The 65,495-nt window shown below is 35.7% G+C and overlaps 5 protein-coding genes, 1 long non-coding RNA gene and 1 pseudogene across 8 annotated transcripts; 4 read left to right on the forward strand and 3 right to left on the reverse strand.

The window, feature by feature from the left end:
- LOC18613500 (homeobox protein LUMINIDEPENDENS) lies at positions 2,932-11,031 on the forward strand. The gene is made up of 13 exons (XM_007050769.2): positions 2,932-3,353; positions 3,453-3,480; positions 3,722-3,852; positions 4,083-4,435; positions 4,519-4,612; positions 4,693-4,786; positions 5,344-5,473; positions 5,579-5,630; positions 5,714-5,742; positions 5,851-5,939; positions 6,552-6,983; positions 8,768-9,294; positions 9,903-11,031. Exons 1-13 carry the CDS (start codon positions 3,180-3,182, stop codon positions 10,851-10,853), a joined length of 3,084 nt encoding a protein of 1,027 aa, XP_007050831.2. The 5' UTR covers positions 2,932-3,179; the 3' UTR covers positions 10,854-11,031.
- Positions 11,217-16,420, forward strand: LOC18613501 (metal tolerance protein C1). 2 transcript variants are annotated; one of them, XM_018125126.1, is made up of 12 exons: positions 11,217-11,956; positions 12,042-12,111; positions 12,268-12,365; positions 12,557-12,708; positions 12,829-12,944; positions 13,528-13,624; positions 14,156-14,240; positions 14,465-14,527; positions 14,802-14,907; positions 15,462-15,607; positions 15,899-15,990; positions 16,069-16,420. In XM_018125126.1, exons 1-12 carry the CDS (start codon positions 11,600-11,602, stop codon positions 16,187-16,189), a joined length of 1,503 nt encoding a protein of 500 aa, XP_017980615.1. In that variant the 5' UTR covers positions 11,217-11,599; the 3' UTR covers positions 16,190-16,420. The 2 variants fall into 2 exon arrangements, with proteins under 2 accessions (XP_017980615.1, XP_017980619.1); XM_018125130.1 differs by lacking the exons at positions 12,557-12,708; positions 13,528-13,624.
- On the reverse strand, positions 18,369-21,676 carry LOC18613503 (protein indeterminate-domain 2). Its single transcript, XM_007050772.2, has 3 exons — positions 21,230-21,676; positions 20,257-20,653; positions 18,369-19,788 (listed from the first exon to the last, which is right to left on the reverse strand). The coding sequence occupies exons 1-3, from the start codon at positions 21,441-21,443 to the stop codon at positions 18,699-18,701; spliced, it is 1,701 nt and encodes a 566-aa protein (XP_007050834.2). The 5' UTR covers positions 21,444-21,676; the 3' UTR covers positions 18,369-18,698.
- On the reverse strand, positions 25,139-31,952 carry LOC18613504. 2 transcript variants are annotated; one of them, XM_018117198.1, is made up of 5 exons: positions 31,807-31,952; positions 31,572-31,617; positions 31,081-31,165; positions 29,660-30,487; positions 25,139-27,414 (listed from the first exon to the last, which is right to left on the reverse strand). In XM_018117198.1, the coding sequence occupies exons 4-5, from the start codon at positions 30,485-30,487 to the stop codon at positions 25,726-25,728; spliced, it is 2,517 nt and encodes an 838-aa protein (XP_017972687.1). In that variant the 5' UTR covers positions 31,081-31,165; positions 31,572-31,617; positions 31,807-31,952; the 3' UTR covers positions 25,139-25,725. The 2 variants fall into 2 exon arrangements, with proteins under 2 accessions (XP_017972687.1, XP_017972662.1); XM_018117173.1 differs by lacking the exon at positions 31,081-31,165.
- Positions 35,483-37,101, forward strand: LOC108662262. Its single transcript, XR_001928082.1, has 3 exons — positions 35,483-35,520; positions 35,763-35,837; positions 36,880-37,101. It is a non-coding gene; the product is annotated as an uncharacterized LOC108662262 (long non-coding RNA).
- Positions 54,210-56,223, forward strand: LOC18613506 (nuclear transcription factor Y subunit B-4). The gene is made up of 2 exons (XM_007050775.2): positions 54,210-54,788; positions 55,920-56,223. The coding sequence occupies exon 1, from the start codon at positions 54,246-54,248 to the stop codon at positions 54,771-54,773; it is 528 nt and encodes a 175-aa protein (XP_007050837.2). The 5' UTR covers positions 54,210-54,245; the 3' UTR covers positions 54,774-54,788; positions 55,920-56,223.
- LOC18613507 lies at positions 58,128-63,247 on the reverse strand (annotated as a pseudogene).

Here is a 65,495-nt window from a genome sequence, read left to right on the forward strand (position 1 = left end):
ACTCATATTGTTAATCTTATGGTGTCTGATGGATTGAAGGATATCAATACCTTAATTGCTGATGGTAAAAGGGCAATGAGAGAGGGGTAATGAGATATGTTAGATAATCGGTTGGTAGATTAGCCAAGTTTAAAGAGTGTGTTGCTGGTGCTGGAATTGAGAGTAAGTATTTATTGTGTTTAGATGTGAGCGTTGATGAAATTCTACTTTTTTTATGTTGAATACAATTTTGAAATTTTACAGCTTTTGCATCATTTGAGTTATGTGATAATTGCTACATACTTAAGTTATGCATTATTCATATTGTTAATCTTGTGGTGTTTGATAGATTGAAGGATATAAATAATGCAATTGTTAATGTTAGAGGGGTAGTAAGATATGTTAGACAATCGGTTGGTAGATTAGCCATGTTTAAGGAGTGTGTTGCTAGTGCTAGAGTAAAAAGTAAGTGTTTATTGTGTTTGGATGTAAGCATTAGATGGAATTTTACTTTTTTATGTTGGACACAACTTTGAAATTTCAGAACTTTTGCATCATTTGAATTATGTGATAATAGCTGCATACCTAAGTTAATGAGGTTGGGAGATGGGGTGCCCGATAATAGAGATTGGGCAGATTTTATGAGGATTTCTTATTTTTTGAGAGTTTTATGATTTGACCTTAAGTGTTTCAGGCACATCTTATATAACTGCTAATTCTTTTCTTGATTCCATTTATAATGTGTATACCATTTTGATTGAATGGCAAAATGGTGTTGATGTTGATTTATGGTCTATTATGTCTTGTTCTGTTTTGTCTAGTTGCAGTGTCTTTTTTTGTTGATCATAAACATGGGCACCAATATGTGCAGATGTGATGAAAGGTTATTAAGTTACAATATGGTTATGTGAAATATTAGTGTGATACTTGGATATAATGAATGGAATATAAAACATGTATTTAAGACATGAATGTTGGATTTGTACAAATTGGTAAATATGAATTTCATGTGAAATATGTATATGTTTATAGACTTGCATGGGCTTTGTGGGCTACGTCCATTGAGCCTTCGTGCGGGTCACAATCCGGTAATAAGGTGTGATAATTTGTAACTTTGCAAATAAATATTACTTTCATGACTTTACTGAGCATGATAAAATGCATCTAAACTATCAATTGAATCTATTCAAGATTGATTTCATAATTAGGCTTTGAAAAATGTATCTACACTTTTTGAGTTATGTCAAGTGTTGAAGAAAATTGAAATATCAAAAGTTTACTTCTTTGTTAACAAATTGATCCAGCTTGTCTTGACTCTTCTAGTTTCCACTACATCGTCAGAACGTTAATTTTTTTCTATGAAACTCGTTAAGAATGAGATTTGTAATAAAATAGTTGATCATTCTTATTGAAAAAGAAATCATTTGAAGCTTTGACATTGATTCATTGATAGATGCCTTCAACTCTATGAATGAACGTTGAGCTCAATTAAAGATGCTTAATCTTAACATGCAATAGTTGTTAAAAATTTTCTTTATTTTGTACTTAACACATAGTTGGAGTTATTTGTATAATTTTCACATGAACTTTTTCCATCTAAGATATTTTATATTTTTTGTCAAACATTGAACTTTTGTATGATTATTTTATAGACATTGTCTTTGCCTCCCAAACGTGAAATCTTGGCTTTGTCATTGTTTCACTAATTGATTTATCACCCTTTGAATCCACAGATTGTGAATCCATATCATCATTAGAAAAAAAAATCTTCCCCCTTTGATTGCAGCAATGCCTTTTTCAAAGAGGGATTCTCATGAATAACTAGCACATCATTCATAGAAGCAGTATTGATACCGTCATTTCGTAATCTCACTTTTTTTTCTTGAACGGTTGTCTAAGATCACTGGTGATTGAGATTTCTGGAGAGAAACCTTGTTCATCGTGGCTGTCGCTATATTCTCTATCTTTTTATTTCAAATGTAGAGCTTAAATAGTTAATATTAAGCGAATTGGTATTAGTTATTCCATGTTTTTTAAGAAATGATTGTTCCCTTAGATAAAAAAATGAGACAAAGGAAAGCATATGCGATTCCTTCCATCAAAACATGCTGTTATTACCAATGCATTATATTTTCTATAATTATGTAATATGCATTTTTTCTAATATAAATTCTTATATAATATAGTTTTTGATGTATTTGTTTTTTGACTATAAAATGAAAAATAAGCCTCACCTTTTGACAAACTTCATCTCTTCTTATCTTGAAATTTCAATTTAAAACTTTCAAGAGAATTTAAAAAAATTTAATTAATGAAGACTTTTACTAGAAACTATGTTAATTTAAATTTATATACAGCAACATGTTAGCAAACACAAAATCAACAATAAACATCCATTATTTATAAAATAATAAACTCCACTTACATATGATTTCAATTTTTTCATATAACACATTGAGTTTTTATTTTTTTCCAATTAATTATTTGGTGATAAGTTGTGTTTCTAAAAAAATTACATCATTAATTTCACTCGATAAAATTGTCAAAAAGCTTTAAGTTCAAAAGTTAACTTATTTATCTATAATTAAGGATATTTTCATAATTTATTAAGAATAATTAATGGTGTAACTCCTTACTCATTCACACAAAAGATCATTAAAGAAAAAAGAACATATAAAATATTATACAAAAAAATGAAATTAAAAAATTTAAAAGAAATTTACCTTTAACGAAAAGCCACGATGCATATCCAAATCACACATTAGACAGGTGACATGTTGAGCCAATAATGCTTGTTAAAAAATATTATAGTAGCAGGGGTAAGAAAAATAAAAAAAAGAAAAGGCCGAAAGGAGAACAAAAAAAAAAAGGGGTCCCGGTCCAGAATATACGCGCGCCCTTGGTGATTAGAGCGCGTGTTTAATGCCTTGAAAGTGTTTGTTTGGGCTTTACTATCCTACTTCGTCTGCACCCCCATCCGCTGCTCTTTCTCTCTCTCTCTCCCTCCCTCTCTATTCGATTTTCTTTCTCTAATAGCCAAACCCTAACCCTAATCAGTTGTTTTCGATCTAATAAACTTCAAGTTTTGCCCCCTTTTTAATTATTCTTGGTCTTTTAATTACTGATGCACTGAACTCCAATGCGAGGCAGGCATCGATCTGGTGCGTGGAGCTTAGAGTTATCAATCTGGAGCGTCGACGATGGACGTTTTGAAGGAGAATTTGGCGGAGGTAGAGATTGGGAACACCGTGGAGTCGCTTCAAAATTTCATAGACTTGCAGAGGGAGCTCTTCCACAGCCAGATCGATCAGCTTCAAAACATCGTCGTTACACAATGCAAACTTACAGGCGTCAACCCTCTCGCCCAGGAAATGGTTCGTCAAATGAGAATTTCTCTTTGGTCAAAGATGACAAAAGAAAAAAAACTGAAGCCAAAATATTACTAAAATTTTTCTTTATTTACTGTTTTGCAGGCAGCTGGTGCTTTGTCAATAAAAATTGGTGAGTGTCTTCTAAAGTTGCCTTTTGGGGTCAATTAAGATCCTGTTAGGAGCTTCATTAGTATTTCTTAGAGAAAATATGGCTATAATTATGTAAATTATTTTGAGATTGTTAGCTGCAACTGATTTTTGGTGCTTATTCTTGGCCAACTATATTCTAATGTAGAATATGGGATATGTATAAGTTAGGATGGTGGTTTGTTACATCACTATCTAATCGTATGATTGAATATTTATTCTAGGAAAACGACCGAGAGATTTGCTAAACCCTAAGGCTGTAAAGTATATGCAAGCTGTTTTTTCCATTAAAGATGCGATTAGTAAGAAAGAATCTCGTGAGATTAGTGCTCTATTTGGTGTTACACTCACGCAGGTATGTATTTAATGATTTATATCCTTAATTTCTTTAACATTAAGTTATGTCCATTCCCTTGGGCCAATGTAAAATTTGGAGAACTGGCTTTGCTGTTATCTGAGTGGATCATCTTTTAAAAGTGTTGTAAATTCAAAATTCTTATTGCATATCAACATGACATTGTTTCCAAGAATACCATCTGTCAGAGAATGCAGTAAGATTCCTTAGGCTGTCATGTTGATATGCAGGTGCGCGATTTTTTTGCTAGCCAACGCACTAGAGTAAGAAAGCAAGTTCGGCTGTCGAGGGAGAAAGCTGTAAGATCTAATGCATGCAAAGAAACAGAAGAAGGGGTGGTTCTAAGTGAGTCTGATGCCATGATACCTGTTGAGCCAGTTCCCTTAAACTCTGTTGGCCCTGTTAATGCCGAAGAAGCACCATCTTGCTCAACACTGGATGATGCTCTTACTGGCATAGATGAGTTGGATAAACATTTTGTCGAAAATATATTCACTAAGATGCGGAAAGAAGAAACTTTTTCTGGGCAAGTGAAACTATTGGAGTGGATCTTGCAGATACAAAATCCTTCAGTATTATACTGGTACCTATTGAGGAAACTTAATACACTCAACAATAAGCATACTGCTTCTTGTTTTATCTGAGTAATGTCTCTTTATCGTGTAGGTTTTTAACTAAAGGTGGTGTTATGATTTTAGCAACATGGTTGAGTCAAGCAGCTGTTGAAGAACAAACTACTGTTCTCTTTATCATCCTCAAGGTATAATTAGATTCTATACAGATGATTTACAGTCCTGTACTTGTAATTTACGAAGGTTACATTTATCGTCTGGAATGTAGGTTCTTTGTCATTTACCTCTACAAAAAGCTCTCCCTGAACAAATGTCAGCCATACTGCAAAGTGTGAACAAGCTGTGTTTGTACAGGTTTTCAGGTATGCATTTGTTGGTTAGTATTTAATTCTTCTTCAGCCTTTTCTTATCTCCATTTCTCATTCTTGTGCTTGTCTCATTCTTGTGCTTGTCTCAAATTTATTCAATGTGTCAGATGCTATAACGATTTATGGCCCTATTAAAAGTGTTTGCACTTCTGTATGATTGTGTTAATTTTGCTGGTATAATTAATGCTTTGGTTTTCTTTTCCCCCTTTCTTTGAACTAAGTTGTTCACGGTAAAATGCTGGGAATCACTTTACATGATACCTGCAGTCTCTATGCTTATGGAATCTATCTTGATGGTTGCATTTGGTTTTCTGACTATACCCTCTATAATGTCAGAAGAAAGGGAAATCAATTATGGGAAATTAGAGTGGTTATATTCTTTCATATTGGTCATTAAATGATATGTAGTGGGTATGGACGTGCTTCAGTTTGTGATAAAAATCTGCTTGTAAAAAATCATCATTTATGATGAAAATAATTTTTGTGCTTAGCTGTATTTATTTATATGCTTTGTGGTACTTTGAATCTCATTTATCTGATTTGAAGATCAGACATATCACACAGGGCAAGGCTTTTGATATCACGGTGGAGCAAGATGTTTGCAAGAAGCCAAGCCGCGAAGAAACCTAATGGTTTGAAGTCATCTGCTGATGCGCAGAATGAGTTGTTACTGAAGCAGAGGCAAGTTTACTTCGTTGCCTCCTATATTTGCTTGGTTTTCCTACCACTGAAGCATATGGTTTGAAGTTTCTATTCATTTCTTATTATTGCAATCTGGCTCTGCAGTATCAGTGAAATTATGGGTGATGAACCGTGGCAGTCAAATGTTGACAATTCTGTAAGTATACTACACAAAATTAAACAAAAATATGTTAAATATGCTTGTTTAGTGTTTTCTAATTAATGTTAATGGTTTTCCAGGAAGAGATTCTTGCTACTTCTAATGTCAGGTGTGGATATTTATATTTTTAATCTGATAATCTGATATTTTTATGCTCTGGTTGTCATTCTTAGCATTTTGTAATTGTGGAGATACTGAGGGTAGACTTATTGTTCAGGAAATTGGAGTCTCCACAAGTTCTGAAACTGCTGCCGGCATCCATGGATGACTCCACAAAGAAGAACATCCTTGGTGTATCTGGTTCCCGTATCCTTGTCATTGTTGGGTTGTGTTTCTTGATCGTCTCTGTCGCCTCTCTTCGTGTTTTTTTTTTATTTGTTATTTCTTTATTTTTTGGGTAGGGGGGGAGGATGTGATGCATTTTGACTCATAGACCATCTAAAGAATTAAAAAAAAAAAAGAGAAAATCATTTCTTAAGGAACAAGTTCTCTTATCAGTTTGAACTCTTAAGTATACTTAGTATGATTTGGGTCATTTTTGGTCACTCCTATCAAATATTTTTCATATGAAGTCATTGACATCTGATGACATGTCTAAACTAAAGATATGTTAATTGCTTCTCACATAAGTGGTAGGCTCAGCATCTGTTTTGAAGAGTTTACAGTTCCTAAAGTTCATCTAGGAGGTTGATTGTATCTCATCTGTTTTAAGGGTTTGACCTTTTTGTTTTCGCTGGGGAGGGGGGGGTGGGGTTTACTGATTTCTTTGCTGCTAATTATGATCCATTTGCTTGAACTTCTCAGCAAACTATTCTTCTCTTTTGCCACTCTATCTTAATTGCTTGAAAATGTGCAAGATTATGTACATGCAATTATTTGGTTCCTTTCAAGAGTAGCATATTGCCTTAGCTAGTCCAGATAGCAGGGAACGCAGGAAGGTTCAGTTAGTGGAACAGCCAGGGCAAAAGATGGCTGGCAAAAGCTCACAGACAACAAGAACAGTACCTATCAGCCAAAGTCGCCCCATGTCCGCTGATGATATCCAAAAAGCAAAAATGCGTGCTCTATATATGCAGAGTAAATATGGAAAACCGGGTTCCTCCTCTAATGGAATGAATGAAGCAAAGAGTGAAGGTCTAAACAAACCTTCAACTTCTCAGGCCAGCTTTTCTCCACCAGTTTCTAAAGTTCATGTCCGGCCTGCTGAAGAACAAAAGAAACCTGTAATACTTCCCCCTAAAACTTCTAACAGGCTGGGAACTTCTCTTGATCCAAAACAGAATATGGATTCAAAGGAGCCTCCATGGGAGAAATGCCAGAAGGTCAAAATCCCATGGCACACACCACCAGGTACATTTGCTTCTAGTGTTTTTTCATTAGTTGCTTGTATTAACTCCCTGAATTTTAGATGGTAGAGTGTGCCCTTTAAGTAATTTCCTAAATTATCATGGAGGAAGATTCAATTGTCTTTGCAACCACAGCTGCCTACTTTCTTTCATCCTCCATCCCATTACCCGCAATCTTTTATCTTTTCTACTTTTTTCCCATTAGGAATAGAATCACAACCTGAAAATATTATTTGTGTGAAACTTGGGAATTGTTTTCGTTGTATATACACTTAACCCTCTTTTCCTAAATATTGAAAGTAAAAAAAAAATTGTTTCAAATATATCTCCTGATATGTGATCATATTTATGATGATTGTATCGCCAAGGTGGAAATGTCCTGTTGTTGAAAACATTAGAATTCCCGTTAATGAATATATTGACTTTTGGTCTATTGCAAAATTCAGTTCTACACTTGATTGTTTTTATTCTGATGTGTGCACCAACATTTGGAATGCGCTTGCAATAGCTTTAGTGAAGTGCCATCTGGCTCATAACCGTCAAAAATTAAGGTGCTGGTGAGTTGTACTTCCAAAACGTTTTGCAGAGAAAATGAAAATCATTAGTTTGAAAATTTGATGACAGCTAGTCATGGTAGATAAAATTCTTATTCATTTAATGAAGCTTTTGCTAACATAATGGTTAGTCCTTATATTATAATCTCTACCAGGTTTTCATTATCAAACTATGGAGGATGGAATTGCTTCAATAGGATCAATGCTGGCCGTTTGAAATGTGTGTGCCTTGATCCAAGGCAGATGTTGCCCAAAGGCTGTTGCTAAACCAATAACATGCAATCATTTAATATTATCCTTAAAAAGAATTTGCTCAATTGAGTTTGATTGAAGCCTTATGGAGCTTCAACCTTGAATGACCAGTGATTCCAAGGTGTAATGATCAGACTGATGGCAATAAGGGATTTTCCTTTATCCTATTAACTTTGGATAGCTGGATGCTAAGAAATTGAAATTGAAATTTCTCTGGATAAAAGTGGTCACACTTGTTCTCTGAGCACATTTGGTTTAAAATGTGGTCAAAGCAAATTTTTTCATGATTTTGGAACCAAAGTTAGGAGTATTTTGAAGAGGTATTATTTTCATCAGCAAAATTGACCAAGGAGGCTTGATGATATCACAGATATATGGGGCCATAAGGCAACGGTAGAGGATTTTTCTTATGATGAGCTTGAAGCCACTCCAAGTTGCATTGACATGCATTGCTTGTTGCCAGTAAATTGTTGTTGAAAAAAAAAAATTCAGGTTTCTTCAACCTGCCTCTAATATTTTCTGCATTTTTAAGCCAGTGTCAGTAACAGTGCCAGCTTAATTACTATTCATCTATGACCAATTTTCAGCTTCAAAGGAATTGTCAGAAAAGTTGAGGGAGGCAGACATTTTAGTTGAACTGTTATCTTTTACTTTGTTTCTGATTTTCACTGGTTGGAGTATCTTTCGAGGACATTTTTCTTCTCCCCATCATCTTTCTTTTTTTGTAATTTTTTCTCCCCTTAACAACCATCCCAATTACGATGATTCAACAACCTTATACAGTGCTAGGCCATTTGTAAGACGAGCAATCAGATTGTACCGCTATGACTTTCTGACTGCTTGATTTTCATTTCATTCTCTTTCTCTCTCTAAGCTTGTTTTTGGTAAATATTCTGTATCTTATTCTTGTTGGTGTCATCTCTCACTCATGTTACTCGATCTGCGGGTTTCAAACTGTTTTAAGTCCTTTTCTTTTCTGCAGAAGTAAAACTCAACGAGCTTTGGAGAGTTGGTGCTGGTGAGAATAGCAAAGAGGTTGATGTGCAGAAAAACAGAAACCGTAGAGAGAGGGAAACATTCTATTACACAATCCAGGAGATACCATCAAACCCCAAGGAACCGTGGGACCGAGAAATGGATTATGATGACACGCTGACCCCAGAAATCCCAACTGAACAGCCACCTGATACTGACTCTACTGAAACACAGGTTACCCATGGTGAACATGTAAATAGTGCAGCCACTTTGGCACCTTCTTCCTCCCACATAGGTGGTGGCGTTGCAGCTGAACCAGATCTTGAGTTGTTAGCTGTACTGCTGAAAAACCCGGCTTTGGTTTTTGCCTTGACTTCTGGCCAAGCTGGTAACTTGACAAGTGAAGAAACAGTGAAGCTGCTAGACATGATTAAGGCTGGTGGGGCTGGTAATTCAAATAATATTGGTAAAAACGTGGAAGAGAAGGTTGAAGTGTCTCTTCCATCCCCAACTCCATCGAGCAATCCTGGAACGGTGCGTGATATAGGCTTCTGCCAAGAATTTATTTTCAGTTTCTTAGGGGCGGGTGGATTAGCTCCTCGTTGCACTCCTTTGATCCACATTTCATACATAAATATAAAATACCAGATATAGAGGATTGGCATGCACTGGAAAAGAATTAAAATAATCCCCGTCGAAATTAAAGGTTAAACATGGGATCTGCAATAGAAAAATGGCTGACTGTTAAGACGTGGGCATCCCACATGGGGGAAAGCGAATGGTTAACGTCAACTAGTGATGGGTCTCTTCATCAGTTATCCAGCAGGGAAAGCGTGGCAAAGGGTAGGGTAGAACAGGTTAATCAGGCCGTGTGGGTTCTTTTTTTGTGGATGCCTGTGCTCTGGGTCTGGGAAATTACAGGAGCCTTCGCATCATGCTATTGACCCTGACCCTCATCGTCGTTACTATATTTCTCAAATGATGAAATATAGTACTTTTGTACTATGTCCGAAGATGATATACTTATCTAAAGAATCTCTGATTTATGACATCATTACATTATATGTTCATGATTTTCATTTGACCTCTAATTATCATTATTATCTCATTATACGAAATTGAAGTATTTGTTTAACGTGCAGGGTGGATGGAAACCGGAGGCAGTCAGGAACCCCTTTTCACAGCAAAGTCAAATTGGAAACACAGTTGCCCAAGCTTCTCTTGGAGTTGGCACCACCACTCCTGTTGCGGAAAGGCTTCCTGCTACTAGCATGGCGGCGCCACAGCAAGACGCAAATGGCCAATTATTAGCCCAACAGCTTGCAGCGGCCATAGCACAGTTGTTGCCTCAATCAAGCGCCATGACTCCTGAAAAGCGACAGTCTCCTAATGTTGCTTTTTCACACCATGGTCATCCATCTAATTCTCCAGCTATGCAACCACCGGCTTCCGAGATAGCCTTAACCTTGAAAAATCTACCCATTGCTAACTCTTCCTTAACAAACTTGTCAGCTGCAGCTGGTCCCTCATTGCGGGTTGAAACCTTGACTAATGTGAAACCTGCACCAATCTCCATGACACCAAACGCACCAGAAAAACTGCATTCTTCATTTTCTATTTCTCCCTTGATGCCAACACTGTCACGGCCGCAAACACCACCACATCTACGGCCACAACTACCCCAAGTAACTGATCCTCCTCTTCATACGCATCTATATTCATCGAGGCCCCCAGTGGGAAACATAGGTCCAATGTCTGATCCTTGGAGGGCGAGGCAGAGTTTGGCTTCTAATCCTCTTTCTCAGGCTAATCAAACCAATTATAATGCATCGTTTGGAGGATCTGTGCAGCCTCAGTCGCGGTCAGGTCCTCCTTGGGAAGGAAATGAGTATGTGGGGCATGACGGGTTTGAGTCATGGAGTCCAGAGAATAGTCCAAATAGGTTTTCAGAGTATGTGCCAGGAAGGAACTACCTGGAACCCAGAATGAATTCCGGTTGGAGTTATAGACCTGACAGGTCATGGCAACGGAGTACTCCTGGTTACAGGGACCAGAACAGAGAGGGAAATAGAAGATGGCGTGATAGAAGATGACGAGACTTGCTCTGCCATTGTTACCTTGGTTGGAAATGCCGGCCTGTCCATACACAGTGAGTGTTCTATAGTAGTAATAAAATTTTTTGGTGGGTAGAGGTGGAAAATGGAAGGCAATGGGACAAGCGGAACGTTATATATACTGGACATTACAAATGCAATTGCAGCTTTTTGGATATTCCAGAGCTTGCGCTTGGTATTCAATTTGACAAGCACATGAAAAGACAAAAACAAAGAAACCTCTGCCTGGAGTTTCTCTTTTGTCTTTCTCTATCTCAGCCCTCACGGACGAACCCCAGTTTGGACCGTGCCATCATTGATCAAAATCCTAAAAATAGCGGTCAACGTTTTTATCCAGAGGAGAACGTTGCTTCCTCGTGATAGTAAATGGACTATTGTTAAGGAATTTACTTGTAATGGATCTGGCAACAAAATTTTGGGCCAATGGCTGAACACCGAACTTAGATGTGAAATTTTGAATGGGATCCCAGACTTAAAATCTTGTTGTGGGCCGTGTGCCCATTTCTAGCCCATAAATAACACAGAATGCGTGCGCCGAACGCCGCCGGCGAATACACTAATCAAGCAATCCTAGGAATAGATTTCCCCAAGTTGCAGTTCATTGACACGGCACCGCTCTTCCTGCTCCAGTAGCTTTCCTAATTCAATAACTAAGCAGATTGCTAGCTTCTCTATATATATATATTTTCCAATTTTGGCTTTTGAGAAAGGACTCCAAAACAATAATGGGATTCAGGTTCCAAAATCTAAATCCCATGTACAGATCCTACCTCTCAAGGCTCTCTTCACCCAAAAATCCCCATCCCAACCCCGTCATAGTCCAGTCCCTCAATCCCCATTTCCATATCTACTCTCCCCCTCTCTTCTCTGATAACCCCAATTACAGCATCCCCAGACGGTGGCATTTTGGTCATTCTCATGATCATCACGATCACCACCATAATATAACCAAGGAAGGAGAGAAAATATTCCGGTTGGGTCTAGGAGCGGATATTGGGTTAGCTACTACTAAAGCTTTGACTGGTTATTTATCTGGAAGCACCGCCATCATCGCCGACGCAGCCCATTCTATTTCCGACGTGGTAAAATTATAGTCTTGCAAGAGTTTATTTGTTAAAACTTGTTACTCAAGCAATTGATTTTGTTGGAAATTTCTTTTGTTTGTAGGTTCTAAGTGGGGTTGCATTATGGTCATTCAAAGCTGCAAAGGCTCCCAAAGACGAAGAACACCCATATGGTCACTTATGATTGTACCTACAAGCTACTCCATTTTTCTTAATTTTGCTCATAGTAATGAATGTTATGTTGTAGGAGCTTTTTTCCTTCTCTTTTTTTTTTTTTATTTCTTTTGTGTATTGCTTCGACGTCTCATTATTTTTTTTATTCTCCTTAGGACATGGTAAATTTGAAACTCTTGGAGCCCTGGGAATTTCTTGTATGCTTTTGGCGACTGCTGGTGGTATTGCTTGGCATGCTTTAGATCTCCTAATTGTATGACCACATTTGTTTTTCTTCCTATATTTTATGATTTAGACAGAATAAGGAGTTAAAACAAAAAAAAAAAAAAATCCCAATATCAATAATGCTGAAACAATTTCAAAGTATACATTACTGAGAAAAAAGGTTATATTTGAAATGAAACTAGATTGGACCTTACAGTAAGTTGAGCATTCTGTGTTCAGGGGTTGCTGTCCACTGTTCCTGAAGTAGTTAATAATCATTTGTTGGCTCATGGACATATCGATCATCATGGTGGAAATCATCATGGAATTGATATGGATCACCCTATACTAGCTTTGAATGTGACCATTGTAGCAATATGCGTTAAAGAAGGGTATCGAGCTACCCTTTTGCTTATTCTACTTTCACTTCTTTTTTGATAACATCTCTGTTTCTTCTTTTTCACATGTGTGGTTGCTGCTCTAAAAGTTATTTTCTGAATGTTTACATGTAGGCTTTACTGGATAACAAAAAGAGCTGGGGAAAGGCAGGGCAGTGGACTGATGAAAGCAAATGCATGGCATCACCGTGCAGATGCAATTTCATCTGTAGTTGCACTTATTGGGGTTGGTAAGAGATCTTTTCGCTGATTATCTTTTTTGTCCTGTATTCTTCTGAGCAATGCTTTGCTGAATTGGTTATAGTATTGGTAAGCAATACAAAATGGAAGTCCTTGCTTTTGGCTTGAGGATTGCTAATTAATATTGGTGGTTTTAGCCTTTGGCTTGTTCTTTACCCTTGCCTTGTCATGGGCTAGGATTTGTCTCTCTTCGGAAGGAATTTTCCACATTCAAGTTATACTAATTATGAAGATATTTTTTTCTTGATTATTCCATTGTATCTGTAAAATTACTGAAACTTCAATAACATCCTTTGCCAAGCTCCTTTTTCTTTGAAAATCTCTCTTGTTGGGGGTGGTTGGTTGTTGTCTGGAAGGTCTTTACTACTGGATGGTTTATTTGTGAAATGAAAATTTCACTGTGCTTGATTGTTTGATGAATCTGAATTACAAATTAGTTACTCAACTAGTTTCCACCTCCCTTCCTTTTCCCTACCCCTTTAAATGTTTAAGTCTATTCCTGTGGATTTCCTTCGATTGAATTGTATGTAAGTGAACACTCAATGACTATATGCCTTGTCCATCATGATCTAGGAGGCTCTATTCTTGGAGTAAAGTTTTTAGATCCTCTTGCTGGACTGGTTGTCTCAGGAATGATTCTAAAAGCTGGTCTGGAGACTGGATACCAGAGGTGCATTGCTTCGTGTCCTTCATATAGCTCCATTTCTCTTACTGTTTGCTTTGTCATGGTGTCCTTTTAGGCATGTGAGCTTCAAAATGATTGTGGCTATTCTGCAATTCAAGAGGTCAAATGGTATCAGTCAGCGTGGAAATAGTCAAACATACTGTTATGTTTAGGATCTAAAATTTCTGCATTTATTCTTTTACCTCCAGTTTATTGGATAGGGATGAAGTTATCATGCTCATGTCTTCTTGATTGAGTGGATTTATACATCACCTGTTTTTGCCGTGTTTCTTGATTTTAGGTATGTTCTAATATGTTTCCATTACAGAAACTGATAAATTGATAAAGTTTGGCTCATAATTTCATGTTTGTAGTCGTATTATAATTGGTAAGCCTTGTTTCGCTGGAAGTCTGTCTGCAATGTCTACCGAATATTTAGGCTTGGTTTTTAGTGTTTGAGATAACATAGATATAGATGACATGTTGTTTGTATAGAAATCTCCATAATTTACATCTTCTTTTTGGCCAACTTTGTAGTGTCCTTGAACTTGTCGATGCTGCAATCCCTGCAGAACAGTTGGAGCCCATAAATCAAACAATTCTACAAGTTGAAGGAGTCAAGGTAAGTACCATAATATGTTTGTGTATCTGCATATGAAGACCAGATACAGCTCTGTACCTAAAATTAATTTCTCAGTAAATATACTTCATCATTCTAGATGCATGCTCCCGGTATTTTATATCATGATCTGTTGGCTTGTTGCTACTGGTGAAATTTACAATTAAGTTTTGCCTTTTCCTTTTTTGGCTGTCTTCCTTAACTACTCTTTTCACAATTGTCTGTAGGGATGCCATCGTTTGAGAGGAAGGAGAGCTGGTTCAAATCTGTACCTTGATGTACATATTGTGGTGAGTTTTTACTACATTTTCTAATGCTGGTGAAATTGCAAAAGGACATGAATGGAAAGTATAAAAATTGACCTCATTATTGCTAGGCTTACTGTGGATATGGTCTTGAATAGAGTACAATGCCACAATGTGAACCATATAGCCAATCCTAAATAGTGGGATAGGGCTTAGTTTGTCGTTTCTAGTACTTTATGTTGTTCAGTTTTAAGTTTGACTATAAAACTGCTTATTTCCTGATGCCCTTCATGATATTTCCTTTATTTTTGACCTGCAGGTCGATCCCTTTTCTAGTATTAGTGCTGCACATGGCATTGGTGAAAATGTTCGTCATCAAATTCATAAATCACACCCTGAAGTGACTGAAGTTTTCATACACATAGGTATGTTGCATGGTTACTTTGTCTCGAAATTGGCTCAGACAAATTATTTAAGATGAGTGCTGTAATTTTGGCATTGGCATAAGATTTTCTGTTGGAAGATGACTATCTACAAAAGACAACTGATTGTTAAGGGAAAGAAGAAAAAGAAGAACGGAACTAACTTTCCATCTAGGTGATCACATCATTTGTCTTCTGTTGATAATGTCTCCTCACTGGGTAGATACATTATTTCTGATTTCCATGGATGATTTCTCCTACCATTAAGCTTGATGAATTTAACCTGTGGTCATGGGGAAACAAATGTTCTTGGAGCATGTGACTTTTGACCAGTGTGAAACCTGAAAACTGAGCTAAGATGTACTTTTATGGAGTTTAGCATGTAATGAAACTTTTTTGTTTTGCCTGGTAGAATATCATGGTAGATATATGATACCTATGGAAGAGATTACTGGTAAATTGGACTATACAATCAATGCCAAAGTCAGTCTGTGCGTCACCAAGTTGTTGGCATATTTACATTCTGATAAACTTTCTTTTGGCCTTCAAAATTGTAGATCCTGCATATGTAGAGTTCTCTCCTGATGTAATGGACCAGAAAGAAAGTTTGAAGAGAATCATGGAACAGAAAAGTAATATTTCTGCCAGGGAGGAAGATGTTGAAGCAATTGTTTGTGGCACGTTTTCGTCAAAGTTTCCAGAGGTATCTGTTTGCATTTTGTTGAGTGTTTAAGTTTAGGCTCACTATAAATAAAGTATGCCGTAGATAGAGCATCTGAGCACTGAAGTAGCAAGGCAAATGTGGTTTGGACTTTGGTCAAGCTTAAGTGGGCTAAACTTTTAACTATTGTTGAAAGGGAAAGTGAATTTTGTTATTTGCCACACCACACTTTCGCCTTGAGGAATACATGGGTTTGTTCCACCTTTTTCCTACTGTATTCTGCCATACTTGTTGTCAAACAATGTTTTTTTTTTCTCGAATGTGAATATGCAGAAGTTTGTGGTTGAGCGCATAACCCGTCACATGTTGCGAGGAAAGCTATTACTCGAAGTTGAGGTTGGCATGCCTCCCGATATCATGATTTGGTACAATCTCTCTTCTTCTCACCTCACTACATATAGAACCATAAAGACTCTGACATATTCAATACCAATTGGTTCCAGCGATGCTATGGAAGCGGCGAAGGAAGCAGAAAAGGAGATACTGAATGCAGCTTCAAACATTGTTCACGTCAATGTTCAGCTAAGATTAGGGCGTCCCATTCCAGAGTTCAGGTACATATAGCAAAGCTTCAACCATAAACAAGCCCCCAGAACGCTCTGCCTTATAGTGATGGGATCTTTTTTACACGTGTAATTCATTTTTCCACAATTTTGTAATAATTTAATACTAACAAAAATATGTTGATGGATTCTACTTAGGCATGTAACCCTGGATGAATCTCTTATTGTATCAATTAACGAAAATGTTTTAAGAAAGTTTAAGCAAGGTTTATGGCTTAAGCCCAACGTTCCAGTCGTATAAATCCAATTAAACTTGTCTCTCCATTTTTTATTTTAAAAAAATAAAAAAAATTCAATTTTCACAATTGAACTGGTGAATTCTTTTTTTTTTTATAACAAAATTATAATTTGGATATAAATAAACTGCTACCCTTTTTTTTTGAAAGTAAATAAACTGCTACCCTGAACTCTAAAGACAAAAATTTTCCGGAAGAGGGATAGAGATTTAGAGATTAGAGAGCCAAGTTGATCAGATAATTGTAGTCTGATTTCTTTAGTCGACATTGTATTTTCAGAAAAGATTATCATCACATCAATGGCTCTGAATCAGACCGAACGAAATTAACCTCTAAAACAAAAAGGATAATCAAGAAGACAAGTAGAGAAATTTTTAGCAAAGTTGGAATCACTCATCATAGGAAAGAAAGAGAGAGAAGGCTCAGAAGGATCCATTGGTGACTTTCTAATCACAAAAAGGCCAAAACCCTTCATAAAATAGGTAGTTCTCAACATCACCGCCTCTCCTCTTTCATCACTGAAAAAATGAAACATAATCGACGCTTTCACATAAGATAACAAGCAAAAAAAGAAAAAAAGTAAAAGAAGCCCCAGCCTTGGCTTCAACAGTGGAGTTGGCCATTCGCTATCGCGTATATATAGAAGGATCCAAATTAGGGTTAGGGTTTTTTACCCGTCGATACAGGAGAGAAAGGCCAAGCCTTATTACGAGACTGCCCCTGTCTTTACCAGACTTGGTGGCAGATTTGGTTTGGGCTTTTTGGCTACAGTTTTTGTTTTGGGATTTTTAACTTTTCAAGGACTCCATTTTGAAGTTCTGGGCTCAGCCTTCATCCTAGTCTAGCCCCATTCTTATTCACTGCTCATTTGGACCAAGAAGTTAACGTTGAATCATTGATAATTTTTGGCATGACACTTCCAAACTTTAAAAAATTATTTTAAAAATTTTAAATAAATTTTTATTTTTATTATATTTAATTAAATTTTTATATTTTTATTTTAAATTAAATAAATTTTTATAATTAACTATCGATTATTTATTATTAATAAAAACACTACTTGAGGTAATATATTGAAATATCATATTGAATGGTGACGTGATATATTAATGTAACATAATGATGTGACGATATGATATTTTTTACTCTTGTGTCTCAGCAACACGTTGACATATAATAATAAGTGATATTTTGATTAATGACAATTAGTTAATAAATAATTTTAAAATTTTATTTGATCAAAAATAAAAAAATTATAAGAACTTAATTAAACACAATAAAAAAATAAAAACTTATTTGAATTTCTTTCAATAGTTCACAACCTCTTTAGAGTATTATGTTGTAATTTTTTTTAATTCATGTTCTAGCTTTTGATACATACAATTTTATTCACGTTTGTTTTAATCTAATTAGTATTATGTAAATTTCATTTTCAACTTGAATTAATTTTTTGTTATTTTATCAGAAATTTTTATGGAGTTCAATTAGTATATTGCAAGATTATCTCTAATTTTATGGGAGAAACCAAACAAAAGAGAATTGTGTTTGTTTTTCTTTTTTAGGAGGAGAAAGAGATTATGAGTTTTTAGTTGAATAAGAACAAGGTACTCAATTGAGAATAGGAGAGGGGAGGATTCCTAGTTTGATGCAATCAGTTTCACCAAAAATTGACTTGAAAAATGGCAAAAGAATACATAGCGATGTAACCCGCGGGGGTGGGACAAAGTTAAGGAAATGATGGTCCTTACTGGAGGGTAAAAGCAGGAATTAGGTAAAGATGAAATATGTGCAATTCCTATGAGTGCGATGGGGCAGGTGGAAAACACTTTCCAATGGCAAGCTCCAAACAGGGTTCCACAGTTTAATTAAGATTACATTTCTTACTCTAGTGAGTTTTGTCTTGCCTTTCTTCTTTGTCGATACAAATTGGCTGTGGCTTCTGGGTTACAAAACAACAGGAGTCTCATATTTGTTTGTTCAACTTCGAAGAAAAATGAGTCTGGAGGAGTGGCCAGACCTGGTTATTTCGTGACCACACACATACACAGGGCTTTCCCACTGGGCACGGAGTCATTCATGAGTGGAAGGAATTCAGGCCCACGGTTTGACGATAGATAAGTGGGTGAGGACCCTGTGAACCCCATTTCGTACCTAATGCCCAAGTGGCCATCTCAGCACTGTCACCACACAAAGAACAAGAAATCTTCCAGGGACAAGCTGACAGCTAAAAGTAACAAAAAGTAGAAAATATAAATATATATATATATATTGCTCTCAGACATCCCAGATTGGCTTTTCAATAACTGAATCCCCATGTGAGAGCTGTTGCTGGAAAGGGTTTATTATTGGCAGTCTTTGTTGGCTTATTGCTTCCAGTTCCAATCTTTGATGCTGATGCTGCTGTTCGTGCAAATTGGCTTGCTGCCTTGACCCCCCAATCCCCATGAAATCAAGGGTCGTCATGTTACTGCCTCCAGTAGTGCTCGCTCCAAATATTGATGGCCCTGTTGGGTTCCTTTCCATCGCCGGAGTTCTTCCTTGTAACAAGCTAGTGCTACCACTGTCTTCATGTTCCATGTTCTTCATCAAGCTTTGGTTTCGGTCAGCTCCGTTAATGAACATGCTAGCGTACATTCCCATATCATTCAAATTTGCTGAGCTTCCTGTGACAGCATTAAAAAGTTGGGTCATTTCGTTGGGGCTTTTCTGCATGAGCGGGTTGGAGAATCCTCCCTCGCTGATCCCAACCATGCTTGACTGATCAGTTTGTGATGGGAAGTGATCGTAAGATGTGTTCTGCTGCTGAATTCCACCAAAAGATAGTGGTCTAATGGACTGGTCAGTACCTGCGATGCTATTAGCAAAGCTTTTTTGCATCACGGGAGAGTTTATACTATTGCTTGCAGTTGCACCCATTTGGGCTGCTTTCTGTAGCAAGGCTGTTGCAGACATGTTGGGCGAACCCGCAATTTGGCAACCATTTTTGCTGTCTTGTAAATAATTGAAGCCAGAGGAGCTATTTGAACTAAGCTGTAGGCTAGAGGAAGCTGCGGAAATGCTTCTTGGGCCACCAAACAGAGTGCCTGAGCTGCTTGAAAACATGCCTCCTCCCATGTTCATGGACTTAAATGGCATTGGCACTAGCTCTTGGGGAAGGGATTTGAGCGGGTTCTTCGGGTCAAAGTTGTTGAAGTCAGATATTCCCATAGATGTGTTGGGATTACTCATTGGCATTGATGACATGAGCTCTGGCATTTGGTTTTGCAAGTTTGATCCCATGTGGTTCATTAGTCCTTGGTTTACCTTGTTGTTTTCTTCAGCTAATGCGTCACAGAAAGCTCTGTGGGTGATGAAGCTGTCTCTCCTGCACAAGGAAATATGCAGTGGGGTCAAATTAGGTTGTTATTGGATAAAAATCTTGATAAGAAACAGTACTTTTGATCTAGAGAGAGGTTTTGTAATATCATAACTACAAAAGTCGTCAAAAAGGAAGAACGAAAAAGCCTATCAGTTGTTGGCCATTGTCTAATATTTCTCTATCTGGAGAGCCTAATTAAAGATGATATCTCTATAATTAATGCATAATATAAAACATATGCAAGACAACCTATATCCATTAAGAAATTTTTTAAAATCCGCATTGCTGTAGAAGCCCATAGATTACCATGCAAAAACTGATAAACTTTGGGGTCACCAAATGATCATTGGACGCCTTACAGTACTGAATCATATTGTACCTTTGTAAAGGATACCGTATCAATTTCCGTTCTCCATGCAAAATGCAGATGCAATATCTTTTAAGTTTCATTAAGTGGAAAGATCTAGTATATACCTTGAAAAGATGGTTCCACAGTCACATTTGTATTCCCTAGTACCACAGGTCTTCTGATGAGCTTTCCAATCAGATTGCACAGCATATTTCTTTGAGCACTTGTCGCATTTCCATTTCTTCTCACCATGCTTACGGCTGAAATGCTTCTTTATTCCCGTAAGATCCCCTAGTGCACGAGCCGGGTTGTGGTGGACACAAGTCGGCTCGGGGCAAATGTAGACTCGTTTCCTGACCTCAGTGGTCGTCCTTTGCCTTAGCTTCCATGGAAGATTGTGACCTCGTCGGTGCAGTTGTAGGTTTTGGTCCCTTTGGAATCCTTTGTTGCATATCTCACACACGAATCGATTTGTCGCCATAAGCGTTGTTGGTGATAGAGCAATAACTTCAGCGTTTGGATCTAATTCAAACAACAATATACAATAAGTTCAAAAGACTACTTAACACTCAATGAAAGCATGACGGAGTAGAAGAAGGTTTGCTTGAAAAAAAATAAATGAATTAAGTATTGTTTGTATAATCTTAGCAAGCAAGTTCTGTCTTGTACAGTAAAGATCCAGTATTGGCCCAAATAGAACAATCAGAAACAAAAAGAGAAGTAAAAAGTGCAATCAAGCAAACAGTTCTTGGCAATTATTGTAATCTCATAGCAATAATTGAACCCTTTATATAAGAAATTAACAAATAATCTTTTCTTGCAAAAAGCTGTCAGCTTTTATTTCCTGGAAGATGCCCCTATTAGAAAGCTTGTTCTTTTGTTCTGCTTAACTGGATCAAATCTACCTTGGCATGCATGCTTCTATTGAAGCATGTAAAACTCAAAGCCATGCATCCAAATCAAATCATATTTTAAATCTGAAAACCAACATCAGCTATCTGAACTTCCCTGAGCAATTCTAAGATCAAATGTCACCTAAATTACATAAACTTAGCATAGAAGAAAGCATAATTGAGATTCATGGGTAAATGAAATTGCCTGGAGTTCCTGGTAAATTTCTTTTCTTCTTAACTGGTTGATGTGGCTGTTGAGAGGTAGAACCATTGCTGTTAGAAGCACCAGAAGGTCCTGAACCAGAGCCCGGAAAGTTATTTTGCAGCTGTTGTTTCTGCTGCTTCTGTTCAAGCTGCTGAACTTCCTCTCCAGTGTTTCCTGAAGAGAAGCTTCTATCATCACCTGAGATATTTGACATTTGAAACTGAGAGGAAAAGATATATTGATACTATACAAGCTTGTCTGTTTCTTTTCCTTGGCTCCAAATTCTATTGTTTCTTTCTTCTTTCTTGTTGTTGGTGCTCTTAACTAAAAGTGGGGGCTTGTTTTTTGGTGAACATAAAATCAGGAAGCTGCTCTGTCTAGAGGAAGACAAAAACCAGGGAATTCCCCTTCATTTCTGGTGAAGAAGAGGGCTCTAGCTGCCACAGGAGTAACATTGGAACCTGGTCTTCTTTGGCTTTATATAAATATATATGAAGAGGGTTAAAATTTGACAAAGGACAACTGCATGGAAATTGCCCCCCTAATTTGCTGATTATTAATTTAATTGCCATTCTCTTTCATAGTATTAATTAATTTTTTCTTTCATAAACTAATTTGGTTGGTTCTCCAAGATGCCTCTTCTTGTGCAGTACTAATAATGTTATCATGACCCATAATGTTAAAATTTTTGTTACCTAGTTTCCAACAGTGATATACGGTTGGCTAAATATATAATCAAATCAAAGTTTCAGAGCAATTTGAGGATGACAAAATTACTAGGAATTCTTGTCAACCTAGCATTGTAGCCAAAAAAGAGGGGATTTACAATCTGCCATAGCAAGAGAGTTATACACATAGCTCAAATGAAGAATTTCAGAATTGAAGGGTGCTTTGGTGGATGGCCAAAGTTGAATTATTATTTGACAAGATTGGACAATTATTGTGTTGATCAAATTCTAATAAAATAGTAGGTGTCCACATCTTAACAATAATCATCATCTTTAACTCTAATTCAACTTTTGCATTTTCTCCTTCTATGCATATATCCAACTCCCTGAAGTTGGTATAAAAAAAGCAGCTTTGCAACCTATGTAGCAGGAGAAAAAAAGAAATGCAAGAAGCCTATCTTGTCAATAGGATGAGTCTGTTAAAACTGTGCCGAATCCTGTTTCCCATTTGATCCAAAGGACCCAGGAAAGCAACAAGCAGGTGTCCGGATTTTCAATTTCTTATTACATATTTTAATCACATTATAGAGATGGTTGCTGCTTTGTTTTCTAGGTACACTATAATAATATTTTAGAGTAAGGACGACTACTAAACGTTTATTATCTTAAAAGAATTGTATTGCTTTGCCCTGCTCCTACCGGTGGATTTGCTTTACTCTAATTTGTTTTCGGTGAGTTTTTATCCCTAATCACCCTAAACGATCTCGAGTTTTCTATGTTCCTTGATCAAGAATAAGCTCTGCTTATAGTAAAAAATTCTTTATAACTTAGTTCTTTTGCCAAGAACCTTAATTATATATAATATATGTGACATTCTATAAGCTTTTAATTTCCATGATTCTAGCTAAATTCTTCTTGTAATTGTCTAAGAATATTATAGTCTTTTTCGATAATTCTCTAGGGATACTCAAACCTATCTTATTTATGGCCAATCGGTTTTGTGTGTTTCTTTGTTCCTCATTGATCGTGCTGGGGGATGCCACTATAGCTCAATCAATATGAGAAACCAGAAAAACAAAAAAAAAAGAAACAAGTGCATTAGCCATTTCCCTAACCGACAAGACAATCCCTCAACTCAGGGAAGAGCTCTACTTGTTCAATCCTACGAGTTGAAAAAGATGGAGAATCAGTTCACAACCATCCCATTGATATATTGGATTAAAACTAAAAGATAATCCCAACAAATCACCCAAACTTCTTTACTGATTAATCGTTTTGGAGGTCACTACTTGAAAGAAGAAATTAAGTACCCCATGTATGTAAATTCGAAGGATTAATTCAGGGTTCCAAAAACTTTTGCACAAAGTTTAATAAGAAACAACAAGAAGCCCGGCTGTATGGAATAAGAAACAACTAAGAGACAGAAATAAGAACACGAACCATGGGCTAAATTCTAAAACTCTGGTCAATCAGGTTCAAAAGACCATTTTGCAAGGCATCTGCTACTTCCCCATCAGCAACTATTAGTCCAGACAAATAAAATTTACTTAGTTATCACCGATGATGGATCGATGTAATCTATGAAAACAAACTTCAACACAACAATGTAAAAACAAACATATTTTAACATTATAAGTGTATATATAGATATATATTTTTAACAAGATCGAATATAGAAGACGACCTAAACACCATTCAGATGCTCGAATGTCACAAATGTTGAATAATTTAGAAAAAACCCTGTTGCTAATTGACATAAGCTAAGTAACCCCATGGATAAAAACAACAGAAAAGACGGCCATGGCCTCATATTCCGTTCCCCCCACCCCCTTTTCTTTATTATTATTTTTTTCTCATGAGAATGATGTTTGATCGAGGTAAAAGAAAACTTATGAATATTCTATTGTTTGTTGATATGGACGTGGTGTTGGCGATAAAGAAAAGGAATAAAAAGTAATTAGGAGAAATAATTATTAAACGATTTAGTCGTGCTCAAGTATGAACCTTGTCTAGTTTGTGTCTGATGGTTAATGTTCAATTCCAACTATTGTAAATTGATGGATTTGAAAGACTTTGTTTCATTTTGACTGGGTTTAAAGGACAAGAACGTTAGCTTTCATAATGGACCCAAATTAAAATTTAAAATTTAAAAAAAGGAAAGAAAAGAAAAAGCGTACTTGAGTAAGCAAAGGATGGAATTCATCATGACATCAATATTACCTCACGTATTATCACTAGCTTTTCCTTCTTCATGATGCTAAATCCAAGCAGATTTTGCTTCTAATTCGTACCAATTATGGATTTTTGAACACTTGAGCTTGTAGGATCAAACCCCTGGGCATTGATGGAGACTGGAGGGAGAGAGAAAAAAAAAGATCTTTTGGAATCCAGCACCTTTTTGACTCGTTAAAGATTATCTAAAAAGTGAGAAGATGAAAAGCATGATTTAGAATACATAACAGCCATGGGTTTAGAATTTAGATGGTTAATGATTAACATCATCATCACCACCGGCCTTGAAGAAGTGGGGTCTCTTGAGTCTATTTATGCAAGAAAAATTTCAGCAAAAATATCCAAAGCTCTAGGCTCGAAACGGAAATGGGCCAAGCGATGTCTCGTGGCTTTGACCATGTGATCAACAATTTTAAGATTTTGCTTTTGCCCTTTGGATGATTTCTACCACATTTCCTCTCAGCTGTTTTCACAGTTCAGGATTCGGCCATAGGATGTGAACAGAGCATGATTTTTGAAGGGACCCTTGAGGCTGAAGTGAGCTTACTGTTGTTTGACTAGTAATTCAAGCAGCGGTTCCCTCCCGGAAAACATGGCTCATTTACACCTGTTGAAATGTGTAAGCATCAATGATCTGCACCCATTCAATAACTCGGAATTGGGTAGACGTCAATTTCAGTAATTTTCGGTGTCATGTTCCGATCTAGCTAAAGAATGCACCTGCTTTTCCTAGGGGAAAAAAATAATAAGTTCCCAAGGAAGATTACTTGGGTATGGTTTTTATTTGCCCTTTTTCTTCCCTTGTCGTCCGGTGAGTAACGTGCAAGCGAAGAAAATTTGGCATTGTAAGTATGATTGATTGAACATTTGCGTTTTCACTGGCTTTAAGCTGCTTAGTTTTTCTTTGCCTCTGAACTTGTAACCAGAAAAAACTCACACATCATGCAATGGCAATGCTATCTTGTTGCAAATATGACATTCTTTTATATGCTTTTCATAAACAAATAAATAAAACAAGAAGACAAGCTCTATTAAATTGCAAAATCTTATAAAAGTAAACCATTCTTTTGCTCTATACACTTTTTGAGGACAACACGTTTATATAGAAAGAGATAAAATTAACTGGAAAAATTACTGTTATGTGCATCAAGATCAAAGATTGGCATTAGAATCATTCAGCAGTCAAACCCAAATAAGGTATAACCTTTGCAAGTCAATTATGTAGAAGACAGTAAGAACCTACTGTGTCAATCGCCCTACACTGAGAAAATGCTACTCCAGTCGAAGGAATTGTATCCCTGCCTCTCCTTTCTGATATTATAACGCCGCATCAGACCATCGGTTTCATCTAACTTATGTAAGATGAACATGTGTGATACTTTTAATTTTTCACCAGACATTGGTCAGGAATCTGCAACTAGTTGGGTGAATGGAGTGTTGTGTTTTCCTAGTATGATAAAGGACATATTTGGTCTCCAATTATTGACTAGAAAATCAATACCACTTTGCAGGACATGGGAGGTGGTTTCAGGAACAGCTTAGCAATTAGCCCACTCATTTCTCCACGTAACAGATCCAAATTTTGAGACTGACTGGCTATTTTTTGGTACTGCAGAACCCATCCTTATTCTCCTCTATGTTGGGATTACTAGCACCATTTCTAAAAATGGCACTAACAGCAGGCCTCGCACGAACTCTTCGGGAGTTATTCTGTGGAGCCTCTGCGGCCCTTCTCTTTCTCTTTGGACTGAAGAACCCACATTCAAGAGCTTCTAATGCTTTTGTGGTCAATGGTCGGTTCCTAGTACTCTGCCTCCGGTTGTGCATTATTGGCTGCTGGTTGACCTCTGCATCTTTATCAGGAAGCTTCAATGGCTCAGGCTGCACTGTCGTTTCAGACTGAATGAATGACATATGTGCACAGGAATTGTCACTATTTTGCATTGTCTCCATAAGAAAGGGTTCATCAGTTTCCATATCTATTGAAACTTGAGGAACATTTAAGTCTATCAATGTATGGGACTGAGTTTTCGTTTGAGATTCTTCTCTATGCGGGCAGTTGCCCGTGACAGTGCCTTCCTTTCTCTCATCTGGACTGCCTTTAGCCAAAGAACTGGCAGGTGACAAGTTTTGGGATCCCATTTGAAAAGCCATATCTTCACAAGCATCAGGTGAGTTTGACCTACAGAGGGAATTGTCTTCGTTTAAAATCCTGTCAGCAGATATGTTTTCAACACTACAGATTGATTCTTCATGGATGCAATCTGTTGAACCCTGCTGTTTAGTAACAGGAGCCAAATATTTCATAACCTTTTGTTCCTCTTCATCAAGCAGACTTGTGTTGTGGCTTTCATAGTTTTCCACTGATAAAATGGTGGTACCAGAGGCGTGAGGAATGCCAACATTTGAGTTACTATTTACACAATCTGATAAGTCCACGCATTCTCCCCTATCAGCCATCACCTCTGCAGCCGTGGAGGTGCTAGTTTCTTCTGCTTCATCTTCTGAGTCACTAGATGTATCCTCACAATCACTAGAAATACTAGAGGGGGAGGATAAGCTAGTAGCTTCAAGAGGTAAGCTTCTCAGCTCTCTAACCTTGGATCGTTCCCCCCCTTCCACCGAACTAGTATCTACAATTGTAAACTTCATTAGATCTCGATTGCAGCCAGAATTTCGTGGCTTGAGGTAACCATTACATTTATTTGACATAAAACCAGGATCTTGTTTTATTACTGGGTCCCACTTATTTTCTTCTTTCTCTCTGCTGCCCTTAGTCACTTCAATTTCAAGCTCAAGAAGCCACGGTTCTGATGCAACTTTATTAAGAACATCAGGAACAGAATCAAAATAGTGGTTCCCTTTCACTAGTCTCCTCCTTGAAAACTTCTTAACCCCAGGTATAAGAAACACTAGAGAGTTCTTTGAACCAGAAAAAACGTGATCCTTTGACTGTTCAGAGTGCCAACCTCTTGCTAAAAGGCGAGGCCAAACAGCTTCCCAGAAAAGATCACTCGATCTAGCCTTGCTCAACCTAAAACCTCCTGTTAGAAACTTGATAATATCTGCTGATGTAAGAGCAGAACATGCTTTGCCAACTGGTATTTCAGGACGAACAGAAACTACATGATTGGCTTTTACTGGCTCCATGGCATTGCCAGTGAGGTCTTGCTTTCCTTTGCCAATACCTATAGCTTCTATGAGCGTATGAATGCCAACTGCATTCTTTATAGTGAAAACGTATTCCTCAAAGGAAATTTTTCCCTCACCAAATGTCTTAGAAACCTGCAACAATCAAAATTCAAACATCAAGATGAAATATTTTTGTCTCCCAAAAATACAGTCCAAATATAGCTGCGACGGTATAGTTCAGCAGTAAAATGAGAATTTCAGCTAAGTAGACTTGACTTGATAACAAAAAACCAGGAGTTCAAATGAAATTGATAGATCTTCAAGAAAGGTAGCTAAGAATAACTGCAATATGCATGGTAATTTTGAGATGCTTCTCTGCTACATGTATGGTTTAAATTATAAGTTCCAAGTAGTCAAGATCAAATAAGTGAAAGAATCATTCCACATTTTTTTGAGGTAAAAGGGAAAATCCATATGCATATGAGACACGATTAGTGGTGCTTTCAGTTAAAAGAAATTTATTCCTAATTAAGAGATCAAAAGGACCCTTCCTAAGAGAACCTGCAAAGAGCTGAATATACTGTCAAAGATAGTGCCAACTGCTATTTTCCATGAACTATAAGATATAACTAGAGGAATAATCCCACTTTATCAAGAGCCAGGTATCACATTCTTCTGGAGAGATCACTTGGCATAAAGATGTTTTAAGTTCCTAATAAACAAAGTCAAATACACATAAAAGGGGCTGAAAATGCAAAAGTGGAAAAAGCATATCAAGCATTCTCCTTTCTCTTGTCCATTCCAAAATTCAAATGAAGCCCGACTCTGGATATGCCTACAAATTTCAGGGGAGATGCAATTCCTAAGAACAACAAACATTTCCATGCATAATTGTAATCCTTTACAAACAGATATTCTCCTATGTTTCCCAAACTGAGCCAAGAGTTCCAAGCAATTTATAGCAAAGAGCGTATAACCCCAGAATAAGAGATTAGCATCAATATATCCAAACAGAAAGCCAGACACTATATCCACCCTGCTTCAAAAATGGAGTAAGCAGTCCAAGCAGGAACCAAAAGGCACAATGCTTGTCAGAAACAAGACATTGAAACACCAACAACCATTTTTATTATCAAGCCAGTTCACATAAGTAAATACCTATGAGCAGGCCTAAATGAACCCGAAAGATGAAGAGGCCAAGATAAGAACAAAAGTAAGGGGCAAACTTAATTACCAGCTCCTCATTCTGAAGAAATTTAGGAGACTGATGAGTCACATAGTAATTGACACTACAGAGCTCTTAGTAAAAGAAAAAATTTCATTTTCCTGAAGGAAAACAGCAGTGTTAAAAGGAAAATATGCCTTAATATTGTCAGAGACAAGCCATTGAAACACCAACAACCATTTTTATTATTAACCCAGTTCACATAAGTAAACGCATATAAGCAGGCTTAAATGAACCCTAAAGATGAAGAGGCCAAGATAAAGTCAGGGACATCCTTAATTTCCAGCTCCTCATTCTGAAGGAAACTTTAGGAGACTAATGACTCACATGGTAATTGGCACTACAGAGCTCTTACTAAAAGCAAGACTTTCGTTTTCCTAAAGGAAAATCAGCAGTGTGAAAGGGAAAATATGCCTTAATAAACAAAAAAATAATAATAAACTATTTATGTTTACTTTGTTATTCCATTAATATATCAACATTTCTGATGGTGTTAGTCAACAACCAATATCTTGCTCATTCCATTTTAGCCTTGACAAGATGGGCCTTTAGTTAGTTGTCCCTTTCTTTCTCGAAAGACAGGTCCTCAAAGAGAAGCACTGCTCTGTTTTATCAATCAACAGAATACTATATGAGCATTCCATAATGCAAGCATGGCCCCAGTTAAACCTTCATTCTCTGCTAATCTGCTTTAACTACCCCATCTCAAATCCTAGACAGCATCTACATTATTTTATTAGGTCACAATATTACACTCCACAAAATCATAGCTAATTGCCATGCTAACTTAGGTTGCTTAAAGTGGTCTGAGTTGGAAACACCCCGAAAAGTTATACAGTCAACACTTTATATATCCATGCAGTTGGCATGGAGCAAACTTACACAGATAACACTTGAAAAAGAAATCAGAAATCATGTTCAAAGTTCAGAAGTTGATAAATCATGCTAATAAATTAACAAAAAATAAGGTCACCATGGACCTAATAATGTAGTGTTCCTAGACCATGTGCTACGGGAGTTGAGAAGAAAATAAAATGATTAGAGAAGTGTCTATGTGTACACTTCACAGCACCAGATGATACATAAGAACCAATTAACAAAACAAATATATGTCCAATTATTTAGAAAGATCAAATGAGCTGGTGCGTGTGCATAAAAAAGTCAGAAAAATACCTCAAGCAGCATATCTTGACAATCTTTTGATAGATGAGAAAATAATCGTGATAGCAATTCCTGTTGCCTCCATCCTGTGAACAGCTTTTGTCCATGAATGCCCCGTCTGCCTCTTAATTTTCGGCATTCTGACCATCTACGATATCCATCAGACCTGTAAAATTTTCCATAATAGAAAGACAATATCTCTCCCATCCGTTTACTCTTAACAAAATTTTTCACAAGAATAAGATTTTTCCCAAAGATGTATAGCCCAAGAAGAAAACTGTCATGCTCGATATCCTTCCATACTTCACCTGGAGAGCCTGGAAGAGCATAGGGACCTCTATCCACCTGATTCAGCTTAGATTTTGGCTCCTGTGGGAAGTGTAAATCAACATCCATCTTTTCAGTTCCAGTTGTAGTTTGATGCTTTGAACATCCTCTCATGTCTTTCCCATCACCCAACACAGAATCTAGAGCTTGAACTTTATATTCTTTACATCCATGGCTTGATGTAATTTGGCTCTCTTCACTGTTTTCAAATTCAAAAGCACCACCTGTGCTTTCAACTTCAGTCCTTGTCCAGATAAAAGGGATAGGCAATCCCAGTGGAAAAGGGTTTGGCACACTGATTATGACTTCTGAGTCGATTGGTTTATTTATAACCTGTAAACTATGACATTCTCCAACTAGAGGTGGAATTTTTGCTTGGTATTCATCTCCAACACGAGGAATCATCTCCGGATCTCCAAAAATTTTATCCAAAAAGGAACATGAAGCAAGTAATTGTTCAGCAGATTCATCTTCGATGCCCTTCATATTATTATCCAAATGAATAGTATCCATCTGCCCAAGAATTCAGTGAAAAGATTTAAACTGAAAATCTTAAAATGGACATTTGATTTATACTTAATATGGCATAAATCAACCCTGTAGCCCTATTTCAAGGAGGCGTCATGAGTGCAAACTTGGGATGTCCTTAGAGGGATGAAGAAACTATCATTACATATTGAACTTTTCAACATTTTGAGATAGAAATACATGCAGACTCAATTTTCTACTGCTAGACCTCAAGTATCTGCTAAAGTCAATTTCATTTTAAGTTAAATGCCAGATGCTATTTGTTTAAAGTATTTATTTTAACTCAAAATAAAGATTGTACAAAAAAGAGTAGAGGAATCCTCCTATGCATGAAATTTGAAATTACCACCATTGAATGTGGGGCTGGAATCCTACCACTGTTCCTTATGCTCAAGATTCAGGTAGGACCCTCAAGAATTCATAACAGCGTTGAAAAAGTTTATGATTGCAATGAACCAAATCAAACATTAATCAAAAAGAAGAAGAAGAAGAAAAAACACTTGTGCAGACTAGTTCATCAGGAAAAGATGATAATCGTCTCTCGCAAATAAAGCCAAAAGATAAACAAGGTATTATACCTAGCTTAGCGAATAAATTTTCCAACATATTTCTCGAAGCAGAACAACTGGAAGCCCTTAATCCAAGCATGAGATAAGCTTATGACTACAATTAAAACAGATAACATTTATATTCCTTGCAATCTGAATTACCAACAGCTAGAACCAAAACCAGGTGGATACCAACATTCAAATGTCAAGGCACATGGTTCACGGTGACATAAAACCAAATTTAAACAACCCCAACAACACAGAGCTCTGAATAGTTAATACATCAACATTAAACAATCTCATTGAAACGTATAGTATTCAGTGAAATAAATTCAACCAAGAAAACATGTCCATTTTTCAGTGAAAATTAACATGTAAGTCCATTTGATTAAACATATATCGAACTAAAAAACTATAGAAACAGTACGAAAAAGTACATTAACTAATAAACAGTTGATAAGAAATGTATATAAACATGCAAAAGAACGATTTTTTTTTTTAAATAAAAACATATGGCTAACCTCCGTAGAAGAAGTTGAACGTTAAAACCCACGTGCCAAAGCCAACCTGGACAAATGGGTTTTCATTGTTATGCATCTATCAACCTCGATTGTCAACTGTTTTTCCTAGTTCTTTTTTTTTCCTCTCTTCGATCTTTGGTTGTTGCCATAGATAAAAGAAAAGAAAAGAAAAACTACAAAAACAAGCAAAAATAGAAAAGAACAAACAAGACATGGTAAAGAAGATTTTAGTTACCTTGTAGGAGGGAGCTTAGCTTTCATGAATACGAAAGTTGAATTCTTGAGGACTTGGCAGATAGAGAGAGAAAGAGAGAGAGAGAGAGAATAAAAATAAGAAAAAGGAAGCAAAGAAATTCTCTTTAGTTTTGCTGTTAAGAGATAGAGAGCAGATTAACGCTTGTCTTCGGTTTGATTTATGAGAGTTGAGACCACAAGCGTTCGTAGGTGGGTTTCGATGCATGGACTAAATGACCAAAATGGACATGTCTATGTCCCTTTCATGTTGTCCTTGGACACTCCTATTTTGGGAATTTTAGGGCAGTCTTTTTGGGTTTCGCCTCCAACCAACACACATTTTATTTTGCTTTCAGGTAACGCTTTTGCAATGAGAAACCCATATTATTTCATGCTGAAATTTACATAATAATTAATAAGGTTAATAAGGCCGTTTTTCAATAGTAAAAGAAAAGGTTTAATAAGGGGTAATACAAGATTTATACACATAAATTTTTTATAAGTATATAAAATTGAAGATAAAAAAATCATTTTTTATCTTTCAAATTAAAATTAGATAAATCGTTTCACACAGTCGGAACTTACCTATTAAATTTTTTTTAATTGATAATAAAATATATAAGTAACAGTTTTTTACTTACAGTGGTTGAAAAATTAAAAAATCCATTTTTTCCCTTTTATATCAACTCTTGAAAAGCCAATCAAGCATACCATCTTATTCATCCAAATAATTTTGGAAACATGCAAGAATTAGATTCTAACATGTCAAATAATATCGAAATAAAAAAAAAAAGAAAGGATTTGTGTGTGTGTGTGTGTATGTGATGTTAGTTGTTGAGATCTATACATTAGAAACTAAGATACAAATTTTGTACTATACCATAGCTTATGATTGACATTATTTTTCGCTCAACCTAATTGAATAATATTCTCGTCGTAAAACACTATAATACTGTAATGTATATATCATTCACCTTTAGAACAATATAACATAATTTTGATTTGTCTATAATACATATAATTTTATAATCTAATATTTTTTCTTTTTTAACATCAATATTCATATTTATAATTTTTTTCAAATATCTTTACTTGTTTGATATGAGATTGACATATTTTATATAATTCTTTTAAAACACTTGAGGTGACATTATAAGTTTAAATTTTAAATTTTTACTTTAACTTGTTTTATAAGTTATACTCTTCTTCCAAAAAGTGGGATCATTGAAACACGCCCGTAGGGAAAAAGGGAAAGAATTGAAGGTTGGATGCAAGGTTATTAGGTTAAGGTATCAATATATAATTCAATATCTTCCCAATCAATTAAGTTAGTTTAGGAAAAGATAAGCCTGATATTATCATTTAAAAAATAAACTAATTTATTATTATTATTATTATTGTTATTGTTATTGTTGTGATTCGTTGATCTCTTCCATTACTTGTCTTCCCTGTTAAAGTTTTGTAATGACAAGCGACAAAAATATAAAATGTAGTAATTAATTTTTATACAAATATTATGGTATTGACTTGTCAAATAGAAAAATATTGGTTTTTTTGGTCATAACCCTTGATATTATATTTAAAACGGTTTGGATTTAATTTGAAAATTTGAACGAACTACTTCTTTGAACCTCGGAGATGAATAAAAAATTATAAAAGTATATAATAGACAATTAGATAAGTTATCAAATGATGAGAATTTCTTGTTTTTTGCTTTTGTGGGGAATTAGCACAATGTTAGAATTTTGTTTTTATTAGAATGAAATGCATTGAAAGGAGCAAGGAGGAGGAGCCCACCCTGTTCTTTGATCCCCATCAGAAGAACTGTCATTTAAGGCCCCGGGGGACCCACCCAGGCACGAAAGTTTCTCCAAGGCGACCGTTTTACCTTTATTTTTCCATCAAAACCACCCTCCAATCATCCAAAAGTAGTATGGATTATCAACGAATTTGATCACCACATGGCTCATGGGGCCCCTTAAGTGGACGGCCCTGATCCTCGTATTGACATGCTATATATTCTCAGTGTTGCGACGCGATAGCCCCTGGTTCCTATCTGCCAATCCCATGTTTCGTAGGCGATGGCCCACAGCCCAGCAGCCACACAAACAAACAGTCGGCTCCACTCTAGAAATTAGAATTAACCCGTGGTATGAAAAGGTTGCATGACATAAAAAAAGGTTTCATGCATGTTCCGGTTCAGTTCTTGTCTAGAGTTTTTAATTATGAAGAAACTTAGTCAGTGTTAATATTTTCAACTGGGATGGGAATATGACTGAATGTATGGGAATGAGAGGCAAAATCTTGCTTTGTTTGGGCTGACAAAACTGTGTGCCATGCCAATATAGCAATATCCAATCCCGATGACTAAGACTGGCCTTTCATCACAAGTCAATGTTTCGGAGTACAAAAGTCAAATAGAAAAAAAAAAAAAAGGTCAGAAAAGAAAAGAGGTAGAGAAACAGCATGAAAAATTTGAACACCACAACTGTTACCAAGCAAGCACTGCGTACAAAATAATTACAGCAAAGCGAAACCTTCTTCTAATTAGTTGTAAGGTGTGTTAGAAAAAATTATGAGAAACAAAAGAATATAAAACAAATAAAAATAGTAAATGACTTGGGATGTGGTATCACGTAAAAAGATTGTAGAGGTTATTCTCTAAAATTTAACAGATCTTTTTTTATACACAACCCATGTGTATATTTGCACGCAGGGAAGGAATCTGAAATTTCTCAAAACTTGGCCCAATCTTATGTGCGCGTGAGTGCATTCCGTTTTCCTTGCTTGCAACAAGTCTATAGTGGGTTTTCATATATAAAGCATTCACCTTTTTTGTATTTTGGCAGTGTGAGATGGTTGAACCTTATGAAATACACTATTTTTCAACAAGGTGTAATCCTAATTAATTATGATGTATAATCTTTATTATTATATTAACGTGATAGTTTTTCTGTGACACCTAGTACCCTCGTATTGTGAAACCTAAACCTTCATAGACCCATAACTAGAAGTAGATGCGATAACACGTATTAGGGGTAATTTCGTCATTTTCTTAGTGAGCTCCTAAAAGTAGATTTCCTAATATTATTAAGGCCTAAGTAGGCCTAAGAAATAAATGAATGATGTATATCATGATAAATAAACAAAGAAAATAGAAATACTAATAATTTTCATAATAGGCGCAAAACGGTCATTTTGCATCTCGAGTAAAAAATTTTACGTTTTTGTGAATCCGAGTATTTCTAGACTATTAAGAACTTTGCCTTAATGTCAAAAAAGTAAAAAGATTGCACAAAGAATAGGAGGAAGACAAAGTCACATTATTGAGGGCATTTTGGTAAATTACATGAAACTTGGATAAACTTTAAGCATAAATATCTCATTCCTCCAGCAGCTTCTTCATTTTTCTAGCAGCTTCTTCTTCCTCCCATCTCATGTTTCTTTCATCCAATTATCCTCCATGAAAGCTTCTCTCAAAGCTTCCATCACCTTCTCAAACTAACCTTAAATTTCATGCTTTTGCCCATTCTTTCATAGGGTTTTTCATGCTTTTCCACTTTTACACCTCAACAACCTTCAAAAGTCTTTCTTTAGTACATTCACTCACTAGCTGGACGTGTAGAGAGAGAGAGAGAGAGAGAGAGAGAGAGAGAGATTTCCTTTATTAGCTTGAAGAATTTTGAAAGAGAATTCAACTACAAAGACCATCAAGGTGAGTATGAGTTAGGGTTAATCTCTTTAGTTATTGATAATGTCTAGTAATTAGATTTGTGAGTGTTTTATTGTTGAGGTTGTTTATTCATTTTTAGTGTGACTAGAGTAGTGCAAATAATAGCCATTTAGTAGTAGTTGGAAGTTAGTTAGGGATGACTAGTAGAACTTGATTTAGGAAATAGCTTTCGAAATGGTATTAATGCCTAGTTGGGTTGATGACGATGTTGTTGTGTGTGATAGGTTCCAACGAAACCCCACACCTCAATTCAGAACATTAATCGAAGTTAGAGCCCACCAAAACATCAACAAAAACTGGTGAGTGAACTTGCATTTCAAAATATTTTGGGAAATGTCTACTTGTTTAAATAAATCATTTGAAAGTTTCAATTGTTTTTGCTTTAAAAATATATTTGGAGAACAAGCCCTTGATGAAATGTTTCTATCTTGTGAAATGTGCAATATGAATAGTTCATGCGTTTTCACATTTTATTGATATGTATATTATGCTTTGGATGCTCCTTTTGTGTGATAATGTGGACCCGATTATGTGCGGTGTGGGAGTGCACATGAGCTAATAATGATGATATTGCATTGTGCGTGTAAGGAGTGCACATTAGCTGAGTGTGGCGGGATGGTATGCATGATGATGTATGTATATATATAAATGTTATAGAAAGTTTATGAAAATATTTGTGATTGTGTTGTATGTTGGCATTGTTAATTGCTCCCAAATTGCTTTTCATTTCAGCAAGAAAATGGTTTTTTTTATGTGACAAGACCCCTTTTAACTAAGTTGCTCTGTTTCTCGCTGCAGCGAGAAACTCTCGGGTTGGGGGGGGTTACACTGGCCTGGTTCTCGCTGCAATGAGAAACTTTGGAGTGGTCCCAAGATTCTAGTGTAGTGCTTTCATTTTGACAAAGAGTTTGACTACTTTTCGATTAGAACTAGGCAAAGTGGTAAACATCAAAGTTATAGCCTAGCCTCTTAGCTTTCTAATGACGAAAAAATCATATCAATTGGACTTTTGTAGTAGGAGTTATACTTGAAAAACCAAAGCATATGCAAACCGAGATTGCCTCTTCGCTGTAGCGAGAAAAACCTCTATTTGCTTGTCTTGCTTGGTCATTGCTGAAATTTTCATTCTATTTAACTTCATGGTTTATCATGGATCCTGTAACATGAAGGAATTAAACATTCAAAGTTTAGGATGGGGGGTTTTAATCAAAACTTAGACTAAATTGCATGGTTTTATCGTAAGTGCATCATGTTTTCTAAAACATTCCTTATTGTTGCTTGTTCCCTTCTTATGTTCACTCACTAAGTTTATACTCACTCTTTTAAATTGCATGTTTTCAGATCTGTAGCTAGTTGGGACCCAGATTAAGGAGACCATTCGTATTCACCCCTTGGTAGGTATATGGCATTCGGTAGCTGTGCCCTCACCCAAGTCACTCCGCTGGTCGTTAAGAATTTTGTATGTGGATTTACAATCGATGTAAATTGCTAAGATTTAGGCTACAAATAATAGATGTATATGTGATATGATGATGCCATTATGAAATGGCAATGAATGACAATATTTTGGATTAATACAAATATAAATATTTGGTTGTCTTGTTTATTATCGAAATATGTATAGTTGAGAATAAAGATTTGTGGTTAGAAATGATGGTAGGAATGATGAATTAGAATTTCATAAATAGGCTTGCTTAGGCTTAGTGGGTTGTGCCTATTGGGCCCTTGTGCCAGTCATGGCCTGAAATTTAGGTCGTGACATTTTCATAACATTAAATGACTTAGTATAATAATTTTCCAATAAGTATGGCACTGTTCAGATGTATTTGAATTTTTTTATAGCAAAAAGTAATATTTGACATACATATTTATATTTGATGCATTGATAATATATAAAAATTATACATTATTAGGTCACTAATATGTGTCATCCCATTAATGAGATAAAACCAAAATTCATTAAGGATTTAAAACTAAACATTAAAAGGTTTTCAACATTTAATGACGTAAAAAATTAAAAAAGTTTTGTCTCTCTAAACTCTCTTCCACGCATCTCTTTAACCCTTTCTTTCAAAAATCTTTAGCTCTTCCACGCATCTCTTTAACCCTTTCTTTCAAAAATCTTTAGAATCTCGCATTTTTCCTTTTAGTTCAAGGTTTTAAAGTGCAAAAAGGGAGAGTAACTTTCTCTCTAAACTCTAATCCACCCTTCCCTTTACCCCTTCTCTTATTCTCGTTAAACAATTAAAAATTTATTCAAGTTCAAGTTTACTTACATGTTATTGATTGAGATTTGACATTGAAAGTGAAATTTTCAATTTAAAGTGTGAGATTTGGGATTGAGAGTCTTCAATCTATATTCTTGTTATTGATTCAATTAGCTATTTTTGTAGGATCATAATAAAGTATTACTTTTTTATATGTTTTATAATGAAAGAGCTCACGGATTGATTTTATAATTTAACTCCTTAAAACACGAGACATGTAAGATTTTCATTTTGTTTAGCTCATATGGTCATTTAAAATTCCACATGCTTACTTGAGTACTGGACAAAAGTTATGTATGTTATACTGCTTCAATAATCGCCCTAGATCCAGATTTCTAAGAATAAGTAGAGAAGATAATACTGTTGTATGTGTGAAGACTAGTTTCAAGATGAGCGTATGTCTCAACTCTCTCAAAGAAGTCTTTATAAAAAATGAGTGAAAAATAATTATACATATATAAAAAATGAGTGAAAAACACATTCTCTCCAACAATATTCAACAATTGAACATAGATAAAGTTTCAGCATACATATGATGAGGTATACAGAGATGTGTGGGAGAGAGTTTAGAGAGAAAATGAAAACTTTTAATAATAATTGTTCTTGAAATTGCATAATTTTTTCAAATATAATCTTAATGGACGAAGAAGAGGAAAAAGAGAATAAGAGATAAAAAAGAGGAGAACAAGAAAGGATGAGAGGAAGTTGGAGAGAGAAAAAAAGAATTTTTTTTAAAAATTATTTATATTTAGTTTTAAGTGTTGAATGAATTTTATTTTTACCTTATTAATAAGGTGGTACATTTTGGTAACCTAATGTTATATATACATTGCTAATATATCAAATATAAATCTATATCATAATTAAATAAAATAGTAAATAATATTTTATTGAAAAATAAAAATTATAAGATCATTCTGGATTGTTATTGTGGCTGAACTTGAGATTTTGGGTCATAGATGGTGCAATTACTTGAACTAAGGAATGCCCAACTTCTGCACCAACAAAGCATAAAGGTATATTAGTCCCCTAAACAATTGCCTACCAACCAAACGAAACATAAGAAGAATTGCCACGGTGGCTAAGCCAAGCCATGGTTGTGATTCAACTCCAAAATCTTCATAAATGTAACTTTGGTCTGCAAGGGTCGAAACCTAGTTGCCCACAACCTTACTATTTTCCTCGAAAGGAATTGGATGGCTGAAAAAATTTAAAAGGATGATCCTGACTTATCCTTTTTAAGCTTAAACCCAATTTCCACACCAGTCTTTGGACCAAAAGAGGGCTCGTTAATCCTATTCAAAGAGGCCCTACTATAATTACACAGGTAGAGGCCCAAGATTCTCAACACTTATTAGGCTTGGCTAATTTACCAGCATGGTTGGCTCATTATTTTGATTGATTCTTTAATTTTAAAAGCTCTTCTCTGCAAACCAAATTCCAGAGTGCTTGACAGATCCTCTAAATCATCAAATTCCTCCAAATGTAAAAAATGTCAAATTCTTAAAATCTTTTCGACTTTGGAACTTGGAAACCTTTCTCTTTTATTCTCAACTTTCACCTTTGAAGGTGTCGTAACGTGTGGGTCCGGGAACCCAACCGCTAAACGCGAGCGAAGATTAAATTGGTTTAGGAGTCGCCACCAATCTTTTTTTTATCTAGGTGTGATTGGTCACCTATTAACCCGATTCTAATCGATGAAGTCCTAAATTAATTTTAGATCCGTCGAAAGAACGAGAACTGATCCACGTTTTTTAAAGATGGGTTCGGGAGTGCGGTTACGCACGGAGAAGGGTTAGCACCTCCGTGGCGCCCGTTCCACTAACGGTACCATTTAATCTTAAGTTATCTTATTATAGCCTACTTTTGACTTATTCCCTACTTATTAACTAAATTTTTATTAAACTGACTGCCTGAATCTATTATTTGGTTTTACGTATGCATGTGATGCAAGCGTAAAATGTTGTCATGACTCGTTTATTTTAAATAATGGGGTCGGTAATCTTTTATTGGAAAAATTATTCGAAGACCATCCCAACGCTTTGGTGAAGTCTCAAAATTCTCCTCACTTAGAGATATCTCCGGTAGAACTCGTCTCTACAAGCTCTTCGGAGAAATCCCATCATCGGAATTCTCGCACCATTTGCAAGATAAATGTGGCGTGCTATGACAGGATAAAATGCTGATGTCTACATGCGCGCGTTTATTGAATTAGGTGGTTCATAATTCACTCAACTATGTATTTAATAATTTATCATTTTGTTTATATGTTTATTATTATCTATTTTTTTTCATGGATTATTTATTTATTTTTATATTTTTTTTGCTTTCTACTTAAATCCATATCCTTTAATTAACGTTTTTTTATTAATATTTTACTTGATTATATAGCTTATCAAATAATTAATTANCAATATTATGTAAGTTTATTATTTTTTAATATATATCATTTTTTAACAACGATTATTTGGCTTAACGGGTTTTGAAGTTTAGAGTTCAGATTTATCCCGACGCTTCAGTGAAAATTCGTCTCGAACTTCGCACCCGAAAAATATTCACCTGAAAAAGGCAACTCTTTGCCCCTTTTTTAAGCAGAATTCTATTATTGGATTAACTCAAATTAACCACTTGATTTTTTTAATACTTGTAATTTAATATTATATTGTACATTCTATATATTTATAAATACCTAGAACATTTTATTTTCTCTTGCCTTTACAACTAATTATACTTTATTCTCATTTTTTATTTCTTTTCATTTTTTAGACCCATTTCTATTATTTATTAATTATTTTATACATATTAAAAAAAACTAAGTACTTTCTAATCTTCCATTTAATTAATTAATAATTTTTTTGCCTTGTTCATTCTCCTATTTTTTGTTATATGTTTATATATATATATATTTATACATGGATATCTATTAATTTACTACATCTACTATCTATTGTATTAAAGATTTTCATTTTTAGCTTTCATATGTTTTATTTTTCATATGCATAAATTTCAAACAACACCAAAAATAATAAAACTATTATAACACTTAAACAAGAAATTAAATAACCACTTTCAATAACTCAAGCCCAAACTATTATTTAATGAATAAGTCCAATACCTATTGGGTTGTAACTAACCCACTACTCCAAATGGGTTCAAGCTCCACTGGGCTTCAAAGGTCTCCTCCAATTCGGTCTGGGCCCAAAGGGCCTGCTACACTTGTTTTTTTGGTTTGGGCTTGAATAGTTCAAGAATGCCTTAGCCCAAGGAGGAAATCAAGCTTGCTGCAACAGCCCACTTAATCCTCTTCAATGTGCACCATTTTTGGCTTCCAAAAATGCTTCAAAACGACGTCGTTTTGGTCTTTTATACCTAGGTATAAAAGTTTCTTTTCTTTTCTCTCTCTTCACTTTCCTCTCTCACTTTCTCTTTCTTGCTGCCACTCTCTCTATCTTCTCCTTAAGCTTTTCTTTTTTTTTCTTCCTCCTTCTTCCTCTCTCTCCCAACCGTAACACTCCCACCGCCGGCGCCTCTCTTTCCTTCCCTACGCCGACCTCTCACCTCTCTCTCTCTCTTCGTCTTCTTCCTTTTTTTTTTCTATTTTTTGTATTTGATTGTGACTTTTTTTGGGGGGTTAATTGTTGTGTTTTTTTTTGTTTCAGTTTTTTTTATGGCTTTTTTTTTTTTTTCAGGAGATGAATCCGGTCCCCTTTGCTTTACTCTCTCATCTTCTTTAAAAATGGGGTTATCCAAAAATTTGGACAACCCGGTAATGGGGTTCTGGCACCAAAGAGTTGGTAGCCAGAGCCCCATTACTCATGGTGGTTGGGGAAGGGATGGCTGGGCATACGCCCAGCCATACCTCTTTTTTTTTTCATCTTTTTTTAATTTTTAATTTTTTATTATTTTATTATTTATTTTATTATTATATATATATTTTAGAGGTGTCTACAGAAGGCAAGAAAGGTGGGTGGAAAAACCATGAAGAGGTATATTCTTGTACAGTAATATGAATATCCATAAAGTTGAGAAGCATTAACAATTAAAACTTGTCATTGTGGGTGAGCTCAAAAAAAAAAAAAACATTACGAGTTTGAGATTGACATTGAGACGTCAAACCATAGGAATGTGACTAGGGGACAATATTATGTTGAGTCTTGAGCATCTTGTCGGAGGAGATAACAACTCCATATCTTTTGTTTTCCTCTTCCTTTTCGTTGTCATTGTCGTTTTTAGGGCTTTGCAATTGTCGTTTTAATGAGCTAGCCGCTGAAGGATTGGTTTCACAAACTTAATTAGACTTGGTACCTACAATTATATCCCACCCAGCATATGTACAAAACACATCGGAACCATTCTTGTTTGATCCTTAATTCTAATTTGTAATTTTCTCTTCAATTTTTATTTTTTTAAGGAGTTAGACCGTTAGAGTGAGAGAAAGATGGGATGGAGAATCAGCTAGGTGAGTGGATAATTCCTAAAGGCACTAGCCTAGCTAGGTGGATGATGCTAGCTTTACCATCCAAACTTAAGTCCATATTAGCTATGTATGTATTGTTTCTGAATTAATATAAGTACTTTGAGTTTTAAATACTAATTTACTATTTTCTCACCAAGTATCAGCTAAAACATGCTATCAAGTAGGATTTTGGTTGGTCTATTTCCTTTGTTGCATTAATGATGACTGTTCTTTCTTTATAAGAAAAATTCAATGTACCTGCAAATAACTAAAATTATATGTAGTTGGCTCATTTATCTTATTTTCCTGATTGGCTTTCCTTCCTGTTTGCAAAACATGCGGATCAAACAGTTAATGACTGTACATATTATTGGGGAAATTTTTTTTGTGACCCTTGAAAATAAAGTGTTTTTAAAAATAACCTTCCAGATAAATTTAACTATTTTTAGCCATCAGAAGAGATTTTGGGACAAAAATGCCCTTAATGAGACATTTTCGATGATGCGCACTCTCAAACAGGCGAAAAATTAAAAAATAAATATGCAAAGAATTTTCGAACATCTATTTTTGTGCAAAACATCCAATTTTTTTTCCAAAAGCTTGTGTAAAACAAAATAATGGTTTTTCAGATATTTCAGACATGGCATTCAAATAATACGAAAGGTGATATTAAATTGAACAAGGAACCGATCGTGATGAATCGAAAGCTTCAAGAATGATGTGAAACCAGAAATCCCTGATACGGTGGTGAATCGAAAAGAGAAAAATGTGAATCTGAAGCAGGAAATGGTCGTGCTAAAGTAGGCCATATGGTCTGTGTGACGGCAGGGTTTAGAGTTTGTGAAACGGAATAGTGCGAATGTGTGATACGTCATGGTGGGAATGTGTGACACGTCATGGTGAGAATATGTGAGATGGGTGTGACACGGCAGGGTATAGAGTTTGTGACACGGCTTGGTGGCAATGTGTGACACGGCATGGTGGCAATGTGTGAAACGACATAGTGATAATGTGTGACACTGGTGTGACGCGGTAGGGTTTAGAGTGTGTGACACGCCATAGAGAGAATCTGTGACACGACAGGGTGATAATGTGTGAGACGGCACGTTGAGAATATGTGACACGGGTGTGAGACGACAGCTTTTAGAGTTTGTGACATGCCATGGTCAGAACGTGTGACACGGAATGGTCATAATGTGTGAAACGACACAGTGATAATATGTGACACGGGTGTGACACGATAGGGTTTAGAGTGTGTGACACGCCTGGAGGGAATTGGTGACACGTCGGGGTGATAATGTGTGAGACAGCACGGTGAGAATATGTGAAACGGGTGTGACACGATAGCATTTAGAGTGTGGGACACGCCATGGTCAGATGTGTGACACGACATGGCTTGAATGTGTGACACGCCATGGTGTGAAAGAAGGCGGGCAAATGACGAGGAAGGCGTTTGAACTTCCACTGAATGAATGAAATGAATATAAAAGGCCATTTCATTTTAATTAAATATTTTTTTGAAATCGCAAACGTCTGTGTGAAGGAAGTCAGAAAGTTTCATTCATTCCTCATTCTGAAAGGTAGCAGAGAGTTCAACTTCATTCTTTGCAAGCTTAACTACATCACAACAACAATGTCAGTTATCAGTGAAGAGGTCAGTCAGTCTAAAATTAATTTTTCTTCTGTTTGTTGATATTTTGCTGGGTTGGTTTGATATGTTGGTGTTTTTTGCAATTGTTATGCTTTGCTTAAACTGTTTTCTTCCAAAGTGTCAGAACCAAAGTATTGTTTGCAATTGTTATGCTTTGCAATTGGTTTGATATGTTGTTTGCTTAAATTGGTTTGATTATGGTCGTACCAAAGTGTTGAAGGGGGTCCACGTCTACATATGGCGTGTTGTGGGTTAACTGGTTTTTTGGATTTTTAGCGTGTCACGATTATTCTTAACGTGTTGTGGGTTTACTGGATTTTTGGATTTTTGGCGTATCACGGCTGTTCCTAGCGTGTTGTGGGTTAACTGGTTTTTTGGGTTTTTAGCGTGTCACGGCTGTTCTTGGCGTGTAGTGGGTTAACTAGATTTTTTTTTTGTTTTTGGCATGTCATGGTTGTTCCTAGTGTGTTGTGGGTTAATTGGTTATTTGAGTTTTTAGCGTATCATGGCTGTTCCTAGCGTGTTGTGGGTTAACTAGAGTTTTTGGTTTTTGGCGTGTCACGGCTGTTCCTGACGTGTTGTGGGTTAATTAGTTTTTTGTATTTTTAGCATGTCATGACTGTTGGTGTAATGAGTCAGTAATTATAGTGATTGGCGTGTCACGATATTTGACTTGATATGCATGGTGTGTTACAATATTTTACTTGATATGCATGACGTGTAACAACATTTATTTCTTTCTTTAGTATACCTTGTTTTCACATTATGGGTTAACTCACTCGTGCATGTGTGCCATGTTTTATAGGTGTAGTCCAGTTAGTATGAGGATCTTAATAGTTTGATTCTTGTGTTGAGGGAGAAGTGGGCATTCAATGTCGCTATCAACACCCACTGTAAGTGGTCGCAACTACATTACATCAACAAGACTCTCCAAGGGAAAGGGGAGTACGATGTAGTGAAGCGTACATGTTTCGAAATGCTGCTGGACGTATATCCACAAGGCTACTTCAGAGCTGGTATCCTGTACAACATCATGATTCGTCGAATCAATAAGCTAGAGGCAATGGAGCACGAGCTATGGTTTGCCATTGGCAAGAGCAAAAGGCGGATATCAAAGTAGGAGATCTGCTTTACCACTGGACTGAAGTTTGGTTCAATGCTCGATGTGTTTAAACGACCATACGAGGTTGTTGCGGATGAAATTCATGCCAGATACTGGAACGGGCAGTAGAGCATTAAACTGTAAAAGTTGCTTGATACTTTCCGCGAAGGTAACTTTCAGCGACCAGGTGACGTGACCAAGATGACACTTGTCTTGATCGCAAATAACATTTTATTTGGTCAAGACTACCATAGACTGGTGACGCCTTGGCTATTGTCATTGGTGAAGGACATTGATGCCTGGAATACCTTCCCATGGGGTCACTATGTTTGGAGGCTGACTGAGGACTACCTTTTGAAAGGGTTTGAAGTATCTGCGTCAAACTCGCAGAAAGCTACTCGTTTATGGTACAACATTTATGGATTCGCGTGGGTGATACAGGTACTGTCACTAAACATTTATCCGTTTTGTTTTCACATAAAAATTTATGGTTGCACTCGTTTATCATTTACGGTATGATAATGTTATATTTGACTTGCAGTTCTAGGCAATGGAGGCAATCCGGCCTTCCAAAAAATAGTTACCTCCTCTGCTTCGAAGGACATCTACCCACATATGTGCAGATGACAATGCAATCAAAAACCGAAAGACTTCTACAAAATAGTTGAATAGTTGGAGTCATTTGAGCAGGTGAGTGAACAACTACTAATTTTTGCTATGCATTTGTATAATAATTTTGCCTAAAATTTAATCACAATCCCTATTTTACAGTTGTGGGCAGTCGAGACCTTGGAGCCTACCTCGAATGAGGCTAACAGGGAGTATTTTATGGATATTGATATCCCGTTATCTGAGGGCTACCAGTATGTGCCAATAGGGCACTTAGAGGATTGGTCAGACTAGGGCTTAGGTGCTCGGGAAAAGAGGAGAAAATTAAAAAAGAATAGAGCCACTGGTGGCATGAAGTGGAGGCGTACCGTCGCTGCTTTAGTGGATGAGCTGTCGGGCCTTGAGTTAATGGAGGAAAGGGACGACCATGGCAATGGCAGTGAACAACAGGTAAGGATGGTTTTAACGGTTTGTGTTCAACAATTTCATACGTAATTATCGAATAACATATTTGTGTTTGCAGTTGAACCATGTGACGACAGCTCTTCAACCACCGACAGGTCCTTCTCAGACGCACACTGCTAACGAGCAATTGGTAAGATCGGTTGTAACGGTTTGTGTTCAACATTTCAGCATATGTTTATCGAGTAACACAGTAATTTCTGTCATTGCAGTTGAGGGAGGTGACGGTAGCTCCTCAACCACTGATCGATCCTGCTTAACCGCACAGTAGTAACGAGCTATCGGTATGGATTTTAAAGTTCTAACGGTTAATGTTCAACAATTCTTTATATGATTATTGAATAACATAGTAATATATGTTGTTGCAGTTGACCCATTCGACAAGAGTCAATGATGGAGTAGTCAGGAAGTGTTAGCTGCGACGGATCATGCACCTGCATAAAAAAGACATGTCGGAGCTGAAGGCTTCGATTCAGTCATTGACTCTGGCCATGCAGACATTTGAGGACCATGTCGTTGCTCGTATTCTAGAGGGCTTGAAATCATAAGCATAATATTCTATCTTCGCTCATATATTGGTCGTTTATGTTTAGTAGGTGTAGTTCTATTTTTTGTTCTCGGTTTATGGTTTGTGGTATTTTATGAGCTAAGGGATTTTCTCATTTGTCTCCTTCTATAGGGTGGTCTTTCATCTTGCGATGCTGGTGAGGACGATGATGATGCTGATGATGGGCAGCATGATGAAGCTGCTATTCACATTTAGGGATGTCAACGGGTAGGGTACCCGTTAATTTTGAGGTACTTGAACCCTAACCCTATTAAAAATAAAATATCCTAACCCTATTAACTACTCGAATAATTTAAAAATTACTACCCTAACCCTATTAACTACTCGAATAATTTAAAAATTACTACCCTAACCCTATTAACTACCCTAACCTTAACCCTAATATATTCCCACTACCTTATAATTACCCTAACCCATTTAAATACTAAATTAAATAAGAAAAACAATAGGAGTTTTCACCTTTGTGTGCAAGAGCAGCTCCGAGGAATGGACTGCCAAGCAGTTGGAGGGAGAACTTAAAGGTTTTGCTGCTTCTACTTACGAGCTCCAGAGGAAACTCGTTCAGTGTGTTGCCGTCGTTGACTCTTCTAGCCGCATTACCTCATCTTTCTCTCTCATCACTCCTAACTTTGCTATTTTTCAGGTGATTATTAGAGGTGAAGGAGATGAAGGTTTCTGAGGAGGAGGAGCTGCACTCCTGCTGAAGGCGTTGCCCAACGGCAGAAGCACCAGCAGCTGAGGAGAAAAAAAAGGAAGAGAAAGTGGAGGAGAGTGACGATGAAGATATGGGATTCTCACTCTCCGATTAAGTGCCTTTTTGTTTATTACTTAGCAAGTTATTGTTTACATTTACATGTTTCTTTTCTTGGTTTATGTTACCCCAACTGGAATTGGGTTTTTTGAGTTAGGAATTTGACAATTTTATAAGTATGTGGTTTATCTTGAGCTTCTATTTTCAAATTCTTGTTTTGTTTCATATTTCCTTTTCCTCTTATGTCATTGATTTTATGGTCGATTAGCTATTGCTTTGGTATGGAAGAGAATTGAAAGAACAAATTAAGTTGAGAAATAAAGCTACTTCTGTAAAAATAAATAAATAAATAAATAAAATATTTATAAATAGTAATCGAGTTCGGGTAACGGGTACCCAAGGGATGGTACTTGAACCTTACCAGAACTCGATTTGGGTAGTGAAATCACTACCCAAACTCTACTCGAACCCGTTTATTGAGTACTTTAACTTGGTATAATCGGGTAGGGTACCCACGGGTACCCTATAATAGGGTACTCGTTGACATCCTTATTCACATTCACGATGATGTTGTTGGTCGTGACGGAGATGATGCTGTGGCAGGGGATGTGACCCTTCAATCAGATGATGCTGAAGGAGTCCATGTTCCTTAGGCTGATTCAGTTATCGATGCATCTGCGGGAGGTAAGGGGGACCTTCACTTGCTCGTGGTTGAAGGAGTCCATGTTCCTGAGGCTGATTCGGTTATCAATGCATATGCAAGAGGGGAGGGGGACCTTCACTCGCTCGTGGTTGAAGGAGTCCATATTCTTGAGGCTAATTCGGTTATCGATGCATCTGCGGGAGGGGATGGGGACCTTCACTTGCTTGTGGCTGAAGGAGAGCATCTTCCAGAGGCCTATGTAGTAGTCAAGGTAGCAGCAGAAGGGGATGGGAACCTTGCATCACTTCAGGCTGAACGAGACCATTTTCCTTATAGCACTCCTAAAGCCAACGGGACACGGTTGTTGTCAGCAGAGTCTGATGGCCATCATCGTGCATCATAAATTTTAGACCCAAATGAGCCGGCATGGGTCAAACTAGAGAGCAAATACATGTCAAGCCTATACGTCGACCCCTTAGTGAGCCGTCGGGATATGAAGGACGCATTGGTGGAAGCATACGAAGTTTTCAAGAAAGACGAGTGTGCGAGGTAAGCTCATAAATAACATTGCAAATATTATTTTTTAATGAAACATTAATCCATAAGGCTTTTGAAATTCATTCTGTTACATATGCAGGCGTAATGTCGGGATATTAGGGGATCAAGGTGCTAAATTTTTCACAATATTAGAAGATCCCAAAGAAGAAATGAGTAGTGAACATATAAATGCATGTCTCAGCGTACTCTGTAAGCAGATGACAGGGTCGAAGTCGAAGCTGTACACTACCCGTGCATGCGTGGTTGACACGATATTCTTCGTAAGTTTATCTGAAAATTTTTCAATTATGAAAATACTAAGTTTTTTATTGCATTAAGTGTAAGCTAATGTATACATGTTTCACAAGACACCATCCATCTACTACACACCGCATTTCCAAACTGAAGATACCCGGTCCACGATGGAAATTTCAGATGAGTTACGGGGGTACGTGGAGAGTGAGAGGCTAACATACGGTAAAAAATGGAAAGATGTTGATTTCATCCTCGCACCTTGCAATGTCACTGGGCATTGGGTGGTAGCGAAGATTGACTTGGTGAGGTGGACGATCAAGGTGGTGGACTCCGCAAGAACTTTGGATGCTAAGGATAATAGAGTGCGTGCGGCTCATATGACACCCCTTACGACTTTAATGCCAATCATATGCCACCAAGCTGGTTATTTCAACCAAACATGCCGGAAGACACGGGATTTGACTCCTATGCCTTTGGAAATCCATTTACCAAAAGCTAAAGCGCATCGACAGAACGATAGTGTCAGCTGCGGTATGTTCATGATAGGGTACATTGACGATATTTTGCAATTAAAAAATATCAGAGTTAAGCCGAATATGATTGCAAATATGCATAGCCAATACGCTCTAAAATTTTTTTTCAACAGTTGTGAGAGCGAACCTTGAACATATTGACCCTTGTATGTACATTAATTTTTTTGTATATACAATTACTTTTATTAATTTTAATATTCGTACATTTTATACATTACTTTCCCATTACTTCTTCTTGATTAATTCAAACAAAGTGCCTATAAATATTAGAAGCTGAAGTAAATTTTTAAATTAATACTGCAACCATGTGGCGTGTCACCCTAGTGGGGCATGGCGTGTCACCCTACAAGATTGCAACAAGTCAGCGTGTCACGCCAGAAGTCTGCTTGCACTTAGCGTGCCATCATAATTGGCCCGTGCCGTGTCACCCCACAAGACTGCAATAAGTTAGCGTGTCACGCCAGAAGTCTGCATTCACTCAATGTCTCACCACAATTGGCCCGTGCCGTGCCACCCCACAAGATTGCAACAAGTTAGCATGTCACTTCGTAAGTCTGCATGCACTCAACGTGTCACCACAAGCATCTGCTCCCATTCAGCGTGTCACCACAAGATGTCATTCACATATACCAATTACAGCCTAATCTCAACCCCCACACCAAATGATCAAAACTGCCATGTGGCATTTCTTTTATTAGCTTAGCATCATTTAGATGAATTAAGTTAATTCTATATCTCTTAGGAGATTTGATTGTAAGAACATCAAAGGTTAAATCAAATGAAATAGAAAGGAATTAAATCAAATCATTAATTGTTTAATACAATTGGGAATAAAATGTGAGAAATGGGGTAACAGTATAGGGACTTCACAAGTCTATTCAGTGTTCAAAACTACGGGCAAAATAAAATGAATACTCAAATAATATATCTACAAAATTAATAAATAAAATAAAAATTCATCTAAAAGAGGAAACTAACAAACACTAAAAAATATGAATGAATGTAAGATACTGTAAGAGGAAATTGTGAGAAAGGTATTGCACATGGGTTACCCATTTAGTTAGGCAGACAAGCTGTCTTCATCCACAACACACCCTACATTTTCAACTAGCTTCATCAAGCTCGCAAACGACAAATCACTTCTAACCCCCTGCATTCATGACTCACCACCCTTGTAAATGCCATCCACCCACTGACCATCGTGTCTTATCACAAGTCGCACAATTGGAACCCCACTAAAATTTTGAAAAAAAAAAATTTGTCAATCATTTTACACAATACATGCCATGTTCAAAAATTTGTCAATCATGTTGTTACACGCCATGCATATAATATAAAATGTGGTAACACGCCATGCATATAACGTAAAATGTGGTAATACGTCACGCATATAACGTAAAATGTTGTAACACGCCATACATATAACGTAAAATGTGGTAACACGCCAATGCTGACATGCCTAAAATAACCAATGTCGTGACACGTTAAAATAGCGCTAACACATGTTATAGATGCATGGTGTGTAACAACTCTAGGCAATGTTTCTAATCCATGTTCTAATTTACACCAAATGTTTTAGAAATTTAAGTGTGTTGCAGCAATAAACCCAATAACAGGTACCTTGATGTCATTTCTGCTATAGGGTCTGTTAATCTACGACAATATGGCCAGATGCCGAGAGATAGATCACAGCCCGATGACGATGGTGCTTTACAAAGAGTTGACAGAGCTCATATAGTTTAGAGATCTGAGAGAGCTGACAACGATGGTGCTTAACAAAGAGTTGGTAGAGTTGAGATAGTTCAGAGAGTTGAGAGAGAAAGATGACCCAGCTCAAACAGCTGAGTATTTATTTATTTCTATTTTCTCTCTAGCGAGAGAGAGATATCGGGACCCTAATTTGAAACGATGTTTTTAAGAGCATTTTGGTCTACTTATGCTTTTTTTTTTGCTAGAAACAGATAACTTTATATAGTTGGTTATTTCTGAAATCACCTTATCATGAGGTCATTTTCTCACAATTGTCTCTATATTATTTGTATCATTTCTTAATTTTCCTGATTATTTTCTAGAATCTAATTAATATTAATTGATGAAATAGCTATTCAATGACCTAAATAAACAAGTAAAAATTAAGGATTTTTTTAAGTAGCTAGCAGTGCGGCACCAAAAGAATACAAACAGCAGAAAAGACGTACTCCAAAAGCAGGCAAATTTAGTTGTGTGGTACGTACTAAGTTGAATATGAAAGAAGACAATTTCTATTCCTTTGATGTAAACTTTTTAGCAAAAGTATTTAGTACTCCAAGTCTTACTACTGTAACAAAGCTTCAGATTCAAATCTGCTAAGATGCCCACTAGTGCAGATGGAGAGGAGAATCTTAAACCTAAGTGGGGGAGGTGGTCCCTAGCTCAAAAGAGGAGACGAGAATGTTTTAACTTTCTTAAGCTCCTCAAAAACCATGAAAGACTTTCGGATAATTAAATTTCTTTCTTTTCTTAGTACCAGCACCCACCTTCTAAATGGCAATTCTTTATAGCCCTACTTGTGGTGGAGAATCCCCCCATTAAGTCCAAATCCTCAAATAGGTAAATTCTGGACTATAGCAATTTTTCTAGTCAAAATGTATATGATGATTGATGACTATATATAGTTTTTGTTGGTAAATCTTGGAATGACCAACTAGAATTATCTTGATTATGAAAGCATTGTTGATTTAATGTAATTGCTTTGCAAGCCGTACGTGGCTCATACCATGAGATAGTAAATTAATCTACTTTTGAGTGTACTAAAGTTTAAAAGAGAGTTTAAGATGGCCATGAGTATGTCTTTTCTATTGTTTCTTTTTTCCCTGCTTTTGTTCAAACGCCTCATGACGAAGAGCAAAGCATGTATTTGTTTACTAATCATGGACCACAAATCATGTTCTCTAAACAGTGATTTCGTGCAGAGAAGTACAGTTTGATGCAGAAGATTGGCCATTATGCACTGAGCTTTAGCAACCAGCGAAGTCCTGGGAACATTGATCAAGATATATGGTAATATTAAATTGGGGATGGGATATATTCTTGGACAACACATACATATCTATTAATGAGGTATTTGGGGAATATATACAAAGGTGTGCACATGATTATTTTTTTTTCAAACTGTTGATTCACATTCTCTGGCTTTTTATTCATTTTCAAAATTTTTAATCTAATTTTATACTTGTTAAATCTTTGATATGCTCTTGCAATATGAGAATTAATTAACAGCACTCTTCCATTTTGCAAGTTGCATATGATTCTAGTCTATTGGGGGGTAATAATTAAGCATTATCTACATCGTGTCAATAAGGGATTAAGTATACGCAAAAGACGTTTGTCTCACTTCTTAATTAATTTATATCTTTTTCTTTATTGCCCCTAATGTTTTAAAATCTAATTAAAGAAATAAATTGCCCAATTAGTAACTTAAATTGGCAGATTAAATTAGTCTTCAGCTTGCCAATGTGCCCTTATGTTTGTGCCCCTGATCCTACTTTAGGCAAGTTACCCCTTTGGAATTGATTTTATATACTACACCTTTTTCCCCAATTTGCTCAAGAAATCAACAGAAAAAATGCAACAAAAACCTTTTTGACGTACATAAACCTATGATTTAATTCCTTCTATATATCCATGAAAAAGTTTCCACTCTGATTTCATAGAAGTCTCATATCAAAATTATTTTATTTTTATTCTACACAAATTAAATAATAAACAATATTTCTTCTGACATTTATTCTTGAAAAATCACAGTGTAATCTTAAGAAAATAATTGAATTTTCTTATTAGCATATAAGACATCGAATATTCCTCTACTTCTATTTATTATCTATGATTTATTTTTTTTATCGAATATTTGATTTTATAAGATGACATGATTGATTCGAACTGAATAAGCATCTAATAATTATATTTAGTTTACATAATCAAATAGCTTTCATCAATCAATAATTAATTTAGACCTTAAAGCTTACGCTGAGTATTATAGACTGCTTTAATTAATAATTTATTCAAGTCATATTTATCGTGTTGGGGAGTGGGGGATGGTTTAACAAAGCATAATGATCATCGAGATTATGACCTGTAAATCAACTTGCATAATAAGTTCTCCTGATTATCAAAGGATCAATCTTTCACTAATTGCCACGTGTGTACCCTATATTTTGTATCCTTTAATTGGTCCTCTTAGGCTAGGTGGCATTATATACGAAGTCCAGAGTTTGAGGTGTACCCGACCATGACCTCACAAAAGAACAAATAATTTCTTGTCGTGTAGAGTGACATAATCTTATGTAAAAACCTAAATGGTAGGTAATCCAACTTTAGTGTTTTAATTTATAATTACTGGGTTTCTTTTTAGGTCTTAAAGTTTGGTTGCATCTATTGCAAGAAGCACACGTGCATATATTTAGTCCACAGATTTCAAATTTGCAGCATCTTTTAAGGGTTGTCAATTTGAACTTATTGAGAGCACTAGGTGTTAAGAAGCAAAGAAGGGGACCATTGTCTATAATTGATAAATTTGAGTCTTTTTTTTATAAGCCTTTAAGGTTTAGATTGCTTGCACAAGCCCCCTAAGGAGCGGTGCTTCAATATTTTTCTTTAAAGAAAACCCTAACTCATACCAATAATGGAAATTTACCTGTCATCGTGTCTCATAAAAATTGACTAATTTACATTATTACTTATCACGTCATTTAGAATAACCTTTACCTTTTTATAATATATGTATACATATATGCACAAACGCACACTTAACTATACATCTATATAATAGCGAATTAGTAATTAGAAGCGACGTGTCTGAGTTTAACGGGATATAATTAGTTTTCTCTTTGTAAAGATGACTGATAAAATAGGAATTGATTCAGATAGAGAAGATCATAGCTACAGCTTTGCAGGCGCTGGTGGTGTCTCAGGAGAGGATGGCATCGTGAAGGAACAAGATCAGTTGCTTCCGATCGCTAACGTTGGGCGAATCATGAAGCAGATTCTACCTCCTAACGCAAAGATCTCCAAAGAAGCTAAAGAAACCATGCAAGAATGTGTATCCGAGTTTATTAGCTTTGTCACTGGAGAAGCATCTGACAAGTGTCACAAGGAAAAGCGTAAAACTGTTAATGGGGATGACATTTGTTGGGCACTTGCAACTCTAGGGTTTGATAACTACGCTGAGCAATTAAAAAGGTATTTGCATAGGTATAGGGATCAGGAAGGAGAAAGAGTTAACCAGAACAGGGCTGGCAACCATGAAGAAAAGCAAGAAACATCAAATTACAGAAGTGAACTGCCAAGGAGATCTGCAGTTCCCTCAAACCCATTGAAGTTCAATGCTATTGACAGGAGCAGCTCTCTCTCCAGGCCGTTTTGAAAGATATAAAGCATGGTAATTGTTTCCAGACTTGAAGTTACATTAAATTAGTTCTCTATATGTTTTTGATGAAATAGGTATGATCATAACGCAGCGGGCTTGGAGTTGGGGGGTGTTAAATGTGGTAGATTTTTTACCTTTCTGCTTGTGAGGCTTCAAATCTTCACTTTGTCCTCTGATTGATTAATATCTGCTTAAGAAGTATGAGAATTGAAGCTAGTTCTTGTATGTTTCCTCCTTGAATTATGAGTTTTTATTGCACGTATTTAATTTGTTAGACAACCAGTAGCCTATCTGAGTTCATAATTGGGAATTTATGTATGAAAATTTAGGGTTTGGTTTATGCTCACTAGACCTTGCTAATATGATTTACTCAATGTCGATTTTAAGCTGAATTCCTTAACTGTTTTGAGTGATATTCACCAGTACCGGATAGTGAAGACTATTTTCAGGGAAAATCAAAACTTAGAAAACTTATTATGTTTTATTTGATGCATATATATATAGAATGTGAATTGTAAGGAATACAGTCAAGATTGTAAGGGTTTTCATCTTTTCCCTATGTTTTGTATTCCGAGGACTTTATACTGAGGTTTGTGCTTTCTACCGCGATTCAGATCTAATCACCAAATCCTTTTTTCTTTGTTATGTGGATAATTATCAATTAATTTATCGCATTTCCTAACTGACCTAGCAGTCTAGCTAGTAAAACTAAACTTTATACTCTTCAAGCTTGTTTTCCCAATCTGTGCTTACAGTTGAAATGAATGAATAGTTTTGACTAAAGCCCTCTCTTCTTTTGGCCTCTCCCTCAGTCCAACATTAGAACTAGCTAAGACATGCACATGCCCTCCTAGTCTTCTGCTCTGAGGCATATATTACTCCGAGACCAAGTTACCCTTTGAAAATGAAGTAGTGAATCCGGCCGCATCCGCAGCTTTTTTCATTTCTTCATTTACCCTTTCAAAATGGTCATAGTTATCCAAGGCTAGGGTTTCTCTCTGAAACTCCTAGATCCTGGGACCACAGTTTAGTATCTGTATTTGGACATTTTTCTGTTTTGTCGTGAAAATCCCCACCAGGTCTCGATCATTGTGCCATTTTTATTTTTTATCAAGGTACATTATTCAAATGGATGTTGAACAGGTTTCCTGCAACTGAGGATGATTCAAAGTCAAGGTTTTTTGGAACTTCTGTTTATAGGTTGTTGGCAGATGCAGACAATGAATTAGAGAAATTAAAATATCTGTCTTTTTCTAGGATTGAACTTCTTGTTTAACCGTTTGAAAGATACTGTCTGAGGGAAAAAACGAAAGAAAAAGCTACTGTTTGATTCTTTCTCTTGATAATTTAAGAGAGAATAGAGAGGATGATACAAGGATTTCAGACAGGCAACAAATTGTGAAAACCTAGACACAACCCAGTGAGCTATACACACTTCATTTTGCTTTAGTTTGTAAAGGAATTTTCTCCTTTATAAAATGGGTAATTGTCAGTTTCATTGTCCTTTGATTAATTAGATTTATAGAGCGGGAATCTAACATCTATATTGACGTATAAAAGTTCTCCTCCTTCGCTTTGTATCCATGTAAAGGGTCACCACTCACCTGGTTGGAGATGAACCCAAATGAACAGCCAAAAAGTAACTTATAAAAGAGGAAATACATAGGAGTGAAAGAGACCATGGATAGGAGAGATATAAGAGAGGCCAGGAAAATGGATAGATTTATACATTTTGACTTAATGATTTTATTTACAATTTTATCTTTAATCTCTTTCTTTCTCTCTATTTTCTGTCTTTTATTATATCAAACATAAGGACCTCTCCTTCATTTTTTTCTTTCCCTCTGTTTCCCATCTTTTATATCAAACACAATGAAGGGAAAACAACTTTGCTTTCTCCCTGTCATTTTTTCTTTCATCACCTTTTGGCCTTCCCTCTCCTTCCTTGCTACGATACATAGTTGATGCTTACCTAATTGGGAGAAAACTGCCTTCCTTGCTTGATCGGAAAACATATCTCCCACAATTAGTTAGTTAGTACAATCACCAATATAAGATTCATTAAAATAATATATGAAATTCACATTTAGAAATGATAGATCTCTAAATAATTTTTTATTATAATTAAATAATTATAGAATAATACTCCTGCTTAATCCATTTATCGGTAAATCCTAATTCATGAGTCCTGCTTGTCACATCTAGCATCTAGGCATAACAAGACGTGTACCAATGTGCAAGAAGTAATATGCTGGAGTTGGTGAGATAGACACTCGTTTAATTTTCTAGATAAGCAAGGAATTTTTACGGGCCACCTTTAATTTTTCTATCATAATCATTATCCATATCGATTAATTTAATTTCTCATCCACCAAAATTGAAGTAATGAATTAAGCAACATCACACAAAATTTTTATGCATTTCTAACCTTTTTGGCTTTTTCATGTGAAAGGTTAGAGTAGCTCAAGTGTCTTGCGATGCTTTACTTGAATTCCTCAGGGTCGTACATGGCAAAAGCCTTAGGTGCTTTATGCAATTCCTAAGTCTAATTTTCTTTTTATGAGAAATATTTTCATGATAGAATTACCCTCAAATCGATCACTGGTTGAAAATCTCTATCCTAGTCAAGGAGGATAGTTCGTTTAAAAGTTCAATGTAATTATATATATATATGGCAATGTGTTCATATATGAATAATTTCATATAAATGCAGTGAGTTCATTGGGTTCATATATATATATATATATAGACTATCTACAACTTTATACTGAGACAATATATGGGAAGAAATGTAATGCAATTTTTTCTTTTTATATTAAAAAGAAATATAAAGCAATTTCTTTAATTTTGGGATAAATAATAGTATAATGCAATTCCATTTAGTATAACGCAATTTACTTTTCAAAAAAATTTAGTGTTTTGGCTACCAGATTGAATCCTAGCTAGGGTAACACAAAAAGTTAAAAGTTTATATATATAAATAGAAAATCAGAGGTAATTAGATATATGTTGATTTTCTACATAAAAATAAAAAAGGCAATATTACAGACCGTTGAGTACAAATTGAGCTATCTTTTATTCTTCTTAATTTCCCATGGAATCCATATGATTATTAAGAAAAATAGTGTAATGAAATCATGAGAGTTTTACATTCATAATACCGGCGCTTACAAATTAAAGAATACATGCTAAAAGCAATGCAGTCTGTTTTTTTCTTTACAAGGTAGAATAATTCCCCGCAACCTATATTTCCGAGTCAGAGTTTAGGAAAGCCTTGTAGTGCTGTATTTCTATAGCTCTAAAAATGCAGCAACAATACTTTCAAACCCATCCAATTCTTCATAATATATTCTACAGCTCGTAAGTCATACCAACCTTAAGCATGCGCCTGTGAGGAACATCAAACACTTTTTCATCACTTTGTCTCAAATTTTTCTTCAGGAAATTAAATCCATTAAAATCCTCTTCCCTGTTCCAGCTCCTTTGCTTGCGATCACCTCACTCTCACCAATCAAGTGAACAACACCAGCTTGCCATGCTTTATCTACTGTATTGATTTCTTTCTCCACTATCTCTTGCCAATCCTCTTCAACTTGCCTCACGTTGTCTTCTCCATCCTCCTTGTTATCTAGTCCGTTATCCCATTCCTCACCCCTTGTAGCAGTACTCTTTCTATTGCTGACTAGTACATGAGACAACCGTACATTTTCTTTGATAAACTCTTTCAGCCCTTCAACTAAAGTCCACTCAAAAGATTCTTGTTCATTTCGAATATCTGCATATCCATATCTAACAACACAACGAAAGACATTTAACTCCTTGGGTTCCACTCTTCTAAAAAGAAATCGTTCTTCAGCTGCTACCTTGCTAATCGGTAGAGATTTGATAGAGACAAAAACCAGGACTGAAAGCAGTGCTGGTACATTTGCCACATAATGCTCATATATGGGTGGAATACAATGGACAAGCTCTGAGTAAAACATTGCAAGTCCAGGAATTCTACACAAGCTTGTGTCCGCAGTAATTTCCCTTAACCTTTCAACAGAAATTTTGTGATCAAGCTCAAAATTGTACCTTTTTCGGTATACATTCTTCCAAACATACATCATAGTCATTAGGCCTGCTGCAAAAGCTAAGGGCAAGTATCCTCCTTGATCAAATTTGTAGAGAACAGAGCTCAAATAAACTAACTCCACAGAGCCAATGACAAGAATATAGGCGATAACCAAAAGTATGCTGGTTTTCCAAATCATTATCATGAGAAGAACCAACAACGATGATGTTGGAGTCATTACAAACACCACCGCGATCCCTGTACGTAGTTATTTCTCATTAATGTTAATGCTTAAGTTCAGGTAATTAGAAGACTGACCAATATGAAATAAGATACATAATTGCATCAATGTTAATCAAATATAGGTAAAAAAGCATAAGCAGAGTTGTGAGAGTTACCATATGCATCGCCAATCTTTTCAGTGGTCCTGACTCCAACAGTAACCCCTAGACAAGCCAGCATCAGTAGGTAATTCACCTCAGGAATATAAACTTGTCCTTCATATCTGGCTGATGTATGAACAACTTTGACACGAGGAAAACACCCCAATGAGAGTGACTGCTGGATTATAGAGAACGCCCCTGAAATCATTCTTGACTTGCTATAATTGCAGCCGCCACAGCTAGCACAAACATTGGCCAATACAGAGGGCCTGCAATATCACAACCAGACACCTTAATAAGAAATACATCGTACAAAGGAGAATAAAATGGGGAATCCCTGTGCTCGACTTTTGTTTTTCACCTGGAATTGATTTGGAAAAAGGCATCAGAAACAAAATTTTCATGTTTACGAAGGAAGGAGAATTGTCCAGTATAGGCCAGTATCAGAGCTGGGTAGGTCACGGTGCATATGCTTATTTGTATGGAACGAACTGTGAAATGGCCAACATCAGCAAACAATGCTTCAGTCCCTGCATCAAAGTGTAAGTTTGTAACCAATATTTAACAGTTCTTTCAATAGGAAGAGTTAAATTGAATAAGGGAGCAAAATTTTGGAACCTGTTATGGCAAGAACGATCCCACCTAGGGAGACCCATGCATCCTTTTTGTTCCTCCTAAAGTAATCTACAGTGTATTTTTGGGTTTATTGGCTTTAATGACTATTGGATCATATTTGATTAAGTTGTAAACTCCAATTCCACCAAAGAATGCAAACCAAACACAAAGTGTAGGAGCAAATGTGTAGCCCACTTTATCAGTTCCAAATCTTTGAACTATGAAGAGGCAGACCCAGATAGCTACCGATATCCAAACAATCCTATCTGTTTACACCAAATGATGTTATTGTGAGCAGCTTGCTTTTTGTTTCAAGAAAAGCAAAAAAAAAAAAAAATGAGATCAGTTTATTTTCAATTTCATGGCATTAAAATAATTTACCTTCTGTCATTGCAGCTGTAGCTTCCTTGATGCCACCCACAGCTGACAAAACTGCAATCAAGTGTTTAAGAAAATGTAAAATATACTGCTTCTTAAAAATTGATTTCTAATTGGTAAAACAAGTAAGTTACGACGGAAATGAATAGAACAATTAAAAATTAGCAAACTTGAGATACAGGGGGTGAGGACACCATCACCAATGACCATGGGTGTGCCAAGCATTGTGATGGTCAAGAGAAAAAGTTTGGCAAACTGGCTGTTCTCCAACTTGGACTTGATTTTTGATGCTCTTTTAAGGCCTTCGGTGGGCAATTCCAATTGGAAATTGGATACACCACGATCCTCTGCTTGTTGACTTGGGATCAAACCCATCCTCGCACATCGGCATATAAGCGAGTACAGGGCAAATGTTCCCCCTGAAGGACATCAACTACATAATTGTTCTCATCCATTCAACTTGCTGAAAGTGAGATTGTATCCTCTATTTGTCATAAGACTTTACTTGCTAAATTAGCTAATCCTGGATGTGAACCTGGTTCTTTTACAAGAATGATGTAACTCTCCCTCCACCATTGTTAGAGTGGTAATATTGCGGCCCGCATTAGGGTGTCTTACTGGGAGTGACCAAAGTTCAACATGCTAATGAAGAAGGTGGTTTGTTTAATTAGGCCCGTTTGACAGGGAGTGCTTGCTTATATTACCTCAGAATACTACCATTCATTGAAATTCTTATTAATGGTAACTAAGATGTGAGAAGCAATTTAATTTATTGGTGATGGTTTTATTACAAGTACTATTTGTAATAGTAAAGCATGAGAGGAACAGTAAATTGGAGGAAAAAGATTAATGGCAGAACACACTACATTCCATATACTAGTCTTTTCAAGGAAAAATGAAACAAAGTAGTCGTTGAGAAAGTTTCCTCGTTAAAAAAATATATTAAAAGTTTCTTCTTTTTAATTTTATTGGTGAGAAATTTTTTCTTAACCTACAATTGGATGACTATTAATTAAGAATTGTTATAGACATGGGCGGACCCATGTTCATGAGAGTAGTGTCACATGGCATCACTCAATTAAAAAAAAGTTATTTATTATATTATTTTTTCAGAATTTTTTATTTTTAATAATATTATGAACCCATTTATTTTTTTATAATTTTGTAGGAAGTGGGGACAAAAGGTAGATTTTATTAAAAAATTTAGATATTAATAATATTTAAATATTTTTAAAAAATAATATTTAATTATTATAAACAAATTATATATTAATATTTAAATTCTACATAGAAATATAAAAAAATTTCTTTCTATAATTTAAGATTTTATTAAAAAAGTTAAAACCTAAACTACTTTTCTTCTTAAAAAATTCAAGTCTTACTCTTAAGACCTATAATGATTTTTCTCTTTTTGATCCTTGGTTGTGTTTTTCACTATTTCAAAACAACTCAACTAGATTTCTGTTGTAAGTAATTTTTAATCCAAGTTAAATTTTTAAATATTTCATGTCTAAATATTTTTGATTAATTTAATAGTTTTGATTCATAATTATAAAGCACAAGGCTACGTAATCAAATGAGTGGTGAGTGGATGAATAATTAATTAGTGATATATATTGAAAAAGATATATTTGATAGTATTTCTACTGATACTATCATATAACGTTTTCAAAATATGAAAAATCGTCTTGAACAATTATAATTCTTTTAGATATTTTTACTTTGAAGTATTAAATGAATGTATTCAATTTACACTTTCTTTAATTTAATGTTAAGACTTTTACTTTATAAATTTTAATATATTTATTTTTTAATTATATTTTAATTATGACATTACTTAAAAAAATTTTTGAATCCGTCCCTACGTACTTATAGATATGACAACCCAATTTCATGGTCATGTATAGTTGAATGAATGTTTAAAAAAGATTGGGTTAACAGATACGTGTAGATATTGATTAAGGGTAGTGTTTTCTATTCTTTTATTCTAATTACTCTTTTATGGAATATAAATATCCAATTCAGTTGCCACGGCTTTTAAATTGAAAACGCTGTGCTCAGGGTATTAAGAAAAAGAGCTTAGCAACGCAACTAGTAAATTTCCAACTTCATGGATTACACATGCTCAGACAGAAAAATATTTTTAATTAATTGATTAATTAATTACAATTATCATAATTTCTATTTGGCTAACTAATAAAGAAAAGATCCACTTTGGTATCTATCGTAAAAGTCAAATTTCTAACCTCGACAAGTTCATAAATAATCTATCTTTAAAGACCCTGCTACATGGTGTTTACATTATATTTGCTAATAGTTTTTGTTTTAGAAAAAAAAAAGGAAAAGAAAAAGAATGGAGCATGTTCACTAAGCAATTACTGTTCTTTTCGTAGGAAACAGCTTTGGTATATGGATGGGTGCAATCATGCAATATTTTACTATTAAATAGAGAGACAAGAGCATGCTTCTTGGATCTTAATAAATTAATTAGTAGTAATCTTAATCTTACGTACCTTCACCATTATCATTGGCTTGTAGGACGATGAAGACGAATTTGATCTAAGGGATGAGAGTGATGGTGTACAAGATCAAAGAAAGAACTCCGAATATGTCATCCCTGTGATTTATACCTTTGGCAAAGGTGCCTGCATAAACATAAAGAGGCGGTGTACCTATATCTCCATACACTACTCCAATGCTCTGGAATGCTAGTTGCAGGATCACCGACCATTCCACAACCTTTACATTGCATTGAACAAATGATTCAATGATCTAAAATAATAATCTCAGCAATACATATTAGGTTTGTCCTCCCAAGGTAAACGAAAGAAGAGGCAGCGTGCGGTATAGACCTGAGAGACACGGTCATAATGGCTTGAAATTACCTTGGCGGATTCCAAGTCCAGGGAATCGTATCTGCGCAGGCACTTATGCCCTGGGTGTTTTTTCCCGTTAGAAACTTCCTCATGGGTGTCTTTTGATTCGACTTCCTGATCCTCGCCGGTTTCTTGAATAGGGTGCTGTTCAAAAACGCTAGACATTTTGCTTGGACCCAGATATAAACAACAAAAGAGAGCTCAAGGTTTTTTATATATGAAAATATAAAAATCAAGGAAAGCCAATTCCAAGCCCCTGTTTCTCTGACAGACAAAAGGGTTAGCAGTAGGAAAGGGTCATGGAGTGTGTGAAAACTGAAGAGTCATAGCTCTCAAATGTGAGGGCGGGGATGGAATTATGTAGTTTCCTGTTATAACAACTCTTGAAAAGGCAATCCAGCATATTCATTTGACTTGTCCAAATAATTTTGGGAAATTCCAAGAATTAGATTCTAACATGTCAAAATAATATTAAAACTAGATAGGAAAAGAGGATTTTCTTTCTTTCTTTCCTTTTTTTTTTTTTTTTAATGTGATGGTAGTTGTTGAGATCTATACATTAGAAACTAGGATACAAAATTTGTGCTAAGTTGTCAGACAGGATCTATGAAGTTGCTTAGTACTGTATGCTTGTATTAGTTGGATAAAGAGAAAAAAAATCACAACTTACTATTTATATGTTCAGGAAAAGAGAAAAGTGTAAATTATTACTAAATTACAATTATAACCTTAATCATTGAATTACAACAATACCCTTTAGCTCTAACAAATCGGGCAACATAATAAACACCCCTCAATAAAACTTTTAATATTCTTCTTGTTTCAAAATGCATTCTTGGCTTTATGACTTTTTATTACTATTAGTCAATAGTTATTTATAAATATAAAAAGTCATAATAGAATATTATTATTTAATTTTTTTTATTTTTTATTTTAAATTATGAGTCTTTTTAATTGTTAATAAAATAATTCTAAATAATTTATTACTTTCTTTTAATTTTTTTATCATTATGTGTTTTTTTTTTATTTTTTAAGTTAAATATTGACTAAAAATATTATTATTATTATTTAATTAAATTAAATTATGATATTCTTTGTATTTTTTTATTTTTTAATTGTTTAAAAATAATAATGTTTTTTTATATTTGCAAGTAACTGTCAACTAATGGTAATGAAAAGTTTAGGAGACTGGATAATATGTTTTGAAATAAGAGGAACTAAAATATACTTTAAAAATATATTAAAAGAAATTTTTGTATTTTAACCCTAACAAAACCAACTAATCAAGGAAAGCCAAAACCAAGCCCCTGCTGGGTACATTTGCCAAATAATATTGTCACCGAAAAGAGCAAAGGGTAGCTTTATTTGGGTCCATACATTGTTAGACTTATCACTTTCCAAAACCCAACGAATTATTAGATATTTTAATTATAAAATATACTTTGTGCTTAGTTATACATATATAAATTATCATGGATCCTCAATCCATATGAAATCTATTTAAGAGTATCATTAAATTCTTATGGCAAAATTTTTTTTTAATGTTATTGGAGTAACGAAACTTCGAGATTAGATCAAGAGACGTTAAACAAAGACAGGTACAAATAACTTTGTGACAATTATTACCTCCTTTGCTTATATTTAAAGTGAGTGTAAATTATTTTTTGTGCAGCCAATTAAGCCTGAACACGGATTAAAACTGTCTTAATCAGGATAAACTACATATCCAACATTTGCACACAAAGCCAAAGAATGTGCAAGTCTGTCACACTTATGTTCATATTGGCGGTAAAATACGTCCTTAAGCTGCAAACAGTACCATGGCGTATGAAAAACATTGTGTTACGTCTTGAGGTGCTGAAAGAGAAAACTGTAAATTGGAGCATCAACCACACCCCGAGAGAACCTAATGGCCTGGCAGACTCACTTGCAAAAGCTGGGATCCAAAGAGTTCCTGCATGTTACAGGTTTGTGCCTGATGATCTTGTTGATTGGTTATGATTTGCTTACTAACTTGAAGCTATAGGCATGTGCCGGTTTTGCAAACTACAGGATTGGCGATGAAGGTGGTTCTGGTACTGGGTATGATGAATATGTACATATCATCTTTTTAGTGAGGTTGCCCTTTTTGAACAACCTCGGTTGGATTGGGTGTTTTGACCTGGTGCCAGTTTGAATGTCTGGTGCTGGTTTTTGCTTTTGTAAATGTCATATAAGGGGAAGGAGTAGGTTGAATGCCATGGGAACATGTACGGCATACCTGTAAGCCCCCACTGTGTAAATTTTGTTTGCTCCGTTTCTCTTACAGAGCTGAAATGAATGAAAGTACTGTTCTTTTCAACCAAAAAAAAAAAAAAAAGAAGAGTTGATGTTAATTGACTTATATCCTATGTAGTTTTATTTCTTATTTTCA

The sequence above is a fragment of the Theobroma cacao genome, chromosome 1 (genome assembly GCF_000208745.1).
Source record: "Theobroma cacao cultivar B97-61/B2 chromosome 1, Criollo_cocoa_genome_V2, whole genome shotgun sequence".
NCBI classification, from domain to species: Eukaryota; Viridiplantae; Streptophyta; class Magnoliopsida; order Malvales; family Malvaceae; genus Theobroma; species Theobroma cacao.

Coding starts and splice junctions, on each gene's coding strand:
- LOC18613500 (XM_007050769.2), top strand. CDS start 3,180: ATGGACGTTTTGAAGGAGAATTTGGCGGAGGTAGAGATTGGGAACACC. Junction 5,631..5,713: donor AGTCAAATGTTGACAATTCT/GTAAGTATACTA, acceptor ATGGTTTTCCAG/GAAGAGATTCTTGCTACTTC. Junction 9,295..9,902: donor CATCGAGCAATCCTGGAACG/GTGCGTGATATA, acceptor TTTAACGTGCAG/GGTGGATGGAAACCGGAGGC.
- LOC18613504 (XM_018117173.1), bottom strand. CDS start 30,487: ATGGATACTATTCATTTGGATAATAATATGAAGGGCATCGAAGATGAA. Junction 27,415..29,659: donor GTCAAGATATGCTGCTTGAG/GTATTTTTCTGA, acceptor TGATTGTTGCAG/GTTTCTAAGACATTTGGTGA.
- LOC18613503 (XM_007050772.2), bottom strand. CDS start 21,443: ATGTCAAATATCTCAGGTGATGATAGAAGCTTCTCTTCAGGAAACACT. Junction 20,654..21,229: donor AAATTTACCAGGAACTCCAG/GCAATTTCATTT, acceptor TGTTTGAATTAG/ATCCAAACGCTGAAGTTATT. Junction 19,789..20,256: donor TGTGGAACCATCTTTTCAAG/GTATATACTAGA, acceptor TTCCTTGTGCAG/GAGAGACAGCTTCATCACCC.
- LOC18613501 (XM_018125126.1), top strand. CDS start 11,600: ATGGGATTCAGGTTCCAAAATCTAAATCCCATGTACAGATCCTACCTC. Junction 12,945..13,527: donor AGTTGCACTTATTGGGGTTG/GTAAGAGATCTT, acceptor ATCATGATCTAG/GAGGCTCTATTCTTGGAGTA. Junction 14,241..14,464: donor TACAAGTTGAAGGAGTCAAG/GTAAGTACCATA, acceptor AATTGTCTGTAG/GGATGCCATCGTTTGAGAGG.
- LOC18613506 (XM_007050775.2), top strand. CDS start 54,246: ATGACTGATAAAATAGGAATTGATTCAGATAGAGAAGATCATAGCTAC.